This window comes from Quercus lobata, chromosome 2, assembly GCF_001633185.2.
Source record: "Quercus lobata isolate SW786 chromosome 2, ValleyOak3.0 Primary Assembly, whole genome shotgun sequence".
Taxonomy (NCBI): domain Eukaryota; kingdom Viridiplantae; phylum Streptophyta; class Magnoliopsida; order Fagales; family Fagaceae; genus Quercus; species Quercus lobata.
The window spans coordinates 84,601,348-84,673,436 of NC_044905.1; the positions used below are offsets into that span (position 1 = coordinate 84,601,348).

The following is a 72,089-nucleotide window of genomic DNA, read 5'->3' on the forward strand; positions in this document are numbered from 1 at the left end:
TCCTCGTCCCGACTCTCCGAGGAGTTGCCCCTTCTGCTCCTTGGCGCACGAGTGGTTTTTTGCTGCTTGGTCGGATGGACAACCACCTCGCCCTCCTCAGGAGTGTCAGTCGGCCTTTTCTTCTTTAAGTCTGGATTAGCCTTAAGGCCAAGGTCCGAGGTGTCCGGAGGGGCCACAGGAGGGAGGGTTTTGACCTTTGGTGGAGTTGGTCCCTTCGATGACTGTCCTTTCGATGACTGGCCTTTCCCTCGGGAGGCCATCAACTCCCTTAGAGTTTTTCCTTTTCCTGCCATGGGCTCTGTCTCTTCGTCCGAAGTGTCGTCCGAGCAGATAACAATGGAAGGAACGCCAACTGCAGAATGCCGATCCCGCTCTCCTTCAGGATCGGAAAGTTCCACCAAGGGGGTTTGCTGTACTTCCTCCTTAAAATAAAACTCGTCTATCTCTTCCTCAAGGGAAAGACGAGATGACTCAGCTTCCTCTTCAACCTGAACGGCAACACCGGGCTCGTTTGGCGGAGGTAGCTGCTCTGCTAAGTAGGGATCTCTGACACCGGGCAACACAACTGGTGGCAGATCATGATCAGCTAGGAACCCGTCCTTGGACACGTCAATCCTAGCCAACCTCGGACTGCCAGCCCTTATAGCGTGACCGATAGCCTGGAAAGAGTTGCTCAGAGGTTGATAGCCCAAAACCAGATGGGCCGCACGCAACTGTCCGTCCTTAGAAACGTAAATCTCCGACCTAAGAAGGTAGTTCAACGCTGGCACGTTCACAAAGTTCAATCGAGGAGCGACGTGAACTTTATCTGCAAACAACCAAGAAAAGTGGGGTTAGTACATGAAATTTTCCAAATACAAAGAAAGCAAGAAAAATAACCCCTCAATACTAAATCCTTTCCCAAAAAGGACCGATCCTAAAAACGCCGCACCTGGGTTTCCTGCCCGAGTTGGACAATGAATACCGTCGAACCACTCCCCAGAAGCAATAAGGAAGTCATTCTTCACGGTCTTATTGGATATTGGGAGACAAGAGATCAACCTAACGTCCTCGTTCCGGGATTTAAGATAATACCCATCATCCACGAGGCGGTGACATTCGTACAGATAAGCCACATCGTGCCAAGTAAGGCCTAGATTCATCCGCTCGTCTAAGACATCTACACAGCCTAGTATCTTGAACATATTCGGGGCACACTGATACAGCGTCAACCTATGGTTGAACAGGTATTCCCTTGTAATCCTACGCATGGGAAGTGTCATCCCTCCCTCTATGAAAGCAATCATGGGGATAACAACTTCTCCCATACCTCTCTCTGTCAATACTCCTTCAAGAGGACAGTACTACAGCCCAACCCCCAGGGGAATGTGGTATTTAGCCCTAAAGACCTCCATAGCGGCTGGAGTTTTTACTAATTTCTCAAATCTACCCATCTGAACTGAACTGAGGAAACGAAAGTAAAGACTGAGAAGAAAAGTAGAGTCCGAGGAGGGAATTGAAATAGCGAGATGAACGAAATGTACTAGTACCTTCACAAAACGCTCAATGAGACGCCTGGGAATCTCTCGTGGACGAAACGCTTCACAAAAAACGACTACGGTGGCGTAACGGATGCAAGTGTTCGTATATCTCTGGGGTTCGATGGAGTTCTCTGGAAGCCTCTGAGGTTTATGAAATGCAGATAAAAAGAAGAAACTGAACCCCTATGACGTCTTATATAGCCCGGAGGAGAGAGAAAAGATCACTCCTGCCTAAAAATACGAGAAAAAACGATGGCCGTTCGATCTACGCCACACCGTTGGATGAGGGAACATAACGCCTCCAGAAGTTAATGGTTGCGCCTCGTAAATTGTAGCGCGTCAAAAGTAACGGTCCGCACGCGCGCCACACGCTCTCCTTATTTCCATCCTCTCCCAAACATCAAAACCCCGTTTTTCTCCTCGGAAGGAGATAGAAATCGGAGTTTTGAGGGGCTATTGTGGGGCCCGGCCCAGAAATAATGGGCTATTCCAAATTCAGGCCCGTCCGAGGAGCGTCCTGTCCGAAGAGAAACCACATATGAAGCATTACTCAATCCCAATAAACGCCAAGGAAACCTGTCCGAGGAGTAACTCCTCCTCGGACATCACGAAGCCCAGACGAGGAACTCTCCCCAGCCATTTCAGTTCATCCTCCCAACATATAAAATGAATAAAATCCAAAATATCTCATGGAGAGCTACCACCACATTAATTGCGCCCCAACCACCCTCTTGGCCGCATTAATGAGGAAAAGACCCCTGAACAGTACCGCCTTGGCCTCTGCAACTCACAAAGGGAGAGATGAGGGCGTCTGATGGGACAGGTACTCAAGTAGATGCTTAGATGATCAACAAGTGTAAGGTTGAGATGAGAGGAGGGGAACTATATAATGTAGTGGAGTCCCTCAAAGAAAGGGACGGAGAAAACTGTATTATGAACTGAAGAAATAGAATTATACGTGAGAGATCCATTCTTGTGCTTTTGTTTTCTGCAACAATACTGTCCATGTACCAGACCGAATAGGCTCACTGAGGCTAAGTTCTTTGACCCATCATCTACAAATATTTATTGTGGGTTGCGCTTTGGGCCAAGGCCTGATCAATAGAATTTGGGCCAGGAAAATCGTGCAACTACAATGATGTATAAGGAAACTTTATATTTTTGGAAATATATTAATTTTAAAACTTATTATATATACTAAGGAATAGCTATTACATCCATTTTAAAGAAGAATAGCTACTCTTCAATTTAAAGAATAGTCATTCCAATATAATAACTAATCCATGTAATAAATATGCAATCAAATGACTAAATTGCTATTACACATAAATAACTATTCTATTACAGAAGCTATTCCAGCATACCAAACGTACTCTAAGTTTTAGTATATTTGTATTACAAATTAATGTGTCACAAATTATAAAAAGAAAATTAAAAATTCAATAAAGTGTTTATTGAAACCCACTAATCATATTGATTACCATATCATTGTAAGTTTCATATAGTAAAACTAGTAATGCTTTTAGCATTTCCCTTATAAATATAGAGAACTCGACTTGTAAATCGAGTTACCAAGAATAACTTATCAAATTCTAACGTTTCATACCAATTCCACTAGTTATTGAGCAAATTACTACTCTCTCCCCCTCTCTCATTCTTGTTCTCTTTCACTGTCAAAATCCTTCTCTCTTCCAATTGTTTCTCAAATCTCTCTCTCTCTCTCCTAGTCGATTCTTCTTCTCACAAAATTGCTTTTGTTTGGAAACCCCATCGGCGACTGTGTTCTTGCCCACATCGGCTACAATATCACCGATGTCCATCTTATTGGCGACTAAAAGTCAGTTCTTTGATTTTACTTAGTAATTTTTATTTTTGTTTGGTTTATCAATTTGGGAATTATGTTTGATTTAGAGATTATTTGATTGTGAGGCTCATTGATTTGGAAAAAAGATTTTTTATTTTTTTTATTATGGTGTTATTTGGTTATGAGGGGTTACATTTTTTTTTTTTTTTTTTGGATAAAAGAGGCATTGTTTGGTTTGTTGAGGAAATTTGAGGATAACTGTCAATGTTTTAAGGTTTATGAAAGCATAATTTCATAATTTTGGTTTATTAAGCATATTTTCATTGATAGAATACTGAGAATGAATTTCTTTATGTTTGGATGCCATGGATTCTGGCCTATGGATTTGGTTTTGAGGCTCAAATCCAGATATTTTGTTTGGATAAGTTAAAAGAGATGGATTGGGATTTGACCCAAATCCAAACAGAATTTGATAGGTTCAAATTTATAGATTTCAATTTTTCAAATACTCTCAAAATCCAGTGGAAATATCAAATATCTCATGCTCACTCTTCGCTATATTTCTCTCTTCCTCAAATTGCGTTTCTCTAAAAGTTAAGGTTTTTCAGTTTTATATAGATTATAGATTATAAATTATGTTTGAATAAAATCTTCAAAACTCAACCATAAAACATGCTTAAAATTTATATTAATTGATTTATAATAACAGTTATTCTTTACATCCAAATCCAAATGCAACTTTAAGATTTAACAAACTGTGCTAGTTCCTCCTTGATATAACTCACAAACAAAATTAATCTAAGTTGATCTTTTTCGACTTTGTAGCTGTTAGTATAATGAGAAATGATACGTCTACAACAATTTTACAACAAATCCTAAGTGGCAGGTTGTTACTGGTTGTTATTGTTACGACAAAAAAGTAATCTTAGTGTTAGTTTCAAATTTGAACCAATAACAATTAACCACCTGTAATTTGTTGTAAAAATGTTGTAGACGTAACATCTCTCATAATATAATAGTATATATTAGTTTCCATGTATACTCACCTCACCTAATTGAGCAAGAATCAAGGACCCAGTACTGTGGCCTTGATACTAGCTCAAATTAAAGAAATTTTCCCTTGTACAGTGACAAGTCTCAGTGCTATATAATATATATTCACTTATTTAGAACCGTCACAATGTAAATCATACGCAAAAATTGCACAGTTGATACATATAAAGTTTATTTCAAGCTCCCTCTTTCTCTCTTTTTCTTTATGTTTATCATCAGAACTTCAATAATAGCTACTTTGAAAAGAGATTAGATCAATTGTGAGACTTTCACTCACTCAGCTCAATCTATAGAAGTTCTATACTTCTATATGGATGAGAAGAGACTCATCACCAATTGTCCACAATCATTATGGTCTGTTTGAATGGAGGGAGGGAGGAGAGAGAGTGGAGGGAAGGCGGAAGGGAATGGAGTAGAGTTGGTTAAAAATAAGTTAATTTTATGCTAAATCTACTCTACTCTACTCTATTCCTCCTCCCTCTCTCTTAATCCAAACATACTATTAGTGTTAATTTTAAGACATTGCAATGTTAAATTATGGCCAGCCCAGCTGCAGCCATTTGATACATACAAGGCCATAATTTGGGCTAGTTTCGTAAGAGTTTAGATTATGAAAACGGGCCAAGTTTTCGGCCTTTTATTCTCTAAGTTGATTCCAAATCCAGTAAGTCTATCAACAAAATATTTTTCACATAGTCTTGTTTTTTTACACTCGATGATCTCACGGGCAGTTTGTATCTGGAACGAATTAAGTAGGCCCAAGGGCCACCAGAGCATTCCACAAGAGTGAGCTCAAATGATGGTTTACAAGGTTAACTTTGAATGGACCCAGTAAGAGCCCAGTCCGTGACCTTGAGGATTGGACAAAACCAACACACTGAGAAGTAAATGAAGCTGTTTTTATGCGTGTTGAAGGCAAAAATGGAAGTGACAAATTAACCCAAATACAAAGCCTAATTCCAATCATCATATGGAACTATGGCTAAACCATCTTTCTTGTCATTTCCCTCTCAGTTCTGCTGTATGGGCCATGCCCAATTCTGAGATGTGGATTAGAGGATAAGGTGGTCGTTTTGCATTGATAATGGGCTCATTCAAGGACCGTCTAATATGCATTGAAAACAAAGAGGACTAATAAGCCCATGTCAAGTGCATTGTGCAATGATAAATAACTCATGGGAAAGTTTAAAAGTCTTTTTAATCAAATAACCACACTTGACACACATCTTGATCTTCCATAAAAGATGCAATCAGCATTTAATGTTGATTGTCTTAATTAAATCCTTAAATTCAGCAAATTAGTCAGGTTGTTTTCCTTATTACAAGAAGCACTTCTAGTGCCTAGTGGCCATATCAGATTGCTCAAGATCATGTGGGTTTCATTCAGTAGCAGCCACACTGGCCTTAATTTCAATATCCATTAATATTGTACACAGCAAGAAGATGCTAATAGGGGCGTGTAGCCAACCCATCAACCGCTGAGGTATTCTACTCTTTGCTGCTAAGTGGATTGGTTAAATGTTAGATAATAGAGATAATCATACACCAACTCAACCTCCATATGTTTTTAAGATTGTGCTTCCCTAGATGTCTAGCTAACTGCACCATGTTACGAAGCTTCCTCCAGTCATAAACATAAACCCGTCTTTGTGGTTGTAAAATGATAAGGTGTCGGTTCTTCACTTGCGCTTATCAGGGGATCCTCATATCCTCTCTATTTGTATATTAGTCATTTTGCCCCTTTAATTTTGGGGCCTATGGTTTTGTGGAGTTGGAAGATCCGAAGATCAGGTGGTGGCCTCGTGCTTTAGCATAAAAAAAATAGTATCAAATAGAGCAAGTACGGGTAAGTACTTATTAAAAAATAACCCTAAAATCAGCTTTAGTTAGGATGGTGATGCTCTGTATGCAGCTATGTCAACCTCAATGACGCCTGGCTTGATTTAGCACAGATCAATATTAAGAATACCATTTTTTTTCATATATCTTGTTACGTTGGTAAGTTGTAATCAGAATAATATCATTTTTACATAAGTTTGTAACTAATATCACTTTCCATCATTCATCGATCACGATAAATCATCACTACAAATGAAATTTTTTGAAGTGATATTATAGTTATTACAAATTTTACTATTTAATTCTTATAAATTGATGTGTCGACTTCTAAAACATTGCAAATAGTAATTAAGAAATTTAGTTATTACAATTTTTAAGTAGCACTTATCAGTTTAATATGTTACTTTAGTTTGTAAATCTTTTGTAATAAATTTGACATTAGCTTTTTAACATTTTCTTAAAAAATTTAGACTCAAGACTTTTTTTTTTTTTTTTGGCTGAATTGTTTCCTTAAACATATCATTTTAAACAAAAGTCTCCCCTAAAAGTTTTTAGGTGGTGCTGATTGCCCAGCCAATCAAACATATGATAGTCGACCAAACCTATTACACTATAGTCCACCAAACCTACTACACCTTTTGAAAGTTGTGCATGGTGGAATATCAGAGCTTGCATGGATATATAAATACCCTTTCCGTTTCCCTTTCCAGTGCACACATTCAACTCAAACTCAAAACCCCTTCAAAAGTATTGAATTTTAGCACCAAGCTAGTTTCTAAGCAAAAATGAACTCAGGTGCTATTGTGATTGGTGATGGTAAGATTTCTAAGCAAAGGGTTGGCATGAATAGAGGGGTGTCCATCCTAGATTTCATTCTTAGGCTAGTTGCAGTTCTGGGTACCCTAGGAAGTGCTATAGCCATGGGAACAACTAATGAAACACTTCCTTTTGTTACCCGGTTCACGCGGTTCAGGGCTGAGTTTAAAGATCTTCCAACGCTTACGTATGTCTCGTCTTCCTGACCATCAAGTACTTTTTATTTGTAACAATATGCTTGCTATTTTATAGGGTAAATTGCATTTTTGGTTCTCAAAATATAGGTCTGTTTGATTTTGATCCCCTAATTTTAAAAAGTTCTAACTCAATCTTATCTATTCTGGAACCGTTGACACATTGTGAAATTTGAGGGATCAAAATCGAACATACCCCATATTTTAGAGACTAAAATTACAATTTATCATCGATATTAATATTAATATATCATGGTATGTTAACTGTGTCTATTGGAACAGGTTTTTTGTGTTTGCGAATTCCATTGTAAGTGCTTATCTGGTTCTTTCTCTCCCCCTTTCTATCTTCCACATCCTGAGCAGCAGTGCGCAAAGAAGTAGAATTCCCTTGATTTTCTTTGATACGGTAAATTCTTCGAGATTCTATACAATATTCACATGGCTAAGTAATAATTTGGCAATTACAAAATGCCTAGAAGAAGCTTAATTCCAAGAAAATATGTACTGCTCTTAGTCCTAAATTGTTAGTGATCCAAGAAAAATTAAAAAAGTAATTTTTTTCCGTCACCATTGAGATAGTATCTTGGAAGCACTTTAGAGGAATATAACAATCATATGGTTCCATTTTGCAACGTCACATGTTACTTCATAAAATAATCGCCTTGTGTATTTTGGAAGTACTTTTCTGTCAAAAAGGAAGATGTATCAATATCTTTAAAATTGATAAGTTCTCTTATGGGATATTTTCACCCTTGTGTAGGTAATGCTAGCTCTTTTAACCGCTGGAGCATCTGCAGCAGCAGCTATTGTATACTTAGCACACAAGGGGAATTCTAAGACATATTGGCTTGCCATTTGCCAACAGTTCAACTCCTTCTGCGAGCGCACTTCTGGCTCTTTGATCGGATCCTTTGGAGCCGTTGTTGTGTTTATACTGCTAATCCTGTTATCCGCCATGGCCCTCTCCCGACGTTGATAGATGATCATACATTTCAATAATGCAATTATGCTCAATGCGTGGATGTATTTCTTAGTTTGTCGTGTGCAAGAGTGACTGTATAATAGAACATGACTAGCGTCTCTTATGTTTTATGTTTCTTCTTTGTTAAATGTGACAACGCTTCTGGTGTAAAATTCAATATGATTATATGTTCCTTCAGGAGTGTAATGGAAGTGAATATTTTATCATGATTTACATTTGCAGTTTAATTCATATAACTCAAATTAAGTAATTCATTCATACACTCCTCATGCGAATGGTTTTTTTATTTTTTATTTTTATTTTTGCCAAGTCATGGGAATGGTTAGTAGCTAGTTACACAGAATATCCAACTAGGTTTCACGGACACACCATTTTTGACATCGTGTCGGTGTCAGACACATGTCGGACACCGAAACGGGTACGACTCGTCGAATTCCAGTGTCCGGCGAGTGTCCTCTTTTTTTTTTTTTTCGTTTCTCCGACACGCGCCGACACGACTCCAACGCATCTGACACGCCAGCAGTGAAGAAAAAAAAGAAAATTTTGGCATATTTCGAGTCATTCCGGCTATTTCGGCCAAATGAAAATTTCGTCTGATACAAAGATTTTGACTGAAAAAAAAAAAAAAAAAAAAAAAAAAAAAAAAAAAAAAAAATCAAAATCAAAATCAAAATCCTACCTCCTTCTGGGTTTCGTGCTTTTCTTCCTCTTTTTCTTCTTCTTCTTCTTCCTCTTTTGGTTTCGGTCTGCTACCTGACTACGGGTGAGTTTGGTTCAGCTTTTTGTAAAAGTGCATAATGAAAAAGTGGAGTTTTGTTAAAAATGCATAATGAAAAAGTGGAGTTTCAAAAAGCTGAGTGTTTGGTAAAAACTGTTAAAAAGTGCATAATGAAAAAGCTGAGTGTTTGGTAAAAACATTTAAAAAGTGCATAATGAAAAAGTTGAGGGATAAATTACCAAAAAGGACAATGTATATATAAGGGAATTTATTTCATACTTTTTTTTTTTTTATGTGAGTTTATTTCATCTATTTCATATACTTATTAAAAGATAATAATAATAATAATAATAATATATTATTGGTATTATTTTAATAATGTTTGGGAAATTTTTCTTTTTTAGTGTCATAATTATTTGTTATTACTATTAATGACTTCTTATTAATATTAATTAAATCTAAATAATTTCCATCAACATGAAGCACAAAATAAAAATGTAAAAAGATGATAAAATATACACCAATAATCTAGGTTTAAATTGTACTACATAAAAATGTAAAAACATATAAAATACATATCAATAATCTAAGTTTAAATTGTACAACACAAAAATGTAAAAAAGATGATAAAATACATACCAATAACCCAAGTTTATTATCCCCCCAAATGGAATTAGCAATGGAATCATGAAGAACCACTATCGCAAGGTCTATTAAAAATCCTGAATTCTGCTCATAACTGCTAAGCAAGGCATCATAATGTATACGCACTACAAAAACCTTAACCTGTAGGGGCAGACCAGTATTTTTTCCCCTGAAAACAAGGTTTTAAAGTCACCTTCAATGATCAGTTTATAACCGGTTAATAATGCAAATACAATTTTTAAAAAAAAAATTGGCTCTACTAATACACAATACCACAATAAAAAATCTCCAAACTAAAAAACTATAACCATAGTCAAATAGACAAATATAATAGTAATGATTGTTATGCCCAAACCAATACATTACAAATGTCTACAATATCATCATCCAAAGAATAAAAACTACCACCCTACTAAGTCAATATCATAATCAAAGTTCCAATCTGTTTAATAAATACAGTAAAACACTTGACAAAGTTCCAATCATTACAAAGTTCCTTAGTCAGTTATTTGTATCTAATAGTCTAGAAGGCTATTTCAAGTATAAATAAGTGCTATTGTACTGCTTTATGTAGATCAGAAAAAACCAATCTAGCATTGTGCAAGAGCAGCAGCTCTGCATCATTAAAAAAAACACCTTGTAAACTATCAATATAAGTTTTCTTGGTGATAGGACTACAAATATATAGTCCATAATTAAATAGAGCGTCTTTAAGTAAAAATAAAACATCCAAAGATTCTAGGACCAATCATGTTAAAGAAAACTCTGGAAAAATAGCTGATGATATCTCATTGATCCAAAGTCCAAGAAATGGAATTCTTGCAAAGGCAAAGACATAGTAATGCTGGAATGTGTGGAACGACCCGAATATCCGACTCTCCACTCTCTCTTTTTGCTGAGAGACTCTCCACACTGTAAAATATCATTCTAATCCAATTACCATGTCAATAACAAGTAGAATCTACTCGTAGTTAAGCATAATAGCTTATCCTCTCTAATTGTGTCTTAGATCATAAAGAGACTCTAATCCCCTTTATTGTAGTATGCAAGCCTAGCAGACATACACTGAAGATTGAAGATGGTACTTATTAAGCTCATTAGTGTACAACAAGAAGTCAAATTACACATGCTAGAAGCTAGCTAAGATTAATCTCGGCTATTTCAGATTCACAAACTATACTAATTAAACACTTCATTATATATTAAAATAGCAAACTCGGTAAAAAAAAAAAAAAAAAATTCAGATCAATGTTTTTGGTACCTGAGAAATCAAAACCCAGATCCATGAGAAATCAACCAAAGAACAGAGAAATCAAAACCAACTCAAACCCATGAGAATCAACCCAAGTTCGGTCCAAATCAAAACAACCCATACCCATGAGAAATCAACCCAAAGAACACACAGAAAAATCATTACCCATAAAACAAACCACAATCCAAAACTACAGAAAGACTTACGGAGAGGAAGAACAAGAAAGAAAGAAAGAAAGAAGAAGAAGAGGAAGACGAAGCGGAAGAAGAAAAGGAAGACAAAGAAAAAAGACAAACAGTAGAGAGACTTACGGAGAGGGCAGAGCAAGGCAGAGAGAAGAGATGGAGGCGTCGTGCAAACTGCGAAGGGAGAGCAGAGATGAGAGATGAGGGGCGTGAGAGAAAGTGCTGGGTATTTCGGTATTTTTCGGGTTTGCAACGGTAATATACAAAACGCGCATAGTGCGTTTTCATTTATGGACCCCTAAGGGTCCATAATCCCTTCCGCGTTTGTCCTCAATTTTTTCTCAATGCTCAAAACGCAACTTTTATAAAAAAAATTTTGCGTTTTGAGCTTACCAAACGCATTTTTTGGTTGAGCTTTTTTCAAAACGCCCTTTTTGGGCTCAAAAAGTGGAAACAAACGGGGTCTACGTCTTCTTCTTTATTTGTGTGTCTTGGCTGTCCTCCACTTGTGTTTAGAGTTTAGACTTTAGAGTCTTTAGGCTTTAGATATTTTCTTTGTTTTGTGGTGTTTGTGAGCCCCACGTAATACTCATTCCTTCCAGGCTCTTTTGTTTTGTCCGTTTGAATTTAATTAATTTTTTTTTTGTTTTGTTTTGTTTTTGTGAACCTCACGTGACTCATAATAAAAAAGAAACTTTCAACCTTTTGATTCCATAGTCACTAAAATTAGAAAAAGTATAGGACTATAAAAATTTTTACAACTTTTTGTTACAATTGTGATGTGATAGATTGTGATTGGTGAAAAAAAAATTATATACTTATAACTTTAAAACCTTCAATATTTATTATATGGATTTTTTTATCAATAATATATATATATATATATATATATAAAATAGTGGTAAGCCCGAAACAGTATGCAACAATATGCCGAAATAGGTTGGTACCGAAACATTCTGTTCCAATAGACAAACCGAAAGAGGGTCCGAAACGGTATTCATAACATTGATTTTGAGAAACCCACCTCTCAAGTTCTTAACCCACCCTCTCTCTGACCTTTGTCGCTGCCCTCTATCCCTCGCCAGAGCTAGATCGAGCCGATTATAAGTTTTAACGTTTTGTCTTTTTTTTTTTTTTTAATCCCACTCTCACAGTTAATGTATTTCTTTACTCAGCCTTTTGTTTTGCCTTATAAATTATAATATTTATTATGAATTTAGTGATTTTTGTTTTTGTGTGTCCTACTATAGTTTTATTTATTTATTAAAGTTAAATATTGTGTATTATTGTACTACTTTGGGTGTTAGTTTACTTATTTATAGTTCTTACATAATTTAAATTCTAGACATAAATGTATTTTATGTCTAAAAATATTAAAAAATATGCCTAAATATAAAATATAATTAATTATTTAACCGCCGTGTCCCCACCGTGTCGTGTTCTTATTTTTCAAAAATTGCCGTACCCCATGTCCGTGTCCGTGCAACATAGTATCCAAGTTAGACATATCAAAGCCCATTGCAAAAAATTCACCATCATGTCAAATCTATGAAATAAAGATGAATGTAGATAAAAGAGCCATGGCAATCAATTTAAAAATTAGAAAGTAGAAACCTGATTTTATTAACTAGTTAAAAGTGATTCAATATTTATTATCTAATTTTGCAGTGAGTCTTATTACCACAATTCCGAGGAATCAAATCTCATTGGTGCCATAATGTTTAAGTACTAGGATGAGAGAAAGTTAGATTCCTCGGACCTGTGGTCCAAGAATTAAAGGCAGGTGTGATCTTCCTCAAAAAAAAAAAAAAAAGAAAGTGGCTGGTGTGATCTTTCAATATCTGAATATTTAAATGCACCTAAGGTTAGCTGGTTTAACAGGGCAGTTCAACAAATCACTCTCATTGAAAAAGGAAACAGCTATTCTATCATTAGAGAAATATTGTATGGAAATAGATTAGATCTATATATACAATGCATAGTAAAACTTCTGATCCCCAGAAGCGTCATCAAACCATCAAAAGCAAATGCTTCTTTCTTATATAAATATATATATATATATATATATATATGTATGTATATTATTAATGTTGCTCAAAATTTATGGAAAAATTATCATTTCATGGGAAGCACAGATAGGATTTTTGTCTTTGGTCCCAAACCATATTCTGATACCATTGCTCATTTTCGAATTGCTGATCATTGTAATCCAAGAAGTCTTCTCATCCTAGGGAAAATTCCAACGTTTGAGCCAATTTTATATTGTGGATTCTATAATCAGTATGCTATTTACCATGAGCATGAATGTGATTCTCCACAACGTCCTTTTGATAGTTATCCATCCGATGCTCCTTCCACTGATTGATGAGTTTATTCCTGAGGTTACTACTGTTTCAAGATTGCTGCTACTTTCCCCTATTTGTCTAGCCTGCACAACGGCCAAAATTGTTACAATATTCAAAAATGTTATGATGAAATCCCATGCTTCTGATAAGCCATGCACTTGATATGAAGTGATCCCAATCCCATGTGTCTGACAAGTCCTTAGGAATAAAGATATTCCTGAAAGCTCATATTGAAGTCCTTAAAAAGAAAAAGAATGAATCTATGTCTTGTCATGCTTTCATGCTTTGGTCTTGCTTGCTTTGGTCTTGTCATGCTTCTTCTGACAAAGTCTAAACCAAGAAAAAGACAAAAAAATTTCAGCTGATTTTAAGTCAAAAAGTGAAAAAACACTGTTCACAGATTACTATTCACGGATTACTGTTCACCCGAAATTTTGCCTATTTAAGAGGGGTTGTCCCTTAAGTCTAGGACAGAATTCTACTTCCCATAAGCTTTTAAATTCAAAATTCTACTTAGGATTTTCTCTTTGGAACTTCTTCTTCTTAGAAGCCTTTCTCTAGAGAGAATTCCTTGCTCCTATTACCTTATTCCTACTATCACTACTTCCTTACAAAACCTTGTAACTAGGGCTAGTTCAAGTTTTGTAATTGTTAACTTATACTGTTAAGATCTTTTATTCACTACTACTGTTAGTGTTTATTCTACTTTCAATAACAAGTATTTTTAGTTTTCTATTCATTATTCTACTTATTGCTACCGCTACCTTAGACGGATTACCGTCATAACGGACGGTTCTAAATTACTTTCATTTACTTTGAATTATTTTCATATATACTGTTTAGCTGGTTCTACCGCCTTACTATTGTTCTTACTTTTAAGTTACTTACATTACATTCACTATATATATATATATATATATATATATATCATATCTAAAAGTTGAAGTCTAGCATTTATTGATGTTACACTCCTGTTGAAACAAATCATTTCGGTCCACTCAGCCTACTTTGATCAATTCACGTCCAACTTCGATCCCTTTGGTTCACTTCAGTCCATTCGGTCCACTTCAAATATGTTTTTGGAAGAGAAAATCCAACCCAACGCCACTGTCCATATGAAAAAACTGGCCTTTGTTGGCATTGTTGTTTTCCACACTTTTCCAAGGAAAAGACATGAGAAGACGGTAGCAAGACTTTGTAGTAAGATCGAACTTCAAAAACCCCATGAGATATTGAGAAGAAGGTTTCCAACACAATTTATTCACGCCATCTCCCTTCCATACTCCAGAATAAAGTAAATCCAAGAAAAAAATGGCTGATTCTAGCTCTGTCTTGTACCGGTCTAGTGAAATTGAATTCCAATGGTAGCCTTCTGCTGAGAAAGATACCAACGCCACCACATAAGCATCCTTATTCTGTGCAATTTCATCCTTATAACCAACAGTCCAGTTTGGTTCCAAAATAGCTAATTTTAGAGACCTTGAACCTCTTTCCTGGTATATATACACATCCACACATACATACATATGTGTGTGTAAAGCATCCTTATTCTGTGCAATATCATCCATACAACCAACAGTCCAGTTTGGTTCCAAAATAGCTAATTTAGAGACCTTGTACCTCTTTCCTTGTATATATACACACCCACACATATATACATACATGTGTGTGTGTGTGTGTGTGTGTGTGTGTGTGTAACACAAAGTAAAAGCTTTTGATCCCAAGCCAAGTCATGACCAAACCATCCAAAAAAAATGCCTCCCATTTATGTATCTTGGACCTTGGTATAACCACCAGTTCATTTTGGTTCCAGAAAAACTCAATGGACATCTTAAGGGTAAATAAAATGTAATTAAGAAATGCACTTAAAACATCAGAAGCCCACCCAATGGGACATGATACGTTCTGCGGCTTCTGCCATATGGCTTTGTTACTATAAGTACACAACTAAGTCTTAAAAATTGAGGGTATGAACAACGCTAAGTATCCATCCATATCATTCTAAATGTGATTCCATTATCAATATGCAATGTCATTACAGCACTTTAACTATTTTCGGGGTATAAGAAGACATGGATGGCAGCCTCTCTTGAAGCAGTCCCCTCACTAGCAACGCATATAACAGCATCATATAATATGTAAAATGAAGCCTTCTTTTGACCAATTTCGAATTGTACATAATGTGTTAACAGAGACATGTGTTGGAACTTTGTTATACTGCTGAGCAGGAAAGGCCAATAAGAATAATCAGTATGAACTTCTACTAGTCTTCAAGAAATTGGACTTATTGATCCCTGAAACAATGGTAAATATGAAAGTGATAGTCCAAGCTCAAACAACTTAGCTTGTAAGTAGTGGTATAAAGAAGTGTCCAATATATTTTAACTAAATCACTGGAATGATTATCATCCTTGCTCCACTTATGTAATTATGTTAACTTCTATCTGACAACATGATCTTCACATTCTTGTTCTGTTGGTTATGCTAGTTTTAGATTATTCATTCATTTGAAAGATGATTAATAATTACATCATGCCAACCTCATCTATTCTGAGTTTTGGCCATGGTAAAAATATGTGTATTTATTACTGTGCAGGCAGACAGTCACAACTAATGCACAAGTTTACATCTACACCATGAGATCAACAATTGGATCTATTGAAGCACCCAATTTTAGAGTAGAAACCAGCTAATAATTCTCAGTAACCAGTCCAAAAATTTCTTGTTTGTCAAATCATTAATGTACAAATCAGATTACAAAAGTAAAAGAAAAATTATGGTGCATGCATTGTTTTTGATTATTTCTGAACAATAAAATTAAGGATAACAAGATAGATGACACAATTTTCTTTTACCTATTTGTGGCTCAAGATATATGGTTTCTTGAATTCAACTTAGGTTTGGATTTGGAATCAAATAAAAACCACATGAGAGCTCTGTTATCTGCTTCAACTAGGCTACAGCCAGGCTCTTTCCTCACCCCACTGTCATCCATCAACTTCCTCACCTTCTCAACCCCATCCCATTCACCACGTGAAGCATATATGTTAGATAGAAGTACATAATCCCCACTCTGGTCCCTTCTCATTTCAAGTAGCTGCTCATTTGCACGTCTTGCCAACTCAACATTTCCATGAACTATGCATGCCCCAAGCAGAGTCCTCCAGACAATAGCATTGGGTTCAATCTCCATGGAGTCCATGAACTCAAATGCTTCATTTAATCTCCCAGCTCGCCCTAGCAGGTCGACCATACACCCACAGTGCTTTATGTTTGGCTCAATATTATACTCATTTCTCATAATATTAAAATACCTGCGCCCCTCTTCAACTTTGCCAGCATGACTGCAAGCAACTAAGACTCCAACAAAAGTTATCTCATTTGGCCTGATTTTCAACCTGCGCATCTCCATAAACAGATTGATTGATTCCTCAGCATGGCCATGGAAAGCCAAACCTCCTATTACTGAATTCCAAGTCGACACATCTCTATCTCTCATCCCATGGAACACTTCGAGTGCTTTCTCAATATTCCCACACTTGGCGTACATATCTATAAGTGCATTCCCAAGTAGAATGCTCAAATCTCCTGAACACAATTCCAAAATGTTGCAGTGTATCTTCAGCCCAACGTCTAAATCTCCCAAATCTGCACAAGCGGACAACAGACTCAACATGGTCACCTCGTCCGGCCTCTCTCCCGCACGTCTCATCTCCTCAAACATCTCCAATGCCTGCTCATGTGACCCACAAAGTACATACCCTGCAATCATTGCATTCCAAGTCACGACATCCCTCTTTGGAACCTCCTCAAAGAGTTTCCTCGCACTCTCCATCTCCCCTTGCTTCACATACCCTGTTATCATCACATTCCAAGACACCAAATCTTTAACTGGCATTTCATCAAAAAGCTGCCTCGCAACACCCAACTTCCCTCGCCTTGCATACCCGGCTGTCAAAGCTGACCAAGGTACAACATCCCTCATTGCCGACCCATCAAAAAGTGCTCTAGCAACGCTCAAATCCCCACAATTAGCATGAAAGTAGATAAGGGTATTCCTCAAAAACTTATTCGATTCAAAACCATACCTCATCACTTTCCCATGAATCCCAAATCCCATCTTGACCCAGGAAAGCTTAGTGCAGGCCTTGAGTACAAACGGGAAAGTGAAGTTATCGGGCTTTACATGCCGATTCTCCATCTGGGTATAGAGCAAAATCGCGTTTAAAGGGTTGGAGCTCTGAGCTGAGCCTCTAATCATAGTGTTCCACATGAAAGTGTCCGGTTCGGTAATATGAACGAACACTTGGTGCGCGTAGTGAGTGGCGCCTGATACAGAAATGGCAGTGGCGAAAATGAGTTCTCTGAGAGCAGAATGGTTGGAATTGAAGCCTTTGACGAGCATGGAAGCGTGGACTTGTTTCAGAGCTCGAAGACTGGTGCAGTTTTGCCATAAGCTTGACCGTTGGGGACGGTTGGCGCTCCGGTCGTTTGTTCTCTTTCGGATCATTACACATGGTACTTCTGTTTAAATGTTCCATGCTACGTTTGTCGTTTTAATTAGACGGTATTATAATGTGCCTTTTTTTATGACGTTTTTTTTTTTTTTTTTTTTCTTTTCGGTTTCTTTTCAACTATTTTTGATAGTTTATGCAAAATAGAAATAGATATATCATAAAATAATGAAATATGACACCATTTTTCTCTAGTGTTTAGGAGATTATTAAAATGAATGAATGAAAAAGAATTATATAGTTTTAATATTATACTATTCAAATTTTATTTGTTTTTGTATTCAAATAGGGATTTTTAAAAAAAACATTTTTTAGCTGAAATTAAATGAAATATATATTTATCTTAGTTAGGGTTGTGATCCAATTTCAACTCAACAAAACTGATCTAACCTAACTTGATGCTTTGTGCTTTTTTTGTGATTAGTAGTTTAGGTAGCAATGAAAAAAAATTAAAAAATAAAATAAAATAACATCAATTGGGTCAAGTTAAAGTTGATGAATCTTTCAACACAACTTGACGTAACAATTTAAAATATATGTTTTAATTATTTTCTCTCTTTAGAATTTAGACCCTTAATCAAACCCTATATCTCTCCATAATTTCATTTTATTTTATTTATCCAAAACACGTCTACTTCTGCATATCTCTCTCTCTCTCTCTCTCTCTCTCTCTCTCAAAATCTTCTATGTGAAATCACCTTTTACCTAATCTTTGTTATATTTTTTATTTTCAATGTTTTTTATTTTCAGTGAAAGTTTTGTTTCTTTTTTCTTTTCTTTTTTTTTTCTTTTTTTTTCCCTATTTTTAACAACCAAACTGTGGTTGCAAAGACCGTGGGAAAAACATTATAATTAGGATTTTCTTTTTGATTGTGTGATTTTTTTTTTCCCCTTTTGATACTGACTTCATTTCAAGAGTGATTTCAAATATATCAACCCAAATAGAAATTTATATTTGTTTTGTTTTGTTTTCCTTTTGTTTTGCCTTTTGTTTGGTGTTGAAAAAACAAAGGCATTCAAAGGAAAACCATTGTTAAGTTTCTATTAATATTATGGTGTTTTTAATAGATAATATCAGGGAATTGTGTATTTCCAAAACAAAATTATAATTTCTTTATATATTCAACCTAACTTGATGACCTAATTTAATCCAATCTAATTCATGCACACCCATACTCTTACTCTTAGTAATTTCATTCCTTCTTATTAAAATCCAAAGTAGCAAATGAATGTAATATTCTTACAAGATCCCTTTCAATTCCTTCCATTTTATTCATTTCTCCCTCTTCCAAGTGAAAATGAAAAGGGTAAAACCGTAAAAAAATTAATAGATGTAGCAATCCTAATTGAGCCTGAGGATTCCATTAAGACAAATTCACAAAGTCTGAGATTCAAGAAGGAAATTCATGTGTATAATATTTCATGTTCTGTCTTTCAGAAAAATAGATAAATAAATAAATAAATAAAAACAATTATAATTTACTCCCTTAAAATGATTTTTTTTTTTTTTTTCAATTCTAATAAAGCAATGGCGTATTTGATTATTCCTTCTTCTTGGGTAACTGATATTACATTTTATTTTAAATTATTTTTAAGAGATTTAAATTTAAATTTGACTCTCTCTTTTTTCTTGGTTACATTTTTTTATATTAAAAATTCGAAGTTATTACATAAGTTCAAACTTCAAACACTCATAATTATGTGGGATCTACATAGAAAATTTAATTAAAACAATGATTGCTTAATACTAATTGGATGTTTTTATCAAAAAAAGAAAAAGAAAAAAAAAAGAATATTGTCCTCCAACCTTTGTGTAGGTTTTTACTTTTTATAACCATTCAGTATTAAAGAAAGAAAGTGGTTGGCAAGTGATTGAGACAACTCAAACCTATCAATCTTGATTAATACTAATCTTTAATAATTATTATCTTTCTTTTTGGGATTAGTGAATAGCAAGAAATTGAACTACAAATATTACTTGATGGTTGGGCTTAGACATGTATGAGAGGAGCTCTCATGTCCAAAATACCACATAATGGTTCTTATCCCACCCATGTAAAACAATTAATCCATATGTTCCTTAATAAACGAAATATTTGGCATTAAAGGTGGCTTGATTGCTTAGAAAAATATTATTTGTTTTTACTTAAATAAAGTTAATATAAGAAGTTTTTGATAATATAAGAAAACTCTGCTTTTGAAATGTTTCATATATTAGATAGGGAAAAAAAATGTTATTGAGTATAACAATTTACAATGTTAGAATCATTTCAAGATTGATCTAACCGTTTAGGACTTTAGATATACATTCCTAATTTTTCACGACCGTAGTTTTACGTACTTTTCAAAATAACTAGTACTCCTGCAATTAGTTTTTTATACCAACATGAAGAATAACATAAAATTACGTATCAAAATATAGGGGGATTTTTTTTTTTTTCAATAATTGAACAACTTCTCAAAATAAAAAATTTAAAAAAAAAAAAAAAAATTGAACAAAGAGACCTAACTCTCTGATTGACCCATTGGCAATAGATGAAACAGTGCAAACACCAGCAGATGTGGTGATTGGAATATCTTTGTAGGAGGCCACTAGTTCCGTGTTGGTGTTCAGATCCACTTGCAACGTTTCCCAGACTTTCTTCTTTGGGTTCAAGACATCATCAGAGCCTGGCTCACCATTGAATCCAGGAAATGTAACTTTTTCTCCAACAGTAGCAGATTTAGGTGGATCAACCAATTCAACCTGAAATTTTTTTTTATTAAAAATCTCGTTAGCGTTCATGTTTGATGATCCAGACTTAAACAAGCAATGACAAAGCCAGAAATTTTTTTCAAAGTGAAACTTATTCAAAATCAACCATGGGCTTTAATGGGTATCATAAAACCATTTTCTAAAACATCTTAACACCACACAACAAATGATGTAGCCATTTTTGCGACAAAAATGCTAACATGTTAAAATGTGTCATTACCCACAATCCAACACCATCACAACAATCTCAACCAAAATTATATACTCGTGACCACTAAGCCATTTTTTAAAGCTACTAGATGATTAATAATATATGTGGTTGCTATCTTCAATATAGAGGGAATCAGCATCAGGATGCTTCTGAACACTCGTAATAAGGCCAACACAGATGTCAAGTCTTGTAATTGAAATTTCTGTCTCAGCATTAACCTTAGCTTTGGATTCAGTTGCAGGTTTTAGTGTTTCACAGGCCGTTGCTTTTTTCCACTGCTATCTGTTCCATACAATGCCTCACCATATTAAGCAACTACTACTAACAAATTAGTAGTGTCTATGATTAATCAAGAAGTATAATGAGAGAGGTATGAAAAGACACACTAATCATAGTACTACTGTAATATCAACTTGTCAAGAAAAATGTGGAAGCCACACTTATCATCAAAAACAAAATAGTTAGCATTCGAACAGAGAAGACCTGTGAAGAACCTAATTATAGAAGAATAAAAGATAAATTGATTAGTGCTTTTATGAACTTATTGGTTGGAAATATAGCACATCAATGACACCCAACCATGCACTGTGTAGCAATTGATATGGCAAACACTAGAAGTGAGTAAATAAATATAATATCAATAAAATGCAACCTGAAACTTTTGTTTTCTTCAGTTTCTCAGCTATCTTCTCTGCTTCAGCTTCTGCCCTCACAATCCTATCAGCTTGGCTTCCTGCAAACTTCTCTCTGAAGAATTCTACTTCTTCATCTTTCTGAACATTTGTTTTCACTAAATTAGTAACTATGAGACAAAGCCCACAAAATCTCCATCACAATTCACAAAACAAAACATAGAAGTAGGAGAGTTATACCAATTCCTTAAACAATGGCGCTGGTGTCCCAATTTTGTGACCAGCAGGTAGGATCTCCCAAGGTCGGCTTACCCTATCAATATCTCCTTTTTCAAGCAAAATTGGAGTATCGGGAGGCAAATTAAGCTGCTTAAGTACCTACAACACAACCAACAATACAGATATTGTCAGCATGCACAACCATATTAGCTAACTCATGATAAAGAATATTAGCATTGCCCTAAGTGCCACAGAGAGATCTACTGGCAGGTTAAAACTTAAATTACCTCAAGTGAAAAAGATGGCATAAAAGGTTCTAACAAACATGCAAGAAGATATACTAGCCCAGCTGAAGTTCTTATGACAAGAGAGCAAGAAAGTTGATCATCATTGTAAAGCTTCCAGAATTTGCTTTCCTACATAGCGATCATGAGCAAAGTACACATTAGGAGAGAGAAATTTTGTTTCATGGGCAGCCAAAGGGCGATTTCCAACCAACATCCTCATAAAAGAACATATTAAACAACCATACAAATCAGTATAAACAAAAATGTTCTAGACTTACTTGCAGATACCCATTCCCTTCACTAGAAATGCTCATTACAATTTTCAGCCCTTGCTTTAGTTTAACCTATACAAAATGCAAATAAGAATGTCATTATAATGCAAAAGCAATTAGCGAAAGAGGGCATGGGGCAGCTACTGGTTGCACGACAGTATACTAGCCAGTATTTCAATCACCTTTTCCATGGCTTCTACATATTGCTCCACATAGTCAACAATGCTACCAACCAATTTCCTAGTTGGTTCATGTTGCAATGGATCTGGGTCAGCATCTGACGGCTGAGGAATAATGGAACCATATCCTCGACCTGTAAAAAGAAACTCAGTTATGCACTTGCATTTTCTCTTCATACCAGACAAGCCCATTATAATAAAAATGGCAAAACCATTTGGAATTTCATAAATATTAAAGGTATTGGCATAATGTAAGATGGACTATTGGCACCATTTTTAACTCTCTAAAATATAAATGCCTTGCAAAAATAGGCTTTTTTTTATACGTAAAGTTACTAGAGATTGAACCCCAAACATTGAACCACCAAAAAGATGGACATGCCACTAGGCCGGACAGCCTTTAGTTCACATACATGCAATATGCATTGAGAATGGTTCTAATTCAGCGAGGCACTAAATAAAATGTGTCACTTCTATAACTAGTGTTCTGTGCTATAACAACAATCCAGAAATATTATTAGTATGTACCACAATCAGGAGAATCAAATAAAAAACTAGCTGAACAACAAAACTTTAAGAAACTTAAGGTACACAGCCAACCTGGAGGTTTAGCAATGAAACTCAAAACTCGATTTATAAAGTTGCCCAAGTCATTTAGCAACTCGCTGTTTAATTTTGCTTGCAAGTCAGCCCATGTAAATAATGTGTCAGATACCTAGTTTACACAAACCCATTCATCAATCCAGAAAGCAATTAGTAGAACCCAGCATTAATTCTTATTAAAAAAAAGTAATAAATATATGCTGCTTACCTCAGGCCTATTAGTCAGTAAGTAATATCGCCATACTTCTACTGGAATGTTTGTATCTTTTGCATCATTGCTCTTTTGCATCATTGCCAAAGACTCCAATACCTTTACTCTTAGAAAACTTTCCCACAGAAACCATCCAAATGAAAATTCATCTAGTTCAATATTTTCGAATGTGAAACATCATTGTTATGTCAAAGAGAAGGTAATTGGTCAATCATCCATCTAGATGACCGATAAATTGACCACCATCGTGCATCAGCTAAACTGCTACAAAATAGTTGGCTAACCTGTTTCATAATTCAAGTATTCAGTGACACTGATAGTCTTCATTAAAGTCCAATTTTCACCAGTTCCAAGAAGTGTAGATGGAAACATCACCTAAAACAAGAATATAGTAACAGTCAAAAAGGGTAGTGGGGAAGAAAAAAAGCAGTCCCCACAACCAAGAGGTCCAAGCCAAACCATAAGTCTCCATGACAATGATGGAAAAAAAGGACAACCAAACGATTACTAAGCTCAAAACATCCACCACTACAACCAAAGGTTTTTTTTAAACCCCAAAAGAGAGATTCGAACTAGTGACCCCTACTTCATGAGGGGAGACACAAGTTGCCACCTTATGTACAGTTCATAAGAAATAATAAATAAATAACCTAAATTCTGAAGCCAAAAATTTCATGAGTCTTGCATGCAGTGTCTATGAGACCAATTAGGTGAACTAATAAAACTGCGCTGCTCCATGCTATTGAACTTGCATTAACATTGCCAATGACAAAACAACAGTTTTTATTTTAACCATTAGTACAATAACTTCACAAAGTCTCATCTCATTAGATTCGATTTAATAGCAAGTTAGATTCAAGTATCATGTCATCTAACTTAAGTTGATAGCAATCAATATTTGGAAAGTGTAGAGGATTTTAAAAATGAAAATTGGCCGTGTGGTTACACTAAAATTACAAGTCAACAAGCTACTAGCACAATGATACAAGATATAAATCCTCATAAGGGTGAGACAAGATTTAGACCTACCTATGACCCACAAGAAAACATACCAACTTAGTGACTGCCGCAAGGTTCTAAAATTATATGCAATAACTGTTGTATATTATTGTTATCTAAAAGATACAATGGTTACTGTAAACTTTTAAAAATATTAAGATGCAATAACAAATTGTATGTTATTTACAAGATGCAAAGACAATGTACATTTCTGGAAATATCTAACCAAAAAGACAAAAAGAAAAATTAGAAGTAGCCGGCAAAAACTGAAAACATGGAAAAGAATAACATAGATGAGTGGCCATAAGAAGATTTCTTTAAAAAATAATTAAACTTCAGTTTCTTAGCTGGGGGGAAAAACATTGATAAGCATATATCTGACAAAAAAAAAAATCTAACATTCTAACTAATCTTAGTACTTTTGAGTTAGTATCTTGCCCTCTTCTTAGAGTTATCAGAAAATTTAAAAAAAGAAAAAAAGAAAATCACTTACAGTGGAACGGCATGTTGTCCTTGCCCATAAACTGATACAACTCTACATCTTCAGGATTCTTCCACCACTTCTCCCACTCTGGTGTGTAGCAAGAAGTAATAGAAACATATCCAATAGGCGCATCAAACCAGACATGGAAAACCTATCCACCGCAAGTAAAAAAAAAAGGTCAATTTGCAAAATTTTGAGAAAAAATTTGAAGAGGCCAGCATGAATTCAGCATGTCTATCAACAACTAATAACCTTATCACTAAATCTCTCAAGTGGAACTGGAACCCCCCCACTTCAGATCCCTGGTAATACATCGTGATTTCAGCCCTTTTTTAAGCCTGTCATTTGTTATTTGAATAGCATTCTAGCTCCAAGATCCAGCCACCAACATTTTGTTGATGTATTCTTCCAATTTGTCCTTCAGCAAGGGGAGTTCAAGAAACAAGTGGTTTGTGTCACGAATGTGTGGTGTCGTCTGACAGACCTGTTAGCAGAGAAAGCTCATGGATCAAATATAAGAAACGTATAATAAAACAAAATGGCGTAATATCATACATCTACTGACAGTAGCTTTCTTTTTTTATAGTTTATCTTCTTCTCAGAAAATCATGGAAGAAATATGATGCTGGGGCTCTGAAACGGGCCCCAACAAGAGCTAGGCCCAAGAAACCAAATCAGGACTCAATTAAACCCTAAAGTAAGTTTTCTGAGTAGAAATTCATAATTTAGTCAGGAAAATGATTACCAAGCACTAGTTTTCTTGTAATATAATTGGCTAGCAGAAAAAGGTCCTTGTTTCACAATGATTTAAATTTGGTTTATAGCATCAAAACGTGATAACCAAAAGGATCAGAGGATGCAAAATTTATTCATCTGAAAGAGAAACAATCAAATATCTGAGATAAAATGCCTTTTTTGGACAAACTACATATTTTGAAAGCTGAATGCACAACATGGATAATATTTCATACAATCAGGTTCCTCATTTAGAATTTGATAATACAAAGTATAGACCTCAATATCAGAAGTAATTTGTGTACCTTGCACCTAGGATCTTTTAATTCTGTCGTATTCAAAACACTGACACAATTTTCACATTGGTCTCCTCGGGCAGCCTGGTTATTGCACCCTTCTTTTGGGCAGGTACCCTCCACAAGCCGGTCAGCTAAGAACATTTTGCATGTATCGCAGTAAAGCTGAATATGGTATGAATAAAGTGTTAGTAACAAGAGGTTAAATACATTTATCACCATTAAAGCCTATAATTGACCACAATAAAAAAAGCTGAAGAACAAAAAGGAGACACCAGAAAAAATATCCAATAACTGGATAACTAAACAAGAATAGAGAAGTCTTCTTTTTCTTTTTCTTGCATAAAAGAATAGAGTGGTCATGAATGTTATCATGTACAGAATCCCACCAAGTATTAACAAGAAATTAACTCATACCTGCTGCATTGAATTCTCAGAAATCCAATTGTTCTCCAAAATTTTCTTAAAAATCGCTTGGCAAATTTCCGTCTGTTGTGGGGTTGAGGTACGCCCAAACTTATCAAAACTTATATTGAACCACTCATAGACTTCCTTATGAATCGCATGGTATCTGTAAATGCAGAACATAAAAGATGGACTGATGAATAACTTAAGGAGTATATTATTTTAAAACATCCATAAAAGCATTGAAAGAAGAAGAAAAAAAAATGAAAAACATTAAAGACAGGGAATAGCTAAGAGAACAAGTAGAATTTGATTAGCATAATAATTATCTATAAATCTCACAAATGATCCCATAATAATTTGATTACCACATTCATTGCAAAGTTCGCTTAGCAACCAAGACCAGTACAGGCTGTTTGGTTATGTTTTCTCAGAAAGTAGTTTTTTAAACAGTTTCCAGACAACAAGTAGAAGTTCAGTAACGTGTTTTTAACTGTTCTCTTTTTTTTTTTCTTTTTTTTTTTTAATTATTATTCATTTAAAAACAAAATACTGGTTTCAAGAACAAGAACCAAACAGACTGAAGGGGTAAAAATATTTTTATGACGGGCCTTCGTTAAATCGGGCCTGATGGATCCTAGCCCATGGACCGATAGTGGGTAAGCCCTCTAAACTGGAAATACTTGCTTCATATACCTGAATCATCATAGAATCCCAAAGAAAATAGGAATCCTAGCACAAAAAGAATTCCGGAAGATACACATGTTAATAAAGATCTCCTCTACAAGGAAAAGTCTTGTCCATCACGTTTGTGATTCCTATAAGGAAAGGACTTCTACACCAAGGAAGAGAGGCCAACATTTTACTACTATAGAAGCCCCAATACCCTCACAAATTAAGGTACGCATAATTTACCATTTTCTAGCACTTTAGAGTTGTGAGAATAGTTCTAACTTGACTTTCAGAGGGTTTTTGGCCGGCACCACACCGGTGCTCTCTGTTAGGTCTTTCTCTCTTTTCTTTGTAGGCATCGTTACAAGCGTGCAAGGATCGTGTAGCTCACTAGTGATATTTACAGCATCATCAGTTGGCGCCGTCTGTGGGAAACGATAGCGTCGTGACTGCAACTTGTAAGCCATACAAACGCTATCCGGACAAAGGGCTGCATGGTACTTACACGCTCAATGGCGACCACCAATAATGTTCAGAAAGACGAGCCACAACCTACTGCCCTGGAGAGATAGGTCCTAACCCTTACAACGGCAGTGGAGCGCCTCACCAAGCAAAACCAGACCCTAGAAGAATAGCTGCGACAGAAGAACGCGGCGACGGGAAACCAAGAGCAAGATCAAGAAGGTGCCAGTGCTGATTGCGGGAACCAAGAGAGACCGGAGGGTAGTAACGCCCCAAGTAGACCGGAGCAACAAAAATAAGCCTCCCGACCCTTATGGATGCGGCTCCGCCTATTGTTGCAGAGATGCAGGCAATGACGGAGCAGATGGAAGTTATGATGAATGCCCTCAAGGGACGAGTATCCAGTGACCTTGACGACCTAGTCAACCGAACCGACTCACCATTCACTGCCTCCGTCAATTGTTTCCCTTTGCCGCATAAATTCTGCATGCCACATATAGACAGTTACGACGGAGTCAAGGATCTTCTAGACCACTTGGAGACATTCAAGACCTTGATGCACCTTCAAGGAGTTGCAAACAAGATCATGTGTAGGGCCTTCCCTACAATGCTGAAGGGTGCTACGAGAATTTTGTTCAGTCGGTTAACGCCTGGCTCAATCAGTACTTTCAAGGAGCTGAGCTCAGTTCACTTCGCACTTCATTGGAGGACACAGGTACAAGAAGTCAACTGCATGCCTAAAGAACATCAAGCAGCGGGAGGACAAAACACTTAGGTCCTACATAACCCGTTTCAACAAAGAGGCCCTCTCAATTAACGAAGCGGACAATAAGATACTTGTGGTAGCATTCACTAATGGGCTACGAATGGGTAAGTTCCTGTTTTCTCTATACAAGAACGATCCAAAGACCATGTCGGAAGTGCTTTACAGGGCTACCAAGTATATGAACGCGGAAGACGCATTGCTAGCCTGCGAGGATAAGTCCAGAAAAAGGGAAAGGCAGGAGGACACAAGACAGGATAGAGGGCGCAAAGTGGCTAGGACCGGAGATCAACGGGATGATAGATGCTCCAAACCCCCCACTAGGAGATTCACAAGCTTCACCTCATTAACCGCTCCAATAGATCAGGTCTTGATGCAGATCAAAGACGAAGGAGCCCTGACATTCCCAGGCAAGTTGAAGGGAGATCCCAGCAAAAGACCAAGGGATAAGTACTGTCACTTCCATCGAGACCACGGTCACGACACAGCTGACTGCTACGATCTGAAACAGCAAATAGAGACCCTTATAAGACAGGGGAAACTACAGAAGTTCGTAAGGAGAAAGCGGATCCGCCCCAAGAGCAGACCCCACGACGAGAGAATGAGCGCCCAAGGCCGCCTATTGGAGACATAAGGATGATCGTAGGGGGCACGACAACTTCTGGGTCATCATAAAAAGCCAGGAAAACAAACTTGAGAATGGTCCAGAACGTCTAGCTCACGGGCATTGCATCCAAGATGGCACGGATTGACAACCCCGTCATCGGATTTTCAGAAGAAGACGCTCGAAGGCTGCACCACCTGCATGACGACGCGCTCGTTGTCAGCCTAAGGGTAGGAGACTACAACATGCACCGGGTTCTGGTAGACAACGGCAGTTCAGCAAACATCTTGTACTACCCGGCTTTTCAGCAAATGAGAATTGATAAAGAACAGTTGGTCCCGATTAATGCCCCTCTAGTTGGTTTCGGAGGGATGAGAGTGTTCCCCATCAGTGCCATCACACTGACGATAACGGTGGGAGATTTCCCCTAGCAGATCACTAAGGAAGTAACATTCCTAGCAGACCCACCCTCAATTCATAGAAGGTTGTAACTTCAACCTACCATTTAATGATCAAGTTCCCAATGGATTATGGAGTAGGAGAACTGTGTGGAAATCAAGTGGCAGTGCGAGAATGTTATATTACTATGCTGGAGATGGACGATCAACAGCAAACAATGTGCATAGAAGAACGACAAACAGTAGCAGAGCCAGTTGAAGAGTTAGAAGAAATAATCCTTGATGACTCAAGGCCAGAACGGACGACTAAAGTGGGTACATTGGCAAGCTAGCCAGTGCGCCAGGAACTCACGACATTCTTAAGAGACAATCAAGACGTGTTCGCCTAGAGTCACGAGGATATGCCAGGGATCGACCCCACAATCATGGTTCATAAACTGAATGTGTCACCTACATTCTCCCCAATCCGGCAGAAGAAATGAGTATTCGCTCAGGAGAGGGACAAAGCCATTGCCAAGGAAGTACGAAAGTTGCTTGAAGCAGATTTCATTCGAGAAGTGTACTACCCCGACTGGTTGGCAAACGTCGTCATGGTCAAAAAGACCAATGGAAAGTGGAGGATGTGCGTAGACTTCACGGACCTCAATAAGGTCTGCCCCAAAGACAGCTATCCATTCCCTCGGATAGATACTATGGTAGACTCAACCGCAAGACACCAGCTTTTGAGTTTCATGGACGCTTTCTCGGGCTATAACCAGATTAAGATGGAAGAAGCCGATCAAGAGAAGACCTCTTTTGTCACCAGCCAGGGACTATTCTGCTACAAGGTGATGCCATTCGGACTTAAAAATGTTGGGGCGACATACCAAAGATTAATGAATAAGATGTTCGCGCACCAGATTGGGAGAAACGTGTAGGTTTATGTTGATGACATGCTGGTAAAAAGCCTACACGAGAAAGATCATCTAGGCGACCTCCGTGAGACGTTCGACACCCTCCCGTTATATAACATGAAGTTGAATCCAAGCAAGTGCACATTCGGAGTGACGGTTGGGAAATTCTTAGGCTTCATGGTATCCCAAAGAGGTATAGAGGTTAACCCAGAGAAGGTACGGGCCATAATAGAATTAGAACCGCCGAGAACGGTCAAGGAAGTACAAAGTTTAAATGGCAAAATCGCAGCCCTGAACAGATTCGTCTCAAAAGCGACGGACAAATGCCTGCCTTTCTTCTGCACCCTGACGAAATCGTTTGAATGGACGGACGAATGCTAGACAGCGTTTGACAACTTAAAGGCATATCTCTCATCTCCACCATTGCTCAGTCCACCCAAGCCGAGAGAAAAGATTTACCTATATTTAGCTGTTTCATAAGCCGTTGTTAGCGCAACTTTGGTAAGAGAGAAAGATGGATCTCAGAGACCAGTCTACTTCACAAGCCGAGCGCTTCGGGGGGCAAAAGTGTGGTACCCTCAGATGGAGAAGTTGGCCTTCGCGTTGATAACTGCTGCGTGAAAACTCAAACCGTACTTTCAAGCACACACCATCATTGTCTTGACAGACAAGCCCTTGAAAAAAGCCATGAGTAGCCCCGAGGCAGCAGGAAGAATGGCCTTGTGGGCAATAGAGCTCAACGAGTTTGACATACAGTACCGTCCGCGAACAGTTGTAAAAGGGCAAGTAGTGGCTGATTTCATCGCCGAATTCACTCTCAGAGACGGCCAGGGGGCAGACGATGCGCGACAATGGAACATTTATACGGACGGATCCTCAAACAGACAAGCAGGAGGGGCAGGCGTAGTGATCCAAACCCTGGAGGGGGATAAGATCGAGTGCATGATCTGGCTAGATTTCCTCACAACCAACAACGAGGCGGAATATGAAGCCTTGGTGGTGGGGCTGGACCTCGTAAAGGCTGCAGGTGCTGAAAATGTGATCGAACATTGCGACTCACAGGTAGTAACATGTTAGATTAATGGTGGATACAAGTGTAAGAATGAAAGGATGAAGAGGTATCTAGAAGAGGTAAAGAATTGAACTAGCAGCCTCCAAGTCAGATTCGTCCAAATCCCGAGAGCGGCAAACGAATGCGCCGACCGACTAGCAAAAGCTGCCTCGGCAGAATTCATGCTTGTCCCCAAACAGGTATTGTCATTTGTCCAAATCTCCTCACTTATTGATGACAGAACAGATATGCAGGAAATAAATTCTGAAAGCAACTGAACTACGCCTTTAATATCATACCTAAAGACTAGCGTTTTACCAGACAGAAGTGACGCCGCTAGAAAGGTAAAGGCCCAAGCATCACGATTTGTGTTGATAAAGGATGTCTTATACAAAAGAGGGTTCTCTCGGCCGTACCTGAGGTGTTTATGCCATGAAGAAACAGATTACGTAATGAGAAAAGTCCACGAGAATATCTGCAGAAACCACTCGGGGGCACAGTCATTAGTACACAAGTTGATCCGAGCAGGATACTACTGGCCTACAATGATGAAGAACGCACAGGCCTATGTCAAGGCCTGCGACAAACGTCAAAGGTTCAGTAACCTCATCAGGCAACCATTAGAGGAACTAACCCCCATGACGGCCCCTTAGCCCTTCGCTCAATGGGGACTAGATATCATGGGCCCCTTCCCAACAGCAATTAGACAGCTAAAATTTCTAGTAGTTGGTATCGACTACTTCACTAAATGGGTGGAGGCAGAGGCCCTAACCACTATCACGGAGAGGAATATTCAGAACTTTGTTTGGAGGAATATCGTATGCAGGTACGGGATACCCAGAGTGCTTGTCTCTGACAACGGAAAGCAGTTCGACAATAGCGCATTTAGGGACTTCTACTTGGAGCTAGGTATCAAGAATCACTACTCGTCGCCAGCACACCCACAGGCCAATGGGCAAGTTGAAGTCACGAACCGATCCTTACTCAAGATCAACAAAACCCGGCTCGAGGGGGTAAAGGGTATCTGGCCGGACGAGCTGCCAAGCGTTCTGTGGGCATACAGAACTACAGCAAGAACACCCACTGGAGAAACACCGTTTCGGCTGGCATATGGAAGTGAAGCTGTCATCCCAGCGGAAGTAGGGCTCACAAGCTTTCGGGTGGATAGTTACGACGAGAATAAGAACGAAGAGGCCATACGACTTTAGCTCGACCTAGTGGACGAGGTATGAATGACAGCAGAGCAAAGGATGGTGCAATATCAGAATCTCATGGCGAAGCACTACAACTCCAACATCAAGCGCAGAGACTTTCAAGTCGAAGATCTTGTACTACGGAAGGTAATGGGCGCTACTAGAGATCCTTCGCAAGGAAAACTCGGCCTCAACTAAGAAGGACCCTACAGGATTGCATCATGGCAGAGGAGGGGTACCTACCACCTCGAGACACTGGACGGACAAAAGCTTCAGCATCTATGGAACACAGAGCACCTACAGAAATACTATCAGTAGAGACAGCATGAAGAGCAACGACGCTATTTCCAGTTTTTCTTCCTAGTTTTTGCTACAATTATTAGTTTTACTTTAATTTTTTGCTACAATACTTCAAGTATCTTTTTAAGCCCAAGGGGGCAGGTTTTTTTTTTTTTTTTTCCCTTTTGCTACAATACTTTAAGTATCTTTTTAAGCCCAAGGGAGCAGGTACTTTTCTACAAATACACAATTGAATATTCAAACATAACTGTCTTTTCAACCTGAATTCTTATAAAGTCCACAAGCTGGACGGATAATCCCGGACGAGTGAAAATCAAAGTCCATAAAAATGGACGGATAATAAATAAAGTCCACAAGCTGGACGGATAATCTCGGACGGGTGAAAATCAAAGTCCATAATAATGGACGAGTAATAAATAAAGTCCACAAGACGGACGGATCATCCTAAGAAGGATGAAGTTTCTAAAGTCCATAAATATAGACGAACACAAATAAAGTCCACAAAACGGACGGATCATCCCAAAAAGGATGAAGTTTCTAAAGTCCATAAATATGGACGGTTACACAAAGTCCACAAGCTGGACGGATCATCCTAGACGGGTGAAATTCGAAGTCCATAAAAGTGGACAGATAATAAATAAAGTCCACTAGACAGGCGAATCATCCAAGACGAGTAAAAACTTCTTAAGTCCATAAAAGGGGACAGTTAGTACACAAAGTCCACAAGCTGGACAGGTAATCCCAGACTGGTGAAACCTCTAAAGCCCATAAAAATGGGCTGTTAATATACAAAGTCCACAAGCTGGATGGATCATCCCAGACGGATGAAACTTCTTAAGTCCATAAAATGGACGGATAACAACAAGTTCCTTGAGTTCATATAAATGGACGGGTACAAGCCCACCAACTGCATGGATCATCCCATAAGGTGAAAATTACAAAAGAAAGGACGGGATAAACTACCTAGTATTTGAGGAGGACGGTTCGTCCGTACATGATCTAAAATTATGTACAAAATCCATAAAGATGGACGGTTCTCCATAAAGTGGACGGATCATCCGCTAAGGATTAAAATCTTAGCCCAGGAAATGGACAACTGAAGAGGACGGAGATTTATACATCTCGTTCAAATAATAAAGATAGATAAGACGGGCATAAAATTGTGAAATAAAGCAAGTAACATTGATGGATAAAACCCTCGAAGGGCAATTGTTCAATACACAAAATTAATGACGGATTGTTCTCAAATACATAACAAAAAAAAAAAAAAACAAAAAAAAAAAACTCTCTACTCTTTGGGGTCGGCATCTTGAACATTTTGTGCTTGAGCTAACTCTCCGTCACCTTGGGCTGTTTCCTCAGCAAAAAGGTCATCTGTGTTCTCTGAAGCGACGGGCATAGCGGACGTCTGGGCTTGGTCGTCAACTTTTATCATGGACACATCCAGGGCAGGGCAGGGTAGGCTTTCTTAAATTGACGGAGTGTATCATCAAAACCTTGCAGGAATGAGTCTCCCAGCTCAAACAATAAGGCGTCGGAGTCACGATATTCTCGTATCGCCGCCTCCTTTGCTTGACGGAGCTTTTCCTTCAGGTCTTGGATCTCCTTGTCTGACCTCTAGGGCCTTCTTCGCCTCATCCGTCTTTTGCTCAAGCTCCTTCCTCACCTGCTCTGAAAGGTCAAACTTTTTCTCCATAGTAGACTTCCATTTATTAAGTTGACCCAACTAATCCTCCGTCTGCTCTGCCTTTGCTCGCACACGTTCCAAAGCTGTCTCATGGTTAATGCACCGATCCATTAGGCCCTTCATCATAATCAGGGACTGAAACAAAAAAGTTAGAAGAAGGGTTAGATAAAAACTAAGTGGAGTGGACAGACGTAAGTCGACGGACAAGGATTACCTGTGCAATCGCGAAGAGCCCCGTCTCCCTCATTGCCTCCGTGGAGTGATTGCCTAAATCCTCGTAGTCCTCCGACGTGATGATAGATGAAAGTTTCTCCAGGGCATATTTAGAGTCGTCACGGAGGAGGGGAGGTGGCTTCTCTTGGCTAGTGGATGGGGCCTTCATAAAGCCCTTGCCTAACCCATGCTTTGCTGGGGTGACCATCTTCACACCCTCAGCCATCAACCTTACAACGGGTTCCAAAGGGACCTTTTGTTGCTTAAGAGGACGATACCCTTTGGATGGTTGCGTCCTTTTTATCGACAGGCATGTGATCCATCTCCCCTGGACGACCCATCCACTCGTCACCCTCTAGAAAGAAATAACGACTCTTCCAATCTCTATTTAAGTCGAGGGTCTCAAATATAATCTTCAACAACGGACTCCTACTAGCAAAACTGTACATCCCCCTTGATCTATCTATCTCATCTGGACGGTAGCAGTGGAGGAATTCCCGCACCGTTAGTCTCCTAGCACCGTCTGTCATAGCGTCTTACAGAATCTCCATTGCTATGAAAACCCTCCAGGCGTTCGAAGATATTTGGGTGACAGACAGACCCAGATACTTGAGAAGCTCTCAATGCAGGGTACTTAGTGGAAACCTAAGTCCCGCCTTCAGCATCTGTTCGTACACCCCAACACCCTCTACCCCTTTGCAATAACATTTCTCTGATACATAGGGTAGACAAATTGAAATTTTATCTGGAATTTGAAAGTTAGCCTTAAAAGTGTTGCAGTGTTTCTCCTTGATGGTGGATGTGAAGTTATGCACCGTCCACTCTGGTAGCATGATGAACTCCCTAAGTCCATCAGCACCTACGACGAATCTTATTGGCTGTTCCTCGCCATCATTAGAAACATCATCTGGTTCAGCCATCTCCATATCCTCATTTGTTGAGGACGAGGAAGAGGTGGACGAAATCCTCTCTTCATCTGGACTCTCTTGGTCTTTGTGACCAGACGGGTATACTTCCTCGTAATTCGCCCCGTCACGAACAACTGACTGATTACTTGACGCACTACACATTACCTACACGTGACAACAAAACCTAAGACTGACGAATCTAGAAGTGCTGTCGGGTGCGTATAAAAGTCTAGGAAAATAAAAAGTACAATTGCAGGACTTGTGAAAAGAAAATACTCACCAAATCTGTGAATACGTGAAATGCAATGGTTGAGTTAATGACGGGTACAGGTATTGAATGAATCGCTCTCTGACAAGGTTGACGGTAGCGCTCTGACAATATGTTTCAGTTGAAAATGGAGAAATGAGAAAGGAGGAGTGTGATATATATATATAGGAAGTGCACGGAAAACGAAGCGACACTTCGATCCGGGGAAAAGTCCAATCAAAGAACGACACGTGTCGTACATCATAATTGCTTAACAACCTATCAGGGATGGGCGCAGTACGCGTCGTCCCCTTTTTGATTCGTCAAACCCAGAATATTGAACTGTCACCCCATTGGTCCGTCCACTCAATAGTGACGGGCCCATAGGGTGGAGGGGGCAACTGAAGGGGTAAAAATATTTTTATGACGGGCCTTCGTTAAATTGCGCCTGACGGATCCTAGCCCATGGGCTGATAGTGGGTAAGCCCTCTAGACTGGAAATACTTGCTACACACGCCTGAATCATCATAGAATCCCAATGAAAATAGGAATCCTAACACGAAAAGAATTCCGGAAGATACGCATGTTAATAAAGATCTCCTCTACAATGAAAAGTCTTGTCCATCATGTTTGGGATTCCTATAAGGGAAAGACTTCTACACCAAGGAAGAGAGGCCAACCTTTTATTACTATAAAAGCCTCAATACCCTCACAAATCAAGGTACGCATAATTTACCCTTTTCTAGCACTCTAGAGTTGTGAGAATAGTTCTAACTTGACCTTTAGAGGGTTTTTGACCGGCACCACACCGGTGCTCTCTGTTAGGTCTTTCTCTCTTTTCTTTGTAGGCATCGTTACAAGTGTGCAAGAATCATGTACCTCACTGGTGATATTTACGGTATCATCACAAACCATGGTGTCATTTCATTTTCCGTTTGTATTTTTTTTTTTTTTTTAAGAAATGTTGTTTGTATTTTTTGAAAATATGTGTGAGTGAAAAAATATGTGAAAATATGTGTAATGTTGTTTAAATACTGAAAACTGTTGTTTTAGTTATAATACCAAACAGCCCCTAAAATATTTACAAAAATATCATTGCACAATATTATTTGAAAACTGAAAATTAGTCAAATGGGTTTTTTAAGTTCAATATTTAAACACCATTAGAAACGTAATTAAATTGCTATTTCTGTTTCAATAAAATTTTCTTAATTTTAATAATAATAAAAAATTGTTACAAAATGTGTGGAGGACTCCAGACTTTTTGAGTTTGTCGGGGGAGACTTTTTTTTTTTTTGATAGAATGTTGGAGGAGATTTTCGACGCATATATTGTTTTTTTTTTCTTTGTTATAAAACAATTGTGTCGTGTCTTAATATCTGTTGGGTTATTGTTCTTGAACAAGAACCAAATTAACATGAGTTAATTTGTTTGGTTCTTGTTCTTGAAACCAGTATTTTGTTGAACCAAACAGAAATCCATCATCTTAATTTCTGTTGGAAAACATCCCAATATTCAAATAATTAATACGTCCCAAGAAAATTGAATGCTTGGGTACATTTGGATTTAGTATGTTAAAAGAATAGTAGTAAGCCATAGAAACAATATTGAATGAGAAGACTGTTAAACTAGAAAAAGAAGGGAAGATTTAAGTAAAGTTACTTGTCGCAAATCTGCCTAGGGGTGGAGTTCTCTTCCAGAACTATAGTCTCAGTGGTTGTCCCGTACTCATCAGTTCCACATATAGATAAGACATTGTAGCCTCGGAGTCGGCAATAGCGAGCAAACACATCAGCACTCAGCACACCTGCCAACACACCATATACAGATAAAAAGGAAAATTGGGTTTGTTTTGTTCACTACATGCTTGCTAATACCAATAATGTAAAGGAATATTATTAAGAGACACGTACAACCGATGATGTTTCCAAGATGGGGAACGTTGTTCACGTAAGGCAAGGCGCTGGTGATGAGGATGTTCCGTTTACCCTTAATCGGAATCTTCTTCGCGGCCATTGTCTGATTTTTTATTTTTTTTTTTATTTTTTTTTTTTTTTTTTTGCTGGGTAAATGTTTATGCAGGGGCTAGAACCCCTGAGCTTGAAGTCACTTAAATATTTCAATTAATTTCTGTACTTTTAAGCAAAAATTTTAAGTTTCATCGAAATAACGATATTAATTATCTAACACACTATTAACCCACTACACTACCATGAATTTATCTTAACACACTCAGCAACTGCAAGCAAAAACAAATAACACAGAGACTCCAAGTACAATCACAGAACACAGATTCACATATTCAAATTTAATTCACAATCACAGATTCAAAAACATTATGGAGTGGAGAATAGAGAAAAATCATATGAAAATCAATGTTAGGTTTTGAAGTTGAAGGAGAGAAGAAACAATACTTGAAGCAGATGAGATTCGGGATGGAGGCTGAAGCGTCCGGCTTCGGTGGCCAATGGCGGCAACGGAGTCACTCTCTTCTCTAGTCTCTCTCTCGGTCTCGCTCTCTCTCTCTCGACTCAGGTTGTATAGAAACTTGAAACGTGGGTTTACAAGTAAATTTTGAATTGGCTTTTAATATTTTGGGTTTGGGCGGTTGGGCAGTTAGGGAAGTGGGCTAAGGCTTAGGAAAAGGGCCAATTCAATGAAAGTCCAAATATGTCTAAGACAATTGTTTTTTTTTTTTGGGCTGGGAGGGGCCCAGGTGCTCTTGGGCCCCCTCCTTTCAGTTGAAATATTCTTTGAAGGTAAAAATAAAAATAAAGTTACCATAAATTTGTGTGTTTTTTTCATGTTGTTACTTGTTACTTACTTCCCAACAAAAACTAAAGACTCCAAATTATATATGTTGGGCTATTAATGTGTGGCAACATAATTTGGAGGTGATTTCATGGAATTAATTTGATATGCACTTGTGTTTTTTCCGAATATTTTGGGTTTTTTTGTTTTTTTGTTTTTTTTTGGTTAGATTGGAGGCTTGCTTCTAGCTTTTGGGCTCCACAACTAGGGATGGCCATACCCATTGGGTAATGGATATCCAACCCTACCCGATCCAAATGTTTTGGGTAATACCCGGTTTTTCAAGGGTAGAAGGTAATCAGATAGGGTTTGGATATTACCCGAATTTTGCGGGTAGGGTATGGATATTACCCAAACCCAACCCATACTCAAAAAACCTAAATTTCTTTCTCTCTCAAAGCTCTCCACCTCTCCTCAAACACACAAACATAATCAAATCAAACCCATTCAAAAAAAAATTAAAAATTAACTGCCAAACCCTCAACCACCAGTTCCCCGGCATCGCCAACTTCCTAGCCCCACCACCACCACCATCGTCACCACCTTCTTCAATCGCAGCCGTTGATCCCGCATCATCATCAGAATCACAATCGCAATCGCAATCTCAAGCTCTCGTTGGAATCCGCAACGATCTTGTTGAAATCGCTGGGAGCTTGAAGAGTAGGTTGTCCCTTCTGTCCAGTACCAAAGCCGTGAGTGAGATCTCGAAGCTCGCTTCCAACTTGTTACAGTTCGAAAACAACGAGGAAGAAGAAGAAGCTTTTCGACAAGACGAGGACGACGATGATGTTCCTGGAGTCACGAATGATGTTCTCGATTTCATTTCGAAGATTTCCATGTGACCCGAGCTCTGGACCGATTTTCCTTTACCACTCAATAATAATGGTAGCTTTTCTTTTTTTCTTTTTCTTTTTTTTGAGGTACTGGTAGCTTTTCTTTTTATCTGTAAATAATTTGAATTGGTTAATTTTTAATTTTTTTTTTGCTTTATTGATCGGTAGGTTTATGATATTCAATGCATTTTTTTAAATGAGTTTTGGGTAGGGTATGGATATCCATGGATAATACATTCGGGTAAAGATTGGGTATGGATATTAATGGGTTTTAGTATTTAGATATCCATGGGCAAACATTTCGGGTAGGGTATGGGTATACCCGATCCATACCCTACCCATGGCCATCCCTATCCACAACTACCAAAAAATATTTTTTAAAAACAATTCTAAAAATCAAGTCTAGTCCCTATGGGGTTGAAAGTCAGGGTAGGGAACAAGATGGGGTATGGTTTAGGTTTTGAGACTTGGGTATTAGGTTCAGGGAAATTTAACCCAAACTCATCTTGTGGCCATCCTTATTTTTGGGACAAGGCTTCTCTCCAAACTAGTTTTGAAATAAATCTTCTAAACTTGTCTTATATCCAAAGAAATTTTCTAAACTTGTCTTATATCTTTTTATTGAATGTAAATTTTGAAAATATAACAGTTGGATTACATGTTTTTTATATTCTTAATATGCATGTCAAATTTCATTTAAATTGGATGTCTTTTAATATTCGATCAATAGCTTTTTTTTTGTGCATAATTTTTTTACCACAAAAATTTGAAATTTAAACATGTCATTGATGATATAACTATTGATCTTTAATTTTTTTGAAATTTTGCAAGTATAGAGAATATATTAAGAACATGCTATCCAACGTTAAATTTTCAAAATTTACATCCAATAAAAAGATATAAGAGGAGTTTGAATGGTTTTTCTCTAAATTAGTTTAGAGAGAAACCTTTTTTCCTTCTTTTTGTGTATATTTGGTTAGCCATGACAAAGGGACAAAACTAGAGGGGAGGCACTACCATAGTCTTGTAATTCTAGCAAGATAGACAAACAAACACAAAAACAAATCATTCTTCAAATTCAATCAAAGCCCTCACTTTTGCTCTTTATTTCCTAAATGTCCATTTTGATTCAAAATGTTTTTTTTTTTAATGAAACAAACACACACACAAAAGAAAGAGGGAATGAGGTTTCAACACTAAGGCACATAAAAATTTAATTTAAAAGCCATGAAAACTTTTAAGGGAGGGTGTTTATGTTGTTATCTCGTGACTTCTATCACATGGTATATAATTATGTCCACTTAATTTTAAGAGAAATACTATGCCACAATATTTTCACAATAAATCTAAAGTGACAGGTTGTTATTGGTGAGCAAACAAATATTTTAAGTGATAGGTTCAAATTAGAACCAATAATACTTACCACCTAAGATTTGTTGAGTATGTTGTCAAATACTACTACTAATTTATCAATATCGTTTTTGAAAAATGACTCTCTTGTTTGGTTTCTTTGTGTAGTTTATAGTTGCTTTTTAAGTGTGATGAGTGTTTTTTCTCAAAAAAAAAAGAAAAAAAGAAAAAAAAAAGTGTGATGAGTGCTCATTTAATATCTAATTTTGGTTGGCAGAGTGGTAATCAACTATTTATGTATTCTTTTTACTAATAGATTGTGATTTAAGTAGGTTTCTCAATGCCTCAATGGTATTAGGATGCTATGTGGAGATGAAATTAATCCATTTTTTGTCTCAAGTCTATATAAGTATGCGTATATAAACATATAATTTATAATCTACAATCTAATCTAATTTAATCTAATATTATTTATAGTTAAACCTAACCTAGTTTTAATATTGTGTTCTACGACTTGTGATCAGATTGAGGATATGTCATTAAATGCGCACCATCAATTCTACTAATTTTATATACCTTATTTACGTTATTTTGTGTCTAAATTAAGAAATATAAGTAAGACCTTAGAGGCTCGTTAAACAAACTAGCTTGTAACCCCATGTATATGCATGGGTACACTTAAAGATATAAAATAAGATGCATAATATAATTCCTATATATATAATTTAAATACTATTGATAGTTATTTTATATTTTATTAACTCTTTAAAAAAATTTGTAAGGATATTATTAGGTATAAAATGTAAAGTGCCCTCTTTTATTTTCTTTTTTCTTTTTTTTTTTAATTATGAAGCACTTTTTTTTTCTTTTTTTTTTTCTTTTTTTTTACGATTCATTAATTCTAGACTCTTTGGTTTTTGTACTTAATAACTCATTTAGATGAATATTTATGATGTGGTCCCACATTTAATTCTAAAATTAAGAAATAAAACTTTTTAAGAATAAATAATTTAGGACACATAGCGCAAAATTGGAACTCTAATTTGGATTTCTAATTTGAGTTCCTCTCAACTTCACCTATTATTACATATATAGATAATTGGGAAAAAAAACACCTACCAAAATTATATAATATATTCCATCTATTTTTTCAGTTTATGTATTTTGTATCTAAGTGTAGATATTTTTTTGAGTAATAAGTTTTTTAGAGATCTATGTCATTTAGAGATTTCCAAATGTGTCAAAATCAACAATAGGAGGCTAGTCATGACAACGGATGCAGACAAATGCAAGAGCAGCGACAGATGGGCTAGAATCATAGCTAGAGAGAGGAGTGATTGAAATAAGGGGAACTAAGGGAAGGAAAGAAACTATTTATAAAGCGAAGAACCACAAAATACGAAGCAACGCTTCTAATTAGAAACGAGGCACCATGTGTCACCCAGCATTGATTAAAAAGCAACCTACCCCATCAATGACACACTTCCCAATGAGGTAATTAATGACATGAATACCTCTTCGTACTCCATGACCCATCGTGAATGCCCAACGAACAATGGAGTAGGGGGCAACTGATAAGGATACTTTGGAGTAGAGATGAAAATTCATTTCCCAAAGACCCGTCAGGAAAGCATACGTCATTCCCTCTATAAGTCAACGACACTGATCCATGAAAGTGTCGTCGGTCTCCATAACGGTTTGCCTGGAGTCTCGCATTTTGCATCGACGAAGGCTTGTGGCCATACTAAGCAGTATTAAAATGTATATGCTACTCAAAACACAAATTCAATTGCATACTTCGCTTAATACCTATAAATTCTATTAATTGAATTATTATTATTATACTACTTGGTAGAATTTGTGTACTTTTTGCGTCATGTTTACAAAGGAAATAACCCCTTTTGACCCAACCCAGTTGGCCCATGAAGGACATCTTTTGTTGCCCTCTTAGTAATTAGTAGGCTATGACCTAAAAGAGTTTCTGAAATCCACCTGAGAAAATAGTCCATTTCCATGCCCAATCCAGCTGCCATTCAAAGCCTAGTTTCTGCATTGGCCCATTAGTATTGTATTTCTATTCTCACCATCTTAAATTTTTAATTTCACAGCCTCATAATCTATATTCTATATATAATAATAATAGGTGAAGCTGAGAGAAACTCAAATTAGAATTTTAAATTAGAGTTCCAATTTTGCGCCATGTGTCCTAAATTATTTATTCTTAAAGAGTTTTATTTATTAATTTTAGAATTAAATGTGAGACCATATCATAAATATTCATCCAAGTGAGTTTTTTTTTTTTTTTAAGAGATAATTACAACATGCTGCTAACCTTGCAGCTCGAATCCTTTCCTCTTTAAAACCCCAAGCACTTTGTGCATAGAGAGGTGTCAATTCAGCTATAAGGCCTTTGGCATTCAAGTGAGTTATTAAGTACAAAAACTAAAGAGTCTAGAATTAATGAATCGTAAAAATGAATTATAAATAGTATACAAATTTTTTTAAAGAGTTAACAAAATATAAAAATGACTATCAATAGTATTTAAATTATATATATATATATATGAATTACATATTATGTTTCTTATTGTATATCTTTAAGTGTATCCATGCATATGTATGGGGTTACATGTTAGTATATATAACTATAAGTGACTTTTTAGCTCTAATGGGAGTAAGAGAATATTAGAATTAGAATTAGTGATCTCCTATTTATGAGGGTGATCCTAGCCAATTATGCTATCCCTTTAGATAGCTCATGATAATTATTGAATTTGTTGATGAAATCTCGATCCAATCATTTGGTACTTTATATTCTTTAGGGGATGACAAATTATTGTTGTACCAAGGAATTTTATGCCTCTTACCTTTTCAAAGTCATACTAAAGAATTTCATGCTTTTTTACCTTTTCAAAAATCAATCTATCTACTAATAATTCAACCTATTTGTGGGTTTTACTGTTTTAGTTAATTCAATTAGTAGAATCTAGTCAATAGTCTCGTAACTCAATAACTGGTACAAAAAAAATATCTATAATTCAAATCTCTCCTCTCTCATTCCAACTATCAATTTATCCAAAATAAAAACTGGTAAAATCTATTGTGATCAAATAAATAACTTGAAATTAAATTACTTAAATTATGATATACAAAAATTTTCAATTAGGTAAATTAAATGGTTTCAACTTTAAATTGAACTATATTTTCTCTCTTCCTCTTGATCTCAATTCTCAAAGAATCATTCTCCACATGAAAATTTTCTTTCTTATGATCTTCTTTTCTATCCTCGTGCTCTTCTATCTTTTAGGACCCCCACCCAAAAAAAAAAAAAAATCATTGCATCATCATTGACTCACATAACAGAAAATTTGTTTACATCTCGCAATTTGACCCACCATAGGCAATAATAATATACACTTCTTCATCAACCTGAAGAATGAATTGAATAATGTTTATTTCTCAAAATAAAAAATTTAATAATGGCTCCAAACCAACAAGTGTGGGAAAACTATCACTGTTCTAAGGGGTGTGCATATCAATAGAATAGTAACATTCCAGTTGCCATCATCAAGAAAAATATGTTTAATATTTTGTTTCAATGATCTAAATTCAATAGAATTTTCATCGGACAGTCTTGGGACCTTGGCAAGTCAATTTTAACTTATCCATGTGATTCACATTAATACTATAAAATTTCAATTAGAAGCATTACTTTAAAATAAAACAAATTAAAATGGTGAAGACCTTGGTTGGTTACAATATAAACCAACCCGAATCTACCACCTCTCCCTAATCGATCCTCTCATATCTTGTAGTTGGTTACAACTCCCACCTTATTATGTGATCCATAATTCTTAGACTGAGGTGTGCCATGACATCTTAGAGAATAAATTTATTAATTAATTTTCAATTAGTTAGAAATCACAAATACCTTTCAAAAAAACAAAAAAAAAATCACAAATATTATAAATATTATCCTTTATAACTATTTCCATTTGACTTCTACAACATGATACATAGCCTAATATATATCTTTAAAAATAAAAAAGAGATTCAACCATTTCGAAATGTGTATGGAAAAAAATTATATTTTATTTTCAACATTTTTTATTTTTATTGTGACATTTATTTGGCGCATTCTTCCAAATACTTAGGAAGGAGAACATGGTTTTATGCATTATTATTTTTCAGACTATCATATGGTAATCACTTAGTATTTGTCACTTCTTTGGACTTTTTGCCACCTCTCTTCAAAATTCAAACTCAATTGTATTTTCTATTCTTCTTCCTTGGCCTTGCTTCATTAAAGGGAAACCAAACTCAATGATACTATCATCAATAATTTCTTTCAACATTTAGTCAATCAGCAAAAAAGTATATGATAAGTTATCCAATTTTTGGTTCCGAAGAGTTTGAATTTAAGTATTTAACCATCTAATTGATGAGATTGCTTTCTAATTTTGTTCCCTGCAGTGTTCAACTTCCACACTATGAATATGATATATCTTAGTCCGAATCATTGACTTTAAGTGCACTAATCCTGTTGCAGCTTGTACTTCTGACTTGTATTCATCCTTACCTAATTTCCAAAGCATCATTAATCAAGATTGAGATAGTTTTACAACCAAATGATAACAAAAGAGCCAAGTACTCCCCATAGTTACCCAATCCAGAGTACTTTTCAATAAATTTACAAAACCCAAAAGAAGAAAAAGGTATACGATGAACTTTCTAGCTTTAACATATATGAACTTCTCACCAATTTTATTATGGCTTACAAATTCCGTGGTAATTATTAATGTAATTGGTACCTCATCAATAACATAATAATTAAATTTTTGGAAATAGATTTTTCCTTTATACTTAAAATTCAAAGCACAAGTGATAAGATTTATGTAATTAGATATAGTATCTTTTGTTGTATCATTTTATTATTTTGTGCTTAAAAGTTAAACACATCAATTTGTAAGATTTTACATAATAAAATTTGTATTAGTTGTAGCATCACTTTTTTTTTTTTATAATTAAATTTAATTAACACTACAACCTCACTACAGCACCAAATTTCTAGTTGAAAAGTTCACTCCCTCACTCACATAACACCGCACTTTGTTCTGTCGCAACAAAAAAAGACAAAGACTGAATTTTTTAATGAAAAATTATGTGTTTTTAAACTTTTTGTTAACACCAAGGATTTAAACTCTCTTGACATCGACTTTTTCACACAATTCATGGGTTTTTGATTTGTATAATTAAACCAATCGAGCCGTATATCCCCGTATAAAATGTTACGTGAGTAAAATGTGAAAAAGACCAAAAATATTTTTTTTTTTTCAAATGTCCAATAGGATTATAACACGAATCCGAGTAGCCTACCTCCAATATGAACACCTTTACTTTTTGCAAAATAAGACTTCCCACAAACCATTGGCAATATAAAGACTTTCCCACAAACCATTTGCAATATAAGACTTTCCCACAAACCATTTTTTGCCACGTGGTGTCTCCAGTCGTGGCCTCATGTTGGAACAAAGGAAGCAGGGCCCACAAATGCCAGGTCAGCTCTAAGTTTCTAGATAATAAAAAAAGAGGGTCAACCCCACATACATGTTTAGCACCTAACTTTTCTCAGCCAACCAATCAGAACAAACCAAGTGGACCAGTGTTTCTTTGGCTTCGCCGTCGGCAGTGGCGGCACTGTCTATTTCCTCTATTTTGGAGGGTATTACGTGGCAGATATTGACATTGACCTGTGATTGAATCTCAGCCGTCCGATCATTTGAGTTGCCTAGAAGATTGAAATTCCTCAAAATAGATACATGTGCCACGCGTAGTTGATTCATAATTTATATTGTTTCCGGAAAGGGAAATGGTCACTAGGCATAAGATGCCCTCGTAACCATTTTTTTAATAAAAGATTAGCCAAATCTCTTTGTTTTCTTCCCAAAAGATAAACCTTCTCTCCTAGAACTACTGTACTCTTATCACGTTTTTAATATAAAATTAAAAATTTTATAAAAAAAATCCTTATAAGTACCAAGACCTCCCTAATTATATGTGGACCTTTCCCTAGGACTAATCACTACTCAATTACCTAATCATTCTACAACAATTTGTTGTACTGCTATGGCCCTCATCCGTGTGATGATATATATATATATATATATATATATAAAGAGTGAGTTTTAATAAAGAGTGAGTTTTTTTGAAAAATAGTCAACAATACTTTTGCAACAAATGGTAGATAGTAAATTGTTATTGACAGTCATAAGTGAGCAAAAAAGTAATTTAAGTAATGGATTTAAATTAGAACCAATAATAACTTACCATCTAGGATTTGTTGTGTCTTATCAACCAAAAGAAAAAAAAAATCTAAAATTTATTGTAAAAATATCGTAAATATAGCACTTCTCAAATTTTTTTCCCCCAATAAAGATTTGGATTTGAATCTCATCATAAATATATATATATATATATATCAATCTCTTGACCAAATGATGAAAAAGTGATAATCATGAAACAAACACATAAGTTTTAAATATCTATTATAAAAAAAAAAATAAAAAAATAAAATACACAAAGGGTGTGTTTTGTTTATGGATGCATTGAAAATAACTTGGAGGTGGTGGACCCGTAATTCCTAGGTCCTAACGGTTAGGGTTAGGTAGTCATGGCGTTAGCCACTAATGATAGGAAAGATATTTTCAAAGGATAATTACCTCATGGTATCAAAAAAAAAAAAAAACACATAAAACAACGTTAATATATTTGCATTATTAGCATATAAAGTCTTTTCAACAAAATTTTCTTAGCAATATGGATTATAGTGTGTTTAGATAAAGAAGTAAATTACACACCACAAAAGAGCAAATTACGTGTATATAATAAATATATATATATATATATATATGTCTAAATTACGTGTATATTCACGTCTTTGTGATATACGAATCAATTAGTTTTATCCTAAAACTGCTGGAGTTTCAAGAGTACTCATTTGCATGACCAATGTTCATAGGGTGAGTTTCCAAATTGTCTATTTCTTATAAGTTATAAAGGCTTGTCGACAAAATTTTATTGTTGGCGGAGTTAAATCATTTGACAATTGCCTTTTGAGAGGAAAATGAGATTACGTAACGCTTTGATTAATATAGTGTATAGTTTTTGACTATTTTAAGTTTAAGTATAATTACTTATTATAGATTGAAATGTTCACTTTAGATTTTGATGCAATTATGTTCCTCAAAAAAAAAAAAAAAAAAAAAAAAAAAAAAAAAAAAGATTTTGATGCAATTATATAGTAATGATGATGTGCATTTTTTGCACTGTTATTCTAAATCACGAACACCTATAAAATAATTAAGGTAGAGTCGATTAGAAGGCATTGGTATGGTGTTGGCCTTAGGCTCTATGATTTTTAGTCAGATCGATGTTTTTAACTTCTTATAAAATATGTAGAACTCTCTTTTATTAAGGATAAAGAAGACCTCAATTTAGATCTCTACTAATTAAGAATCTTCTCTCAATCAAGGCCAAAATGGGGATATACCCCTTTCATCCAAAAGTTCTAGTAAAATGCCCATTTTCTGAAACTATCTAACGATATGCCTTTGTTTTGAAACTTAATTTTCTAAAAATCAAGTTTCAATGTAAAACTCGATTTTTAGAAAATCAAGTTAGAGGCAAATCAAACTTAATATATATATATATATTTGTGGAACTCAAGTTCCATTCAAGGAATTTTCAAGAAACTTGAGTTCCTTATTGAAACTCGATTTTAAACAAATCGAGTTTCAAAACAGGGACATATTAGTAAATAGCTTCAGAAATGTTGGGCATTTTACTGTAACTTTTGGGTGAAAGGGGTATATCCCCATTTTGGCCCCCAATCAAGGCTCTTGCTTATAGATGAAAGTGATTTTCTTTTTTTGGAGTGACTTAAATGTAGGGCTATCCATGCAAACCGAAGACCCACAGGAACTGACCAACCCGACTAGAATCGACTCGTCACGACCGAGCTAACACCTCTGACAGATCGGTGATGGGTCTCAAACCATCAAAACTGACTCTGGCAGGTCGAGTGGTAGGTTTCGTCCTCAAAAACCCAAGCCACCTGACTCGCCCGACAAAAACTCAAAGAACGACGAAAATCACGTAGATTCGGCGATGATTTGGTGCTTCTTAGCTTTGATCTAGCCACGTTTGGGCGTCCTTCACTCAGATCAGCTCAAATCCGGCCAATATCTAGTCTCTTCCTTACTCAGATATGCTTAATTCCGGTGAATCCAACCCAGATCTACTCAAACTCGGCCAAAAATCCAGTAAGCTCGACTCCGACTCCAACTCAACCAAATCTTGGCCAAATTTTCATAGATCCAAAGGAATCTTGCCCAACTCTTGTTAGATCCGGCTAGATTTCGGCCAAAAACCAACAAATCAAAAAACTCGAAATTGACCGATTCACACTTGAAAACTGATACGACTCGACCCGGTTGATCTAAAACTTTCGGCAAGTCGGTTGCGGGTCAAAATCTTCCCCACCCAATAATGTCGGGTCAAGTTCGAGTTGGGCACAAACCTGACCCGTGGACACCCCTACTTGAATGTAACAGATTATTTGGGGATTAAATTCCTTATTTCCTTTTAAGTCTCAGATTGATCAAGCTTTGTAATTGAATAATTTTAGGAATAACACCTATAATACTACAATGCATTTTTAGGAGAGAGAGAGAGAGAGAGAGAGTACTCTGTGTTTTTTTTTTTTTTGGTAATGTAATATTTTTGCCTAATTTAATTGTTAGTGTGCTTCCTTATAATTGATCGAGAAGTCCACTAGAATTTTGATGCATAACTTTTATTTTTTGATGCATAACTTCCTTTTTCTTTTTTTTCTTTTTTTTTGAGAAGGAGATGTGTACGTGAACGAAAATCAATTCCAACTCCAAATGGATAGAGAGTTAATATGAGATTGCTTAATACAACTAATTTGTAGAGAATGAGTTTCCGATGTCAACTTTTGTATGCTTTAATGGTTTAATTTCTAGCTAATGGAAAAACAACAAGTTATTTATAAGAAAGAAGAAGATTCAATATTAACTCTTCCTTGGGTTGGTTCAGGGATCTCTATTTCATACAAAGTTCAAGTCTCGGTTATAGAGTATAGATACACAGGGTATATTTCTCTTTTAATTTTTTTTTTTTGTGTTTTCTCATTTTGGAGGACTTCCCTTTCTTTGTATAGTTATATGAATTACATCTCAGCCCTCCACTTATACAATCACTGATATTTCTTTGGATGCTTGTCCTATCAGGGTTTCGTTAGAGATGGTAGAATATGCTGCAAGCTATGAGGGTACTGTTCAGGGGTTATTCTGTCATTAATGCAACCTATTGAGTTGGTATAATGTATTGAATGCGGAGGTAATGAATACTTTATTTCCCTTCTTTGCTTTCTTTGTATAGTTATATGAATTACATCCCAACCCTCCACTTATACAATCACTGATATTTCTTTGGATTCTTGTCCCATCAGGGTTTCGTTAGAGATGGTAGAATATGCTGCAAGCTATGAGGGTACTGTTCAGGGGTTATTCTGCCATTAATGCAACCTGCAGAGTTGGTACAATGCATTGAATGCGGAGATAATGAATACTTTATTTCCCTTCTTTGCTTGCATGTTTCTACCTCCTTCCTCAGAATTTTGTCTTTTGGTCCAAGTGGCTTGCTTAAAGCCTTCCAAGGAATGCACATTCCAAGGAATGCACACTCTTCGGGCTCCTCGGATGATCGGCTTCTTCGGCTTCACCTTTCAGGCTCTCATCTATGCATTGGATCAAAACTAATGAGAGAGTTGGTCTTTCCATCTCCTCAAGTTGGGCCCACGGGGCACTATTCTGTGTTCAAATTTTACCCCTCCCACAAGATGCATAACTTACTTTAATACGATAATAACATTGAAATACTATAGTTGATATCGACAGCTACATAGAATAACGCAATTAAAGGCATGGCTTTATGTTGTCACTCTATTGCAAATGATATCTGGAATTGATATTTGATACAGATTTATAGGCTTGGTCTCCGTAAATAGCAAATATGGCCAGTGCTTCTTTTAGGCAAGCCTATATATTATTTCTTAGCTAGATGACGCATCCCAATTCCCAAGACTTATTATTTTTGTTATGTTTAAAGAATTGTGTTAGATTATTATTATTATTAATGTGGCATACATGTTAATTACTGTATTAACTTTCTCTAAACCAAGTTGAAAAAAATATTGTCCATCTTACATAACGGCTTAGAAGATCATTTACATGTATTCTAATCATAAAACTTACAAAATCATCTAAATAAGTCATATAACTATAAAATACGTGTGAATGACCATTTGAGTCATCATGTAGTAAGTTGGAAAAACGAGAATAAAAATGTTAAAAAGAAATAAAGAGAAAATGAAATAGACATAAAGATTACAGAAGAATAACGCGGTTTGGTTTAATTGGTCTTACATCAACATTATGAAGTCCTAAATTGCTTTATTTTATCATTCGTACCAATTAAAGAATATATACAATAGGACAAATATTATCCCTGAAAACACTCTGATAATACAAAGTCCTAATTGCCCATGTATTATGTTTGTACAAAATCATTATAACAGTATATACGGTATTCCTGTAATTTCTAACAAGTTCAATGGTAGCTATAACCTTGGCAAAAAGTGAAGTGATACCTTTGTTTGTATAGTCAAGAATATTGCCAGTGCTTCTTTTAGTTTTAGACAAGTCTCTGTATCATTCTTAGCTAGATAATGTACCCCAAGACTTATTATTTCTGTTTTGATTAAAGAACTGTCTTTGAATTTTAAAATTGTTTTTTATTAATTTGGCTGCATTTGTTGATGACTATATTAGCTTTCTCCAAACCCAATTTGAAGAAATTTTGTCCAACTTATGTGATGGTTGATCAGACTATTAAATGTATTTTAATTAAAAAAAACTCATAAAGTCATCTAAACAAGTCACATGACTATTCTTTCTTAAAAAAAAAAAAAAAAAAAAATCACATGAGTATTAAATAGTCGTGGACGATTATTTAAACCATCAGGTAGTAGGTTGGAAAAGCTTTCTAGAGTTTAGAAAAAAAAAACAATTATCTTTAATTCCTTTAAAATATAAAAATATTTATAAGAAATGAAGGTAAGATGAGATAGTACATAAAGATTACTGAGGAATAGTGTAGTTTGGTTTAGGTGGTCTTTGTCAACATTACGAAGCCTTAAATTAGTATACTTTGTGGGTTCCAGTTAACTCAACTAGTAAAATCTTTAATGGTTGAATAAGAGATTTAGGATTCAATCTCTGCTTATACCAAAAATCGATTAGTGTCTTAATCTGATGATAAAGAATTATCATTAAAAGCAGACGTCATAGGTTGAAACTCTTTCAAAAAATTACAATACTTTATCATTTGTACCAATCAAAGAATATATACAATAGGACAAATATGAATAAAATTATTTATTTCACTTTTATGGTCTACTTTATATTCTACCAATCAAAACTTGTTACATCTTCTTTTTATTTTCTTATACACATGGAAAGTTTAAAATGAAAAAAAAAAAAAATACACATGGAAAGTTATAATTTGTAGAGTATCAAGCATGATACAAGTGGGATAGAAGATTTCTATTCCACAAATATGCTCCCTGAAAACACTTTAGTGTATGATCTTTATAAAGTTATAATAGTTCATGATATTGTGTTTATACGGAATCATTTATGGTATTCCTATAATATTTTAAATAGTTTAATTGTAGCGATAACTTTGGTAAAAAGAAAAGCAATACCTTTGTTTGTTGAGACACAAAAATTGAAAGAAAGCCACTATTTTCCTGTTTTATATAAAACAGATTGACTTATTTATGAAAGCAGGAGATCAATGTATGTCTAACTCAAGATCTTCCTCTTTTTTCTTTTTTCTTTTTTCCCAGAAAATTGTGGCTAGAACTCATCACTCACCTGGACATGTCTCTCTGTAGCAACCCTGGAGTAGTATATGCAACACAAATCAGAATAAAAATTTCAATCTGTTTGGTTCATTTAAGTTAGAGGCTTAGCTTAGAGTTAGCGTTTGCCACTGCCGCAGAAACCCAAGGCCTAATTCCTTGATGCCTCATCACTGTCAATATAAGCCGACACATTATCCTAATATCTGTTCCCTTATGGTGTCATTGCCGCAAAGGCTTTTGCATCCTATGAAACTTACAATGACAATTGCACATTAGGAATGTCATGCTCATGCTTTGTCTCTTTACCTAACAAAATCCTTTTCCCCTTGAAAACTAAATATTCAGTCAATTGTGAGAGAAACAATTAATGTATTGAGTGGGTGACATGATGGGAGTGGGGGCAATTTGGTCAATAGGACTTGATCTTGATTCTTGATTCTTGATTTTCTTTTTGACGATATTTGATAGATGGGATGTGGGTCTTTTTTTTTTTTTTAAATCTTCTTCACGTTCATACAGTTTTAGAAATTAGAAGGTTTCTCTTTTGGCATCAAATCAAACAATAAATCTATCATACAAATTTTTTCACAATCTTCTTCAATAGTACTAATAAAAGTGAAGCAAATGGTGAGTTCTTATAAAAATGACGTTAGTCTAGTCACACTTTGTTATCATAGTAGTTATAAACAAGATTGTAAAGTAAAAAATTGCGTTCCTAACATTACTCCAAAGTAAATAAACTTGACCAGGTTTCACCTGCCCAGCACAATTACTTATATTGTAGTGGATAACATTGATTAACCAATTACATAAGGGTGAAGTCCCTCTAATTATGCTAAACTGATAGCCATAATTACAGCTAGAGATAATTAGTTGAACTGAATTGATTACGAGAGCAGTTGTTATCATATTTACATGCAAGTTATGGAGGTGAATTGCTCCCGGTCAAGTATATGATGGAAATTATTACAGAAAAGTTAAAACAGGGAGCTGAAAGCTTGAAACTACCCACCAAAGTTTCCTTACAAACTACGCTTCTTTCTCTCCAAAAACCAGTATATAGATTATAGAGGGTTTGGCAGCACAGAACACATTTCTTTATTTTTCATAAAAACTTCTTTCAATCTCTGAGTTAGAGACTTTTGTAGGTCATATAACCTCTCCTCCTTCCTCTTCATCTCTGAACTTCCATTCATGTTCTATCTATATATTCTATAGTTTGCCTTATCTTCTCCAACAGTATATCTCTCTCTCTTTTGATTCTTGTTAGGTTGGTTTCCTCTGTTTTCCCCTGAATATTGAAAGTTAGGGACTTCTATTAGGATTTTGTTCAGGAATTATAGATTAATATTAGGCTTGGGTTTGTGAAATAGGTTGAATTTCTCCTGTTTTCTAAATTCTCTTTTGAGTTTTTTAGAGATTTGTTGGTTTGATTGCTGAGAACACAGGGTTTTAGTGAGGATTTGGAGGAATGGAAAACGTTTCCACTACTGCAAAAGAAGATGAACAAATAGAATTGCCACCGGGTTTTCGATTTCACCCGACTGATGAAGAGCTTATAACTCACTACCTATCTCCAAAGGTTCTTGACGCCAACTTCTTAGCTGTAGCAATCGGTGAGGTTGATTTGAACAAGTGTGAACCTTGGGATTTGCCATGTGAGCTTCTTCTTAAATCCATATTCACTCTTTTTTTTCTCTGTTGCTCTTACCTATTTTTCTTGTTTTGTTCTAATTCATGTTTTGTTTGTGTCATGAAGGGAGAGCTAAAATGGGTGAGAAGGAATGGTATTTCTTCTGTGTTAGAGACAGAAAGTACCCAACTGGTTTGAGGACAAACAGGGCTACTGATGCCGGGTATTGGAAAGCCACAGGCAAAGACAAGGAGATATACAAAGGGAAAGCGCTGGTTGGAATGAAGAAAACTCTTGTTTTCTACAAGGGGAGGGCTCCAAAAGGAGAAAAATCCAATTGGGTCATGCACGAATATAGATTAGAGGGCAAATATTCTGGATACAATCTCCCAAAAACGGCCAGGGTAAAAATCTTGCTCTGTTTTCCTCTGTTTTCTCTTCAAGGTTTTTGGTGTGTTATTGATGTAATTTTTTTTTTTTTGTGTGTTTCTCTTTCAGAATGAGTGGGTTATATGCAGAGTTTTTAACAAAATATCAGGTGGAAAGAAAACCCACATTTCAGGGTTAATGAAGCTAAGCCCCTATGCTAACGAATCGCGCCCTTCACTATTGCCTCCATTGATGGATTCTTCTCCATACAATAGTGAAAAAAGAACAGGGGCTGGTGAGACATCTCACGTGACCTGCTTCTCCAGTCCAATGGAGAACCATAAGACAAAGGAACACATGGTTGATAACTTCAACACTGGTCTCTTAGCTGCTTCATCTTCCTCAAATCCTTCCTATATTTCCTCTGCTCCAAACTCTGCCTACCACACAAACATGGGAAATTTGCAATACTCAGACACTGCTTTGATGCAAGACCAATTATTCCGGATGTTGTTTGAAAATCATGCTATAAACATGAAGCAGAATATGAAAGCAGAGTTCTCGCCTGAAACAGGCTTCAGTACCGATATGTCTTCGGTGGTATCCAATCATGACATGGCTAGGAGATCATTTGAGGATCAAGACGATCCATCAACTTCTGGTGGACCAGTAGACATTGATTGTCTATGGAATTACTGAATTTAAGGTTGGAAGAAAGTTATGAAGAAAGAGAAGAGGAAATGGTTCAGGAAATTACTATTTGTTGTACAAAATTTGTGTTGTGTGTCTGTGTATAGATTCTCTGCATACAAATTATTATTAGGTAGTAAAGGAGGTGCATGTATTGTAAGAAAATTAGACTTGTGCTTCCTTTTGGTTTTTGTAGCTTATCAGCATTAAACTGGTGACCTTATAATGGTGAAATTTGCTTGTGTACAGAATTCATGACTTAAATACTTAATTGCATTTAGTACTGTGTGTTGATATGCTTATTTTGCCATTTGGTTTTGTTTCCTTCTTCCTTTTTACCCAATTATAGGTGATGTTAAAAGTCTCCAGAAGCTGGCAATAATGCATTTGTTCTGGGATTCTTAGTATCTCACTATGTATGTACAATTTGTGTGGTTCAATGTGACAGTACCTATCCTTTAAGCTCTAAATGTGACAATCCAATTGTTGCAATCTTATAACGGATGAAGAAGGTATCTCATGGAATGATTCCAAGAAACTATCCTCTCATGGTATGTGGGGTCTGTTGATGTATGGGTCCCACAAGCTATAAGATGGACGGTTGCTTTATATAAGTTCTATATAAGATAACCTTGCTTATAAATGTGGGTAATGGTGTGTTCTTACTCTATGCATCAAAATATTTTGTGTTTCAACTGAATTTATTTTTCTAGTTTCAAGTTGATGTTCAATTTGTTAGAGCTCAATTTTTTTTTACTATGCCTTTTTTTTTTTTTTCTTATAGATTAGTTAGTAATAATGTTACATCGTGTGTCATATGATGTCTCTCTCTCATACTTCATACGTTAGGCCAACAACCGAGAGTTCATGGGTGAATGGGTGATTGAGAATAGATGACAAAATGCACAAATACATGCCGTGTAAAACAAAGCACTGCATGATATCTAACGAGTGTTTCACCGTACAAATCCAGTTAGCACATTTTCTTTGCCTTCTTATTTTTCAATTGTAATATTTGGCTGATAATTTGATGATTCTTTTTTCTACTTGTCATATTTATAGCCTTTTCATTTCTCATTTTGAATTGAATTGAAATAGAAAGAATTTTCTTTTGCTAAACGAAATAGAAAGAATTTAGACTTTTAAACTATTACAACATTTATTCTCGTTATAAAAGTTCATAACAATTAACAAATTGAGTGGTATAGTCCATTCTCCTTTATTAGGAAAATTATGGTTTAAATTTTCCTCCTTTAGTTTCTAAAAGAAAAAAAAAAAAAAAATCTCGCTTTTTTATTATTGTAATTATTAAATTATATAAAAAAAATTATAAACGAAGTTTTTGGAATCGTTTATAAACGTCCTTCAACCTTTAATTATTTTGTACAACCTGTTAAATCGAAAAACATTGGCATGGAGAAAATTTCAAAAGCTAAATACTATACGAGATTCTCTTTTTTTCCAATCAAGTATAATCCGGCACATAAAGAGGTCTAAAAAGTCAAAAAAGTGGAGTTTTATATGATACCCTTGATGTCCTTAAGAATATAACCACGTATTTTTTATTTTTTACGAGCATATTCACCTGAGTATTCTCACTGATTATTACGAGACCGTGCCTGATGTTTCTAATATATATATTTATACTGTACATAATCACTAAGAGATCCCAAAGCTATAATATAAATAATTAAGGGAAAGCTATTAACTTTGCATGATGTTATAGTCTGTATATAATATTAAAAGATGGTTTTCTCTATAGTCATCAGTCTATGCAATTAGATGTTTTTTTTTTAATAATAAAAAATATAGTCTATGCAATTATATAGAGCCCCACTTCACCCCTTTTATTGCACAAGTTAGAATACATGTAGCATTTTCTTTTATTTTTAAAGAAATAAAATGATAACTATTTTTTTTTAAAAGAAAAAGATATTGACTGAAAAATTGATAAAAATATTTTGGTATCATACTGCCTGTACAGGTTTTTAAATAAACAAATAAATAAAATTTTCAATAAAATGTTCATGCAAACACATGCCAATTATATAGAGGATCAAATAAATTCATCCTGATCATTCTTATCAGAATGAGTAGCACAAGAAAGAAGAAGAAAAATATGAGATAAAGGCAAACTCATAGTATAATCATGGGATTAATTGGTGTGGATTTTTATGGAATAGAATGCCATTTTCTTTTGTAGACATATCTCTTTCTTTATTCCCTCCTACAGGCTCCAGCTATATCTTTATGATAAAGGCTCTTTCCCTTTGTGTGTGTGTTTTTTTTTTTTCTCTAACAAAATTCCACTCTCCTCAGCAATGCTTGGTGACGCTAGCAGGTACAAGAAATTTTCTTTTTTTGGATAGTTAATTTCATAGTGAATTCTCATTTTCTTACACATGATCCAATATCCCATATGTGAAAGCCTTGCATGAAATTAATATGACCCCTATTATAACTTGAAAATAGAGAAATTTTATTGTTTTGTGCACATGAATTTTTACGGCTATTATTTGTCATCTTGTGCCAAAGAGGCAAAAACCAGTATAAGTTTGGACCTGATCACTAGGTGTAGTTTTACGACCTTTGATTAAACAATGAGTTTTTGTCCATTATTGCTTCCTTAAGGTGATAAGTTACTGTTATCTTCGGCCATTATATAAGAAAATAGGAATTCTTGTTATCCTTTATCGTGCTAGAAGTCTAGAACCTTTCTACGTAGCATTTGGATTTGAATGTTTAAAATTAGGGGGTTTCAAAATAATTACTATCATAATTGTTTGATTTTTTCTTCTTCAGATAATTACAATATACTGTTAACTTCATAACTCGAACCGTTCCTTCCTATACCCTGGGCACCTTATGTATTGTATGAGGATGTGTCAATTCAGCTACAAGGTCAATAATTTGCTTGATATGAATTTACTGTTTAAGAGTATTTTAATTATTATATGTTTGATGTGTTTATAGTTGGTTCGATGCATTTTTCAAGCTTCAAAGTAAAAGTCAAATTCGTGGTTAAATAAATGTAGTTCGATATTGTCTCAAATCTCAATTAAGATGACTTCTTGAGGTTCAATGGAAATGGTGCAAGTAAAAATAGAATATGAAAAATATGTAAATTAAATCCTAAGTTATCACCTTAAAAAACAAATCCTAAGTTATCAAGCTAATTTCTAAGCGAAGTCTAATGCTAATGAACTTTCAAGAACTAAGTTATTCATGATCATCCTAAATTTAACATATCGAAACCTCAGTAGTCAAGCTAAGAATCAAATTACATTGAAGGTGCATAATTAACCGAACAGAGCCTGATTAATTATCAAACTGGATCAAAGGTAATGCATGATTGATCAAATTGAAATAAACTTATATAAACTGGATTAAACTAAGTTACAAGATCATGACGAAACACTTACAAGCATGAACATTTCATAAAACCCTATGAACTACAAGAAAATCTCTTGAGGAACTAAAATTACCATGATCTATGTGTAAAATAAGTTTTTTGGATGTGTACGGTATCTTTATTTTGAGAATGAGTGCTCAATTTATACTTGAAGCTCGATGGTTTGCAATTTATTCCTTCCATGCATCCTTCCCTTGTTTTGCATGTATAACACTTGTTGTAGTGTTACATGCTGCGATAATGACACTTGTCTTGCGAATTGCCATCTTTGCCCTCATGTTGTTTTGGAACTCTCACAAATCTACCTTAAGGTGGCACTTGTAGTGCCTTTAACATTTCATGAGATTTTAAAATTAATAATTTAATACCAATATTTAGAACCAAGGATAACTTTAAATTTTAAGGATTTTATTCTAATAAATACACTAAAAATAATGTCAAAATCCTTGTAGTTCAACTAGTTGGTACCTTTTGGTATGTTTATAACATTTAGGGTTCCAATTCTCTCTCTTGTAATCATTGAATTATAAAAAATAAAAATAAAAAACACTTGCAATATTATAAATTTGAAATAATATAACCTAAATATAATTGTTTTAAATATTCATATTAATAAATCTTTAAGTCCATTTATAAATTTCTTTGAAAATTATGCATTTTTTCATACTTGCACTAAAAAAATTCTAATTCAAATCCTAACGGGACAACTTGATGATAGTATATCTACATTAATCTCCCTTCTCTACTTAAGAGGTGAATATATATACGGTACCGTGAATATCTGTATTTAGAACCCAAAAATAAAAAGGAAAAAAAAAAAAATTAAAGAAGAAGCTTTTGATATTAAAATGTTATTTGGTAGTGAATTACACAACAATATCTGAGCTAGTTTTATTCAATTGAAAGTTGAAATATTTGAGCTTACCAAAGATAACATAGATAAAAAATTGATTTCATTTTAGGAGAACACACCACGTGTTGATGTCCCCCCCATGTTATAACAACTATACTTATTCAAATGATCTTAATAGTATGGTCCATCTATGAAAGCCTTGAATATGTTTTCGTCAATGTATAGATGAATTAAGGAGTTGTATTACTCGTCAAAGATATGTGCCCATTTTTTTTCATTTAGGTGAAAGTCTAAAAACTATACTAAACCTACAATTGTGACCATTCTGTGAGATTTTATGGAAACAACTGTATACAACTTTACATTGCATGTTTATTTCGCCCTATTAATAAACAAGGTCAAGAATTGGAAAACTATGTCCTTAGGTTTATCAGCTTATCAAAAGTATTCAAAAGTTTTGTAGTTTAATTAACACCTTTTAGTGTTTGCAACGAAAACATCCACAATTTAAATTGTCATCCCCATTATAAATATTGAATTATTAAATAAAAAATATTGCCAGAAGTCATTTTGCATGATAAACACCTGCAATTAAACAAGATTCTTAAAATAATAGTAATAATAATGCGTCTGGTGAATCAAATCAATGGTGTAACTTATTCAAGGTTTGTGCCCAACTTTCTTACTTATTATTATTAATTTTTTTTTTGATAATCTGCAATTCATTAAATAAAAGACGAGAAACAAAGGGGGGAATCCTCCTTACAAGCTGCTAACAAAGTAGAGGGAAGATTTCTGAAATTAAAAAAAAAAAAAGAAAAAAAAGAGGATTTAGCAAGCTTCACCGCCCAAAGGAGGGCCTCAGTCTTAGCTTGAAGAGGGGGTCGAGTTGGCAAGATTCTAGCCCAAACCTTTACGACAGCGCCAAGATGATCTCTAGCAATAATTGCAAAAGCTACTTTGCTTGTAGAATTTTTACTTAGGTTTAATTAAAGAATTTTTATTAATGCATGCCCACAATGGTGGTTAAATTTTTTCAAAAGAAAATGTGCACAAGCTAGGAGTTTATTTATGCAATTCAATGGACTCGTGCCTAATATTTCCCCACCTAGTAAAAGATAACATTTTAGGGTGCCAATCTGTCCAAGTCATTCAACATGATAAACCCTATCCAATCAAATTCCATAAATAAAATTGTCGCATAGTACTGGTGTGGATCTGAAATGATTCACAAAGCATTAATTCATCAGATAGTTTATAAAGAAGTTTTGTCAATAAAAGAATGAATTGGATTATTTATTTCAGGCTTTTACACAAATTTTTTGCATCGGAAGGATTGAATCCCAAAGAAATTTCTACAGTACGTTGAATGAGAATTTTTTTGGAAAATATTTTACACAACCCAGGAGATTATGTGATCGATTCAATCGACTTAGCGCAAAGATTGGGAGATTATGCCCACAAAGTAAAACATTTTAACGGTGGCAATCTCTCTCCAATTTATTTTTCTTTGATTTCTTTTTTCATTATATGTAAAAAAGATTGGGAGTTTATGCCTACCTAGGCAGTGTATTTCCTTTTGTTATTTTTTTTTTTTTAATTTTTATAATCTGAATCCCTTCATTAACACAACAACTAAGGAACAACATGAAAGCAATCAGCCTAATGATTGGTAGGAATAGACGATCTAATTTCATTAAAGAAAACTTTATAAAGTGTGGATCATAATGAGTATGATAGCAATTTATCTTAAAAGATAATAATAATGACAATTCTAAAAAAAATTGTCCTTTGCAATTTGGAGGAAAATTCATCCAACTCATTACGTGACCATTCAAATAACTATTTGCATATACATATAATTGCAAAATCTATGTAATCTCATATTACTTATTTGAATATCTTATATAATTACTAGATTCTATAATTAAAAATGGACAAAGAGGGAAGACCTATGTTACTTATTCAAGTTTTCATAAATGGGATAGAATCTATAGGACTATACTAATCCCCACGAATGGTATTTGTGAATTGTTGAACAATCTTATATATAACCTATCCTATGAATTCAAGTCTAAGATTGGGAGATTATTTAGGCCCACCTAGTAAAACATTTTTCCTGGCAACCAATCTGGGAAAGCCATTTAACATGACTGACTGTCCCTACGTAAAAGAATTCCATGAAATAAAGATGCATTCAAACATTGTTGTGGTCAGTGTGGACACCAAATTAACAATGAATCGATGATCCCCTAGATTAATCCTATATATATAGATTAAACTTCCCCACAAAGCTGTAATTAGCTTGGACCCCAAAACCAACTTAGACAGCAAGCAAAGTTAGGCAGGTCTTTCATTTGTGTGGTTTGTGGGTGTGGACTAAAGCCCTCAATGGTCGACACGTAACCTTTGAAGTTTGGCCCCACTTTCTGGGGATTCTTTTACATAGTCTACAAGACAAGATGCTCTAGTTTTTGCATGCATGGCGTCATCTCCTCAGCCCACTTTCTAGAGATTCTTCTTTTACATATTAGTCTAACTAGCTTTTAAAAGAAATCTATTAATTTAATGGATGTGGATCATTTCTTCTTGACCCTTGATGAGCTCTAATGTATAATCTTGCAATTCACAAACTAGGGCTAGCACCTTCCTAACAGTATATTCCTTTTTATGCTTTTCAAGAGAAGAGGCTTTCTCTCGTTTAATCTTTTAAATCCTACAATTTTTTTATTTTAAATTTTATATCCGAGCAATTAAAATAGAAAGAATTTGAGGATTTAAATGAGAAGACGTCTTCATGAGTCTCTTATCAGATAAAATTATAATATTGCCATGAAGTGGAATACAAATTGTAATTATTTATGGATATGTGAGAAAGAATTTTATAATTAATTAACTATATATGTAATTTACAAAGTTGATCATATCTTTAATTCCCAAGCATTATGGTTATGTGTACCAAGAAGATATCTGCTTTCTACGAACCCCACAAAAGGGGCTGAAAAAGACCAATAATTAACGAGTTATTATTCATCTTAAAAACTAAAAATTAAGCAGTCTACTTTTCTTACTTGCTAGGTTGATATACAAAGTGAAATATCACGCAAGTTTATGAGGCATCTAAAAGTATATGTTACAAAGGCAATAAATTGGTATCCATAGACAAGACTTTGTCAAATAAATTCCCTTGGTATGAAACTCAAGACCGTCATTAATGCTGAATAGATTTGGATGAGTTAATTGGGTATGAGTATGACATACATGGGACAAGACTTGTTACCGTATGTTCCATGTAAAACTCCTTCAGTTTTCTACATGGACTTGAGTTTTCTCATAAAGAAACAACTAGCGTATTCATTGTATCCTTTATAACCTTCGCTAGCTACTTTCGACTTTGCTTGCAATGTCTATGCTATTTTTGCATGGTAATGCACTGAACCTTCTCTCTCTCTCTCTAACGGTACGTTTTATATATATGCACTGAACCTTCAAAATTGTTGAACAACTTTATCGATACATTAACACCAAAAAATGATGCTTCATGTACATGTGGATCAAAACTCAAAACGTGATGTCAAGAAAGTATGGGACTTTGTTCCATTATCATATAGATGATACAACCAGAACCTATAGTCATTTTGGTAGGATGGTTTAATTTAGCTTCATGGGCATACTTATACCATGTGTGATTTCATCATCAAATTTGTACCAATATAAGATAAGGTCCAAAGAAATCATAATGCCTTACACCTTAATTAATTCAGAAGGAAAAGTCTGCCAAATTTGGCTTATCTAACAATTGTTGTGTGGAGAGGTTGAAATCAAATTTTATTGGAAACGACCACGATCGTACAAGTGTATGGATTTGATCAATAGTTCCTGATTTGATCAATAGTTCCTCTCTGTGGGGGGATAAAACAAAAGAACAATGACATCGAATTGAACCTAACCTCAAAAGAAGGTGAGAGTATAATTACTATGAAAAATTGCGGATACAACACAACTTTTATGCCACAATTTTTTGTCAAAATTTTGATGTAGGATATTGTGAGTAATGGGAAAAATGTTATAGGTCAATGTGAAAGTGATTAACAATTATTCACATTTTACCACATCAAAAGTGTTGTAAAAGTCATGATACAAAAATTGTGATCTTAGAAGAATTCAATTACAAAGTACCGCCTGATGACGACAATACATGGTAATTGATGGACAAAAATCATGCATCGATCGTGGTACAATAATGTGGACTCTCTCTAATAAGGGTGGCTGTAGAGGAAGTGAAGAACAAACAAATACGTCCAGTGACGTCTTTGTCACTGAATTATTATTGATGACAACGCCGGCCATATATGACATAATTTATACCTAGTAACTTCAGAATGCAAGGTGAATGCATGTGGTCCTATCTTGCTTTACTGCATGTGGCTTATTCTTTTGTTGGTCTCTATCCTTGTAAGGTTGCATACAAAAGATAAAACAACTGGACATGGTTTGGTCGATCGAGTGTCTAGACATAACAAAAATCTTGGCTCACGGTGCTGTTCCTCTGTATATAAAGAACAAAGAATCAGACAAAGGAATTCTTCAAAATATACATCTATATGCACATTAATTTTGTTATCCTAACTTTTTTTTCTTTTTCCTTTTTTTGAGTAGATTGTTATTCTAACTAAGATAAACACCACGGGAGAACAGTGGCGGCACCATCTTATGGCCAGGGTGGTCCCAGGATCACCCTGACCTTAAAAAAAATTATATATAATAATTTAAAATTTTATATTTATTTAACTTTAAAAAAAAAAATTTGGGACCATCTTGAAATTTTTTTTATGCCAATAAAATTAAATTTTGGTCCATAATTTGAGCAACTTAACAATATATTGGGGTCTTTCAAGCAAAAAGGAAAAAAAATTGAACTAAAATCTAAAAAAAAATATATATATATATATATACTGTTAGTTTTTAGACCCCTTAAAACACAATTAGATTAACCTAGTTAATTAGTCAAGTTGTTACTTAGTCCAAATTCCAAGTCTAGGTTATCACAATCAAACAATCATATCATGCATAGCAGCGGAAAATAAATAAGACAATGATATGATCACCCAGGAAAACCAAACCGGTAAAAAACCTGGGGAGGATTTAACCTAGCTATTCTCAAGGTAAACTTGAATCCACTATCTTGAAAGAATCGAAGTTCATACAAAAGGACTTACAAGCACCCCCGCTCGACTTCCTAATACTACCAACCAGTAGAACTTACTGACACGACCACGTGCAAGTTCCGAATCCACGGACTCCTTCTTTCTTGGATTCCCACCAGCTACAAGCACCCCCGCTTGTGTATTCTTTAAGCTTTAATGGCAACAACTGAATTGATCATCAAGGTGTAGAAAATATCTCCTCCTTGAAAACCCTAAGTTTATGTAAAGGAAAACTCCTCTAGATTTCATAAGAGATTTATACAAACCGCAATATAAGCAACCTTTAGAGAGCCTTTCGGTACAAAACCCTAAAAATAAAAAGAGGCACAAGAGGCACTCTAATCTCTCTAAAAACCACTTCAAAAAACGTTCTAGGGTTTCCCTTATATATAGGAGAGTTTTACTTGAACCCTAATACGTTTAAGTAGAGTTTGGGCTGAACTGGAACTCTGCAGAAAAATAAATCTACACATGGTTCGATCAATCGAGTCTAATTTTCGATCGATCGAGCCTTGCAGATTTAGTCCAATAAATTCTGCAATCACTCGATTTCAATTTCACAAATAAACATACTTTGAGCAAGCCTAAACCTAGATTCTATGTTTTGATCATAGTTTGCCAACATAATACAAATTGAAATTCTAATACATTAGTTCCTAATTTCTTAGAACCTAACATATACACACACACACACACAGATATATATATATATATATATATATATATATATATATAATAAAACTACTACAGGCTGGGCAGTGGCTTGATTCCTTCGACTAAGCATAATGCCCAATACAATACAACACAATTTTCAACATTTTATTATTTTTTATTACAGTATTATTTTTCCTCACCATATATATATTACTTCTCATTTTTAATTACTTTTTCTTGTTTATCTTAACTACACACGTCTTCTGTCTTCTCGATTTTTACACTTCATACTTTTAAATTTTATCACATCTTCATCTACACTTTTACATCTATGTTTTGTCTTCCTCTTTGTTCGTAACTTTTGTGTCTTCCACCAGTACCAGTGCGACAATGCCTCTTCTCAAGTTTTGAGTCTCAAATTTCTCAATACAATTTTTTTTTTAGCTGTATAAATACCTTTGTTCATTTCATTTCTTTTCATTTCTTTTTCCTTTTAAGGTTTTTTGATTTAAAGAATGCAAATTTGTTTTAGTTTTAAGAACATTTTTTTTTTTAAGCACAAACTTCATGGCAGCCAAATCTTGAATTTCGGCCGATATTTACTGAAACATCCCGAAACACCTGAAATAGACTGGAATGACCCAAAAAATTTTCCGAAGTGGAATAAAGTGGGTTACTGTTCTGGTTTGTTTACCGACACGGTATTTTCTAGCCGTTACGGCCTGAACGGAATGGAATTAATAACATTGAATCAAACTTAATTACCTAAAGGTTAAAAAGAAATAAGATTGTGTAATTTATGCTTCCTAAATAACACTCTGGAAAAAATTCTTGGAGCCACCACTGCATGAGAAGTGGAGAAAAGAAACAGAAAGGAGTGAGAATTATCATGTATAAAATTGCATATGGAAATTGGTGCGCTTATTTTGGTGATTTTCAATTATACATTTTTCCTTCCTCACTACAAATTTTTTCTTGGTTGGGCATCACTACGTACTACTCCCTCCGTCCCACTTTGTTTGTCCTGTTTGAAAAGTCAAAATTTTTAAGGGAACATCATTTATTGTCTTGTCTACCTTTTAAAAATGTATAAGTTTTCAAAACTACCCTTAAATAAATTTATCAAAAAAATTGAATTAGTAAATTAATGGGGGTATAATAGGAATATTAGTAAATTAATGACTTTTATTTTTAGAAACAGGACAATATTTTGGGACATTTTAAAATGGAATAGAGGACAAACAAAGTGAGACGGAGGGAGTAAAAGATTATTGAGCGCCCATATATTGTACAACGAGAGGAAAGTTTCTATCTTCCTTTAAAGCTTGATAATACATCCATAAAATAGCTGGACTTACTGGGACTGAATATTCTTTTATAGAATAAGCAAGTTGGGCTTGGCCAGAAGCGTCTCTCTTTTTTTGGGGTCCTGAATCACGAAATGTATCTACAATTTTTTAGTTAAGCTATGGGCCTATGACTCTTTTGAGCGACTCTATTGAACTGGGCCTATGTCTGACAATAAAGAAAAAAACTATACAGACAAGCCATCTTAAAAAAAATGTTTAGTGGAAGCCCATCTGCAGTAGACAGCCCAAGAAATAAAATTTGAGCCCAATTCATACCTTCGTTCTCTCTTATTTTCTTCTCTTCTTCTATCTAGCTATTCTATTCCAATACCTTTTTTCCAACAAACCTTAACATTAATGATTAATCCCTAAACCTTCTTAGATCGGCCATAACCTTAGCATTAACATTTATAGTTTTGATCTCAAAGTATCCCTCACCAGTTGACATACTTGGAGTTCTTATATTGGGTCTCTTGTATATTTAAGATCCATGTCTATACAGGATCACACTTGACATGAAATATTGAAAATAACTTCTTTTTTACACGGCTTTACACATATAATGGTGGAAAGATAAACTTAGAACTGATGATATTTTTTCTGATAATTTTCTGTTGATGCATATGGTTTTGCACGGCCAATTTGAACCATGAACATCCTAAAAAGGAAAAAAGAGAATCGAAAAAATCACTCGGTAGAAAGCCTTTGACACTTGACATGCAATATTGAAAATAACTTCTTTTTTACACGGCTTTACACATATAATGGCGGAAAGATAAATTTAGAACTGATGATATTTTTTCTGATAATTTTTTGTTGATGCATATGGTTTTGCACGGCCAATTTGAACCATGAACATCTTAAAAAGGAAAGAAGAGAATCGAAAAAATCACTCGGTAGAAAGCCTTTGATACTTAAATTAGCAAAGAATGGGGCTCATTTTGATATCAAACCTATAAGTTTGTATTTTGTGCATATCTTTTGTGGACATAAAAAGTAGTTTCTATTATGAATTAATTAGTTGGATTATATGAAAAGAAAAAGTATGAGTGAACAACATTATTGTACTCTCAAAATATTGTATAATTTTCCTCTTTTGTGAGATGTAGATCGTGCTAGAGCCTCTTTTTATTAAGGGTCCTAGGAGTTTTCCTTTGATTTGACCCCCCAATTAACTGATTAATTATCTTTCTTATAGGATAGAATTTGAATTTAGATGAGAGCATATTAATTACATCTGTTAATAGTTCCCTATAAGTTAATTAATTCTAGCCATATCAATATTCAACGAAGATGGCTTCATGATCACATGATGACTTACATGGATATAACATAATTGAATAGATGCTTAAAGAGTTTATTATGAGCAGATCGATTATCTTTTATTCTGAATATAGAAACATTAGAAACGTGCAATACTAATAGGTTAAGCTTTGTTCATGAATGCAACAAAGGCTTTTGCTATACTAGGTTAAAGCGTGACAGTTAATAAGCTTTTTAAGGGTTCAGGAGATTGCCATTTTAACATTGTTTTAAAATTGTGAGGGATTTCACAATTCACTTCAATACCATTGGGCTTGGTCTGCAATCGAATGTTATAAAAGATTTATGCCCCCTCATCCTTCACCAATTGGTCGTTGGATCATGGAAGGATTGATAAGGCACACGGTCCGACAAGTGGTATCAGAGCCCGATCATAGGTTCAAGTCGTTGGAGCCACATTGTGAGGGATTTCATAATTCGCTCCAATACCAATGGGCTTGGTCTGCGATCGAATGTTATAAAAAATTTGTGCCTCCTCATTCTTCACCAATTGGTCGTTGAATGGATCGGTAAGACACATGGTCCGACAAAAATCATTATATGTTTTTCTAGTGACAAGAAGTGATTAAACATTTAATTGATCCCTGTCCAGCTATGGTTATTTGCTTGCTTGCAAGCATATATGTATTACTTTCACTCAACTCTGGTTATATAATTATTTTAGGTGACCTACCTAAACTCTATGTTCTACCTAATTGTTTCTCCACAAAAAAAAAAAAAAAAAAAAAAAAACTCTATTAATTAATAATTGTTTCCCTCTTAATTAAAGCTCTCCCTGTCAACATTTTGTTGTTGTTGTTGTTTTTTTTTTTTTTTAATTGGCTTCAGGTGTCCAGGACTTTGTCCTGACTAATCATGGGGGTGCATAGACCATCGGCAGGGAGTTTCCCGCAAGTGCACCTCGGGTAATTCAAGGGACAATTAAATTTCCCCAGTCTGATAGCCCTAAGGGAGTGAATACACGTATGGCTGCTCGAACCCAAGACGTCAAAGTTTTACTACCCGTCCTAGAGTTCGCCTGACTACAATACGACACACCCCTTGGGGTTTGTCAAAGTTTTCTATTGTTCAACATAAACAAACTTTTCAGATATCACATGTAAAATTACCTTCTTAATTCCATTTACAATATATTCCACAATTGCACACTTGATTTATATTAATTTTCATAACTCTTCATGCTGAAGAGTTTGGCTCTAGATTAAAGTACTCCAAATTTTAATCTTATGTAGGAACTATAAGATATTTTAGAAATGAAGTTACATACAAACATTATTAACACTAGCATGTAACTCCATGCAAATGCATGGATGCATTTAAAATTAAACAAAATTTTTATTATAAAAATATAAATAATTAGTCAATTTTTTTTTTTTAAGCATGTAACACATGCATTCATGCATACATATAGATAAATTTAAAATTAAACACAATTTTATTAGAAAATATAGATAATTAGTCAAATTATTTTTTTAAAGTAAACGTAATTAGTCACATATCAAAATTCTTACCTAAATTTAATACTACTTATGATCAATTTTTTTTCTCTAATTTTTAGTAAAATAGAACTTGTGGTGCTTTTTTTTATGTGGTGATTTTGATTTTATTTATTTATTAAGAAACATATGGTGATTTTTATTGAGTATATCTATTTTTTTTTGTTTTTTATTTTATTTTATAGTTCATTAATATTAAATTCTTAGTATTTTGCACTCATTAACTCACTTGTCACAAAAATTAAAAAACTTAAGTAGACAAATGACACAAACTTAAGTGGATAATTATGGTGCAGTTTTCACATAAATTTAGACACATGACGCAAAATTGGATTATAATTTCAAATTCTAATTCAATTTTCTCTAAGTTTTACCTATTAATATATATATATATATAGATGACTTATAAATTTGAATTTTTTTTAGTTATATGATTATGTTTTTTATGATTTATTATATTGGACTCCTCGTTTTCTACACTAAATTAACTAATTTGGCACAAAATTTTAAAAATTTAGATTTGATGGGACACGTGTCGCAAAATTAAACTCTAATTGAAATTCAATTTTTATACTAAATTAACTCAGTTGACACAAAATTCTAAAATTTAGATTAGATGAGACACATGGTGCAAAATTAGACTCTAATTGAATTCCAATTTGAAATTTAATTGGATTTTCTCTCTGTTTTACCTATTATTATATATATAGATTAATATATTTTAGTGTGGTCGGGAAAATTTGAAAGAAGAGACGGAAGTTCAATGACATTAACAGGATCAAACAATGATAAATCCTTGCAACTTGACAAACACCCTATTAAGGAACTGAAGCCCCAATTTAGCCCTGACCAAGGGAGGCTCTAATGGCCAAGTCAATAGACCATCGGGGAGAATAAAAGAAACAAAAATGACAGTCTTAACGTGTAAGATTGCATATCTTTGTGTAAAAATCTACTATTTATAAGGACGTTTCGAAAGGTAATATGGTCATTCTCCAACAGTCTAGATTATAGGCCATGCATGCTTGTAGACCATACTTTGATACGATTGAGGAAGCATGGGACGTGCGACAATCTTCACATCCCTCATATCCAGAGTAAAGCAAGATCGATGTGGATGGTTGTCTAATAGCATTTGGCTACTTGATGGGATTGCATTATGTGCTACGTTGAGGGGAGTTATATATTAAAACAACAATACTAATCCCTATCATTTTGGTTGTGAGGCTCATACGAACAAAGAAACTCTTCAAACTAATACAACTTTATATTACAAAAACTTGAAATTATAACATTTATTTGATGACATAGCAATTGATTTTTGATTTTCTTAAAATTTTGTAAGCATTAAGGATGTAATAAGAACATGCAATCTAACGGTTAGATTTTCAAAATTTACACTCAATATAAATATATATAATGAGTTTGTAGGGTTTCTCTCCAAATTAGTTTGGAGAGAAACTTTGTTTGGCTCATACCGCCCTACGTAACTTTTGGTATGTGGTTTCAAGTTGAGTTCTAATCCTATCAACAAATGCTTGGGAAGACCACCTAGGTTGGTTGGGAATTTGGGATCCTCATGGCTGGCGAGGCTCCCTAGCCTCCCTTTGTTTAATCTAATCACCCAGACCCAGCATTATAAGGTCAATAATTGCAATGAACTTTTCAAGAGGTGATGCTTATGGATCTACATGAAAGATAACCACAATCACAAGTCGGCTCCAAACAAGGCTTTTGGGCCTAATGACCCATCTGACTACTCTTATGTGCCTATAGGCATGGATGCCCTCACAATTAGTGTGTTCACCACCTTCTAAGCCAAATTAACTGAATGATGAAAAGTTGAAATGAGAGTATCGAGAATTGATTATTCAGAAATTTAGTGGGGTTGGCCGAATAGTTGGGCACTTGATTCCAAAAGTGGCTGTCTTGAGTGGAGGTGAAAGATTCCAAGTTTGAGCCTCAGCACTTTGGAAAAACTCCCTAAGCCATGATTTACCTCTATCCATCCGTCGTGACAGTGATTAGTCTCTTGGTTAAAAGCTTTGGAGATACTTGGATCAAAGACCACAACCAAAAAAAAAAAAAAAAAAAAGACAAAAAATGAAGAAGAAAGAGAATTGATTATTGAGAAGGATTGTGTGCAATCTTTGTTAACTCACTTGTAATCTTTATCTCTATCTTATTCTTGTGGTGCTAGGACATCCAGATAATAGAGCATCATGGAAACCAAATTAATTACTATGACTTCGGAAATGCAGTTTATCTCCAAGATAAAGTGATTTGATTTTGAGTAAGATAGTTAATTCAGTGCATAGACTTTGAGACTTGCAAATCTATTTTGGACTTGTCAATTGGGGCTCTCTACAATGACAGGTACCAAGATTATGATGATATATGTAATGAAATTAATGATTCATATATTTGATTTTTTTTTCCTATTTGTTTTGAGGAGAAACTATCCTCTTGCACTTGTAGAATTTTGACAAGTGTAGTGGTAAACATTTAATAGGGTCATAAAGACTATGTTGGACCATATACAATGCAAGAGCT

At 35.1% G+C, this 72,089-nt stretch overlaps 4 protein-coding genes and 1 pseudogene across 5 annotated transcripts; 2 read left to right on the top strand and 3 right to left on the bottom strand.

Annotated features, from left to right (window-relative positions):
* Nucleotides 1–5,740: 5,740 nt before the first annotated feature.
* Nucleotides 5,741–8,435, top strand: LOC115978399 (casparian strip membrane protein 3). Of its 2 annotated transcripts, XM_031100420.1 has the most exons (4): nt 5,741–5,860; nt 7,012–7,219; nt 7,509–7,632; nt 7,987–8,435. In XM_031100420.1, the coding sequence occupies exons 2-4, from the start codon at nt 7,059–7,061 to the stop codon at nt 8,200–8,202; spliced, it is 501 nt and encodes a 166-aa protein (XP_030956280.1). In that variant the 5' UTR covers nt 5,741–5,860; nt 7,012–7,058; the 3' UTR covers nt 8,203–8,435. The 2 variants fall into 2 exon arrangements, with proteins under 2 accessions (XP_030956280.1, XP_030956279.1); XM_031100419.1 differs by lacking the exon at nt 5,741–5,860 and having other exon boundaries at nt 6,693–7,219.
* Nucleotides 8,436–15,307: 6,872 nt separating this feature from the next.
* LOC115976902 (pentatricopeptide repeat-containing protein At5g15300) lies at nt 15,308–17,908 on the bottom strand. The gene is made up of 2 exons (XM_031098446.1): nt 16,209–17,908; nt 15,308–15,647 (listed from the first exon to the last, which is right to left on the bottom strand). The coding sequence occupies exon 1, from the start codon at nt 17,861–17,863 to the stop codon at nt 16,220–16,222; it is 1,644 nt and encodes a 547-aa protein (XP_030954306.1). The 5' UTR covers nt 17,864–17,908; the 3' UTR covers nt 15,308–15,647; nt 16,209–16,219.
* A 1,323-nt stretch (nt 17,909–19,231) lies between these two features.
* LOC115972974 lies at nt 19,232–38,092 on the bottom strand (annotated as a pseudogene).
* Nucleotides 33,782–36,277, bottom strand: LOC115976903. Its single transcript, XM_031098447.1, has 2 exons — nt 34,393–36,277; nt 33,782–34,313 (listed from the first exon to the last, which is right to left on the bottom strand). The coding sequence occupies exons 1-2, from the start codon at nt 34,615–34,617 to the stop codon at nt 34,218–34,220; spliced, it is 321 nt and encodes a 106-aa protein (XP_030954307.1). The 5' UTR covers nt 34,618–36,277; the 3' UTR covers nt 33,782–34,217.
* A 15,455-nt stretch (nt 38,093–53,547) lies between the features above and the next one.
* LOC115976904 (NAC domain-containing protein 100-like) lies at nt 53,548–55,493 on the top strand. Its single transcript, XM_031098448.1, has 4 exons — nt 53,548–53,820; nt 53,999–54,208; nt 54,310–54,587; nt 54,682–55,493. The coding sequence occupies exons 2-4, from the start codon at nt 54,022–54,024 to the stop codon at nt 55,249–55,251; spliced, it is 1,035 nt and encodes a 344-aa protein (XP_030954308.1). The 5' UTR covers nt 53,548–53,820; nt 53,999–54,021; the 3' UTR covers nt 55,252–55,493.
* The last annotated feature ends 16,596 nt before the right edge of the window (nt 55,494–72,089 follow it).

Excerpts from the sequence above, each read along its gene's own strand:
- LOC115978399 (XM_031100419.1), top strand. The coding sequence starts at position 7,002 with ATGAACTCAGGTGCTATTGTGATTGGTGATGGTAAGATTTCTAAGCAA. Across the intron at positions 7,220-7,508 it reads AAAGATCTTCCAACGCTTAC|GTTTTTTGTGTTTGCGAATT; the intron begins GTATGTCTCGTC and ends CTATTGGAACAG. Across the intron at positions 7,633-7,986 it reads CCTTGATTTTCTTTGATACG|GTAATGCTAGCTCTTTTAAC; the intron begins GTAAATTCTTCG and ends ACCCTTGTGTAG.
- LOC115976904 (XM_031098448.1), top strand. The coding sequence starts at position 54,022 with ATGGAAAACGTTTCCACTACTGCAAAAGAAGATGAACAAATAGAATTG. Across the intron at positions 54,209-54,309 it reads TGAACCTTGGGATTTGCCAT|GGAGAGCTAAAATGGGTGAG; the intron begins GTGAGCTTCTTC and ends TGTGTCATGAAG. Across the intron at positions 54,588-54,681 it reads ATCTCCCAAAAACGGCCAGG|AATGAGTGGGTTATATGCAG; the intron begins GTAAAAATCTTG and ends TTTCTCTTTCAG.
- LOC115976903 (XM_031098447.1), bottom strand. The coding sequence starts at position 34,617 with ATGGCTGAGGGTGTGAAGATGGTCACCCCAGCAAAGCATGGGTTAGGC. Across the intron at positions 34,314-34,392 it reads GGCTCTTCGCGATTGCACAG|TCCCTGATTATGATGAAGGG; the intron begins GTAATCCTTGTC and ends TTTTTGTTTCAG.
- LOC115976902 (XM_031098446.1), bottom strand. The coding sequence starts at position 17,863 with ATGATCCGAAAGAGAACAAACGACCGGAGCGCCAACCGTCCCCAACGG.